This window comes from Ranitomeya imitator, chromosome 3 (genome assembly GCF_032444005.1).
Source record: "Ranitomeya imitator isolate aRanImi1 chromosome 3, aRanImi1.pri, whole genome shotgun sequence".
NCBI classification, from domain to species: Eukaryota; Metazoa; Chordata; class Amphibia; order Anura; family Dendrobatidae; genus Ranitomeya; species Ranitomeya imitator.
The window spans coordinates 380,125,437-380,197,525 of record NC_091284.1 but is presented as its reverse complement, the minus strand read 5'-3'; the positions used below and the strand labels follow the sequence as shown (position 1 = coordinate 380,197,525).

General features: G+C 45.4%; 1 protein-coding gene across 1 annotated transcript; it reads right to left on the bottom strand.

Moving 5' to 3' along the window:
* Positions 1-28,212: 28,212 nt before the first annotated feature.
* CNR2 (cannabinoid receptor 2) lies at positions 28,213-58,091 on the bottom strand. Its single transcript, XM_069756949.1, has 2 exons — positions 57,860-58,091; positions 28,213-31,006 (listed from the first exon to the last, which is right to left on the bottom strand). Exon 2 carries the CDS (start codon positions 30,952-30,954, stop codon positions 29,875-29,877), a length of 1,080 nt encoding a protein of 359 aa, XP_069613050.1. The 5' UTR covers positions 30,955-31,006; positions 57,860-58,091; the 3' UTR covers positions 28,213-29,874.
* Positions 58,092-72,089: the final 13,998 nt, after the last annotated feature.

Below are 72,089 nucleotides of genomic sequence, written 5' to 3'. Positions count from 1 at the left end.
CACCCCCCTTTCACCCCATTCAAAATAAAACAATAAAAATAAAATCAAACCTACACATATTTGGCATCGCCGGGTTCAGAATCGCTCGTTCTATCAATAAAAAAAAGGATTAACCTGATCGCTAAACGGCGTAGCAAGAAAAAAAGTCAGAACGCCAGAATTACGTTTTTTTGGTCACCGCAACATTGCATTAAAATGCAGTAACGGGCGATCAAAAGATCGTATCTGCACCAAAATGCTATTAATTAAAACGTCACCTCAGCACGCAAAAAATAAGCCATCACTCAACCCGAGATCATGAAAAATGGAGACCCTACAAGTGTTGGAAAATGGCACCATTTTTTTTTTAGCAAAGTTTGGAGCTTTTTTCACTACTTAATAAAAAATAAGGCTAGGTTCACACTACGTTAGTGCAGTCCGTTCAACATATCCGTTAAACGGACTGCACTAACGCAAGTGCCGGCACTTGCACAGCGCTAGCGCAGATGGAGCTTCTGCTAGCTCCATCTGCGTTAGCGGCGAGCTAGCAGTGACGGACCCGGAAACGCTGAAGCCGGCGTCTCGGGTCCGGCACTCAATGACGGCACATCGCTAGCGCATGCCCATTGTGGGCGTGCGCTAGCGATGCGCTCGCCATTGCTTGTAATGGCGGCGTTAACGGACTACGTTACACCGCGTTATGCCGCGGTGTAACGTAGTCCGTTAAACGGGTTCACACAACGCAGTGTGAACCCAGCCTAACCTACACATGTTTGGTGTCTATGAACTCGTAATGACCTGAAGAATCATAATTGCAAGTCAGCTTTAGCATTTAGTGAACATAGTAAAAATGCCAGACAAAAAAAAATAAGTGTGGGATTGCACTTTGTTTACAATTTTACCGCACTTGGAATTTGTTTCCCGTTTTCTAGTACACAACATGGTAAAACCAATGATGTTGTTCAAAAGTACAACTCGTCCCCCAAATAACAAGCCCTCACATGGCCATATTGACGGAAATAATAAAAAAGTCATGGCTCTGAGAAGAAGGGGAACAAAAAGCGAAAACGAAAAACCGAAAAAAGATCCGGGGTTAAGGGGTTAATTAAGATCTATTAAAGGAGTCTGTGTCATTATTTCAATTAAAATACTTTATTCTGGCCCTGTCTTTATTTACCATTTAACTATAGGATTAGTAAGGGATAGGGGTCTTATAGGCACTTCTCCATTACTAAGCCTTGGGCTTGATGTCACCTGACAATATAAAGGTGACATCAACCCCACAAAAGTTGCCACAATTGGCGCATCTTTGGATGTGACAATTGTGGGGCGGCTGTAGGCCGCTATTTTTATGCTGGTGAGGGCCAAAATCCATGGGCCTCATCAGCCTGAGAATACCAGGCCACAGCTGTCTGCTTTTTCCTTGGCTGGTTAACAAAAATAGGGGGACCCCCGCACTATTTTTTTTGGAGGGGATTCCACTATTTTTGCTAACTATCCATGGTAAGCAGACTGCTGCGGCCTGGAATTATCAGGCTGGTAAGGTTCTTGGATATTGGATCCTTACCAGCCTGAAATACCAGTGCTAGTAGTCTGCTTTACTCTGGCTGGTTGACAAATATAGGGGAACCCTACGCTACTTTTTTTGAAAATGATTTATTAAAAAAGGAGGGGACCTCTCTCTCTGCCTTCCTCCACTTCCTATGTTGTGTAGTTCTGGCTGTGTCACAAGATTCACCATTATATAAATTAGTACGCCTGCGTAGTAAGCTGTGTTTCTGCACTTAATACACATGTGACTAGAAAGATAATGTAGTTTTACTGCATCTAATGATAGTGAATGGGTAATTTACACAGCGGAGACTGAGCGTCTCCGCTACATGAATTGACATGCTGCTGTCTGGAAAGACGCGCCACCTGTCCATTTCTGCTGGTGAGCTGCGGGCATCGGTGCACACATAGTAGGCATGGGATTTCAGAAATCCCATCCACTATGCTGTAACATCTGGACACGGTGGATGTACGCAGCATCCAACCCGCAGTGTTTCCTGACACTGGGAACATACCCCAATATATCTGCAAACAGGAAATCTTTTTTTCTTCCCAGAAGCCAACGTTCATTAGCTTCATTTCAAGTGACAAAAAAACGCATGCAATGAAAAAAACGCATGCGGAAAAAACACATAAAAATTGCATGTAAAAACATAAAAAACGCAGGTGACCTGTCAGTGACCTCAGATGCAGATTTGGTGCAGATTTCAACTGCGTCAAATCCTGAGAAAATAGTGAGCCATTCCTGATCGTGTGCACATACCCTTACTGGAGTAATAGATTTTAGTGGGACACCACCGATCACCATGAATTAGAGGCATTGTGGTGTCACAGCCCTGCTGTGCTCCCCCGCCCCTGCCCACCCATATCGGCAGTGTAGGAGAAACTGGCGTAAAAGTTGCTAAATAAGCACCAAACTTTTGCAAGTTTTCAAACCTTTGATGAATCAGGGCCATTGTGTTTTACTCACCCCTAGTTCAGCACTGAGTCTCCACTGTCCCAGTGTCTGATATTGTCTGCAGCGCTAACCCCATGTCAACAGCGCTGCATCCAATCAGTGAGTTCAGCAGCTTGTGGCTACAACTCGGGTGGAGTCACTGAATTCACTGATTGGCTGCAGTGTTGTTAATGTGATACTGGAGCACCATGCCAGGGCCGTGGGGTAGTCGGCACTGGGTCCTGTCTCTCTTAAAGGGGATGTCACGGCGGCCGCGACCTGGTCTGTGGCCGTGGGCATCCAAAAAAAGGGGAAAGGTCTTTAAAGGGAAACTGTAAATGAGTCTGTCATGACGCCACCTGTGGTGTACGGTCAATAGTGGAACCGACGCTGCGTTAAAGGGGTCCTCGGGGGGATGTTGACGCAGCAACGATGGTAACGCTTCCCACAGGTGAAGCGTAGACCCCCGAGGTCCTGAAGTGTATGGCGATGATGGAGTAGGCCAGTAAAATGAGCAAAGGACACAAGTTGTAAGTCTTTACCTGGTTTACTGTAGTTAGCTGGCCACAGTCCAGGGTACCAGGCACGGGTGATGGTATGGCTCAGAGGCAATGGAGGATTCCCTTGATCCAGTCGGGGTCCGTGAGCCTTTCCAACTAACGCCTGCTGTATATGCAGTTCCTGCTGCCTGACGCTTTCTGCAGAGTCCTCTATTCTCCCTGTCCTGAGACAGGTACCTGCATGACGGGCAGCTTGAGCCTTTTTATAGGGACTCTATCATGCCCTGGGCTCCTCAGGTGCTGCTGCGTCTCAGGTGTGGTATGGGCCAATCCCATAAAGTTTTCAGCCCTCCGGTTCTGCCAAGTGTCCTACAGCTCCACTAAGGCCTCGGGCTCCCGGTACCCAGTACTGCACTGCGGCTCTCAGGGTGCCCGGTCACAGTTCCCCTCTGAGCCCTCTTCCTCTCCTTTGCTCCTTTCCTTTGAAGCTCCACCACATACAACCCCTCGGGTTATCTGTCCTTTCGGAGGCTGCAGCTCCCTCGTGGCTACCAGGCCTCTCTGTCTGCTCTCTCAGGCTTTCTTCTCCTTCAGTGTCTCTATCAGACTGGCTAACTCCTCCTCCAGACCAGGACATATATCCATATTTGAGGGAAGTTCCCCTGAATCCGGGTCTTGAGCTCCCCCTCATGGCCTGGATTCGGAATGTGTTGCATGCGGGTGCCTTACCTGGTGAAGAGAACTTCATTGCCTCTGAGCATGATATTACCCTCCCCCAGGTACGGACTGGGGCTGAAATTCAGCCCTGGCATTTGAAATCACACAGGCCCATGCTGTCCCTGTCCCTAAGCGCCAGATGGAGATATATTACTAATATTACCCTGGATGGAGGAAAGCAAGATTTACTACAAGACCAATCTTTCTAATGATATCTGTGGCCTGCTGGAGTAAGTGACGGCATCAGTGACTTTGTGCTCCGTCACAACCCTTAGGCTATATTCACACTTAGCGGTTTTTACCGCGGAACCGCCGCGATTTTGATGCTGCGGGTCCGCAGCAGTTTCCATAGCGTTTACAGTAACATGTAAACCCTATGGAAACCGCAAACCGCTGTGCACACGCTGCGGGAAAAACCGCGCGGGAACGCAGCGGTTTACAACCCGCAGCATGTCACTTCTTTGTGCAGAATCGCTGCGATTCTGCACCCATAGGAATACATTGAACCGCTTACTTCCCGCATGGGGCTGTGCCCACATTGCGGGAAGTAAGCGGATAATGTGCGGGTGGTACCCGGGGTGGAGGAGAGGAGACTCTCCTCCAGGCCCTGGGAACCATATTTGGGGTTAAAAAATAAAAAATCTGGTTATACTCACCCTCTGATGTCCGGAGCTCCTGGGCGCTGCACGCGGCTGTCCGGTCAGAGTTGCTGTGCGACCAGGACCTGCGGTGACGTCGCGGTCACATGACCGTGACGTCACGAAGGGTCCTTCTCCCACAGCATCTTAGGAACCGGACCGCCGGGTGCAGCGCCCAGGAGATCCGGACATCAGAGGGTGAGTATAACCAATTTTTATTATTTTTAACATTACTATTGATGCTGCATATTGCTGCATATGCAGCATCAATAGTATAGGCGGAAACCCGCAGCGGAAAACGCGGAACAAACCGCGATAAATCTGCAGGGAGAACCGCAGTTGTTTTGCCCTGCAGATTTATCAAATCCGCTGCGGGAGAACCCGCAGGGACCCGACGCAAGGTGTGAACATAGCCTTAAAGTAAACCTGTCACCTCCAAAATCGATGGTGAGGTAAGCTCACCGTCATCAGGGGCTTATCTACAGCATTCTGTAATGCTGTAGAAAAGCCCCCGATGTATCCTGAAAGAGGAGAAAAAGAGGTTAGATTATACTCACCCAGGGGCGGTCCCGCTGCGGTCCGGTCAAATGGGTGTCTCAGGTCCGCTCCGGCGCCTCCTATCTTCATTCCATGACGTCCTCTTCTGGTCTTCGCTGCAGCTCCAGCGCAGGTGTACTTTTTCTGCCCTGTTGAGGGCAGAGAAAAGTACTGCAGTGCGCAGGCGCCGGGCCTCTGACCTTTCCGGCGCCTGCGCACTGCAGTACTTTCCTCTGCCCTCACCAGGGCAGACAAAGTACGCCGGAGCCGCGGCGTGAAGACCAGAAGAGGACGTCATGGAATGAAGATGGGAGGCGCCAGAGCGGACCTGAGACACCCATTTGACCAGACCGCAGCGGGACCGCCCCTGGGTGACTATAATCTAATGTCTTTTTCTCCTCTTTCAGGTAACATTGGAGGCTTATCTGCAGCATTACAGAATACTGTAGATAAGCTCCTGATGACGGTAAGCTTACCTCACCATCGATTTTGGGGGTGACAGGTTCCCTTTAACAGTATGGGTGTCTTGAAAACACCATTTCTGCTAACAACGTAGCAGACGAGGCAGCCCATGACAAGACAGGCCCTCCTGGCATTTGCTAGATTTGCCAGATGGCCAGTCCGTCCCTGGTAATGCTGAATCCCGGTGTTCGGGGCAGCCAAATGCAGCCGCTGGGGGAGACAACTAGGACCGCCACATAAAGTGGCCCAACTGCACTCCTCTGCTGGCTGCCCCCCTCAGATATGCCTCTGCATGGGGAGAACATGGAAAACTTTGCAGATGTTGACCTTGTTGGGATTTGAACGCAGGATCTCAACGCTTCAAAGCAGAAGTATATAACTACTGAAAGGTCAAAAAACATTCATGGTACATCCACACAAGACTCGATTTTCCCCTGTAGATTTGTGAGTGGAAAATCTACTGCGTATTATAATACCACCATTGTGGATGAGATTATATGAAATCTCATACACATACTGGATATATCTTCAGAATTTAAAATCTGCAGCATGTCAATTTATCACCTTGACCCTCATTCTTGCCATTGCAGATTTTCAGCTGGAGGAAAGTCTGCGGGATTCCAGTCTCAGTTCTACCAAAATAAGGAAGATGTTCAAGACAAAAGAACAGACATCGACATTACAAAACAGCAGATTGAAATGTGATGCAAATTTGTAATATGTCTGCAGCAATACTAAGAGGTCTGCAGACTTCCTCCCACTTTGTGTTCTTGCACATTGTCCTATCAGTTCAGCAGTCTGAACCAGAAGGCAAGGGAGGGGTTGCATACACTGAATTGCTGTGCTAAGGAAACTCATTGGTACCATATCTCAACCTCTCTAAACGTGCAGCCCCCTGTAAACCATAGATGTCCATAAATTAAGTGATGCGTAATAATGAGAAATGACACAGGAAAAAGTATTGAACACGCTTACTGAAATTTATTTAATACTTCCTTCAAAAGCCTTTATTGGTGATTATGACAACTTCAAAACTAGTTGAAGACTAGTTGCATGCATTGCTTAGGTGTGATCTTGGACCATTCTTCCACAAAATCACTTTTAAAATCCTGAAGGTTCTGTGGGGTCCTTCTATCAAGCCAGTTTAGTATATTCCATAAATTTTCTCTTGGATTCAGGTGAGGTGATTGGCTGGGCCATTCTAATGCCCTTATTTTGTTTCTCTAAAATCAATTGAGAATGTCCTTGGCTGTTTGGTATCACTGTTTGCTGAAAAGTCCACCTCATTTCATCTTCATCATCCTGGTGGATGGCAGCAGAAATTTATCAAAAATGTCTCAGTACATTTGTCCATTTATACTTTCTTTAAATATATGAAGTTTGCCAGAGCCGTATGCTGAAAAACAGCCCCACTCCAAGATGTTCCCATCTCCAAACTTCACTGAGGTTGTGGGGAAAGTAAAGCAAGGTTAGGTTATAAAAATAGCCAAATCTCTGAACGTCTGATAGAACACTGTCGAATCCATCCTCCAAAAATGGAAGGAGTATGGTACAACTGCAGACCTAAGGACCCTAATATGAGAAGCATGACTAATAACATTTATAATTGCAAAAGTAAACAACTTTAAAAAAAAAAAAAAACAATAGACAAAAACACATGAAAAGAACAGTATAAGGAATCCATACAAGGTTAACGACCATTGTTATGACCTGGTGGTTAGGAGCACCCGGAATGACCTGATAGTTAAACCTCATACAGGACGAGCTCTGGGATGTGGGAGCTCTGCTGACCGCAAGCCCTAATCCTATCACACACACTAAAAATAGCCGTGGAACGCTCCTGACCAGACCTAGGCGCCTCATCACAGCCTAAGAACTATCTAGCCCTAGAGATAGAAAATAAAGCCTACCTTGCCTCAGAGAAATTCCCCAAAGGTAAAGGAAGCCCCCCACATATATTGACTGTGAGTAAAGATGAAAGTTACAAACGCAGAAATGAAACAGGTTTCAGCAAAGGGAGGCCAGACTTACTAAATAGACAGAGGATAGGAAAGGTAACTTTGCGATCAGCACAAAAACCTACAAAAGACCACGCAGAGTGTGCAAAAAGGACCTCCGCACCGACTCACGGTGCGGAGGCGCCACTCTGCATCCCAGAGATTCCAGCTAGCAAGACAAAATCATGATAACCAGCTGGACAAGAAAACAGTGAACAAATAATGACTATCAGGAACTTAGCTTCTGCAGGAGAAGGCAGGTCACCAGAGAGATCCAGGAGCGAACTGAAGCAATGCAAAAAGATTGACAGCTGGCATGGAGTAACGATCTGAGGGAAGTTAAATAGAGCAGCAAACCAAAGGCTAAACCACGTCACCTGTGTAAGGAACCTCAGAAGCAGCAGCTTCACTCATAGCCACCAGAGGGAGCCCATAGACAGAACTCGCCGAAGTACCATTCACGACCACAGGAGGGAGCTCGACAACAGAATTCACAACAGTACCCCCGCCTTGAGGAGGGGTCACCGAACCCTCACCAGAGCCCCCAGGCCGATCAGGATGAGCCAAATGAAAGGCACGAACAAGATCGGCAGCATGAACATCAGAGGCAAAAACCCAGGAATTATCTTCCTGACCATAACCCTTCCACTTGACCAGGTACTGGAGTTTCCGTCTCAAAACACGAGAATCCAAAATCTTCTCCACCACATACTCCAACTCCCCCTCGACCAACACCGGGGCAGGAGGATCAACGGAGGGAACCATAGGCGCCACGTATCTCCGCAACAACGACCTATGGAACACATTATGGATGGCAAAAGAAGCTGGAAGGTCCAAACGAAATGACACAGGATTAAGAACTTCAGAAATCTTATATGGCCCAATGAAACGAGGCTTAAACTTAGGAGAGGAAACCTTCATAGGAACGTGACGAGATGACAACCAAACCAAATCCCCAACACGAAGTCGGGGACCAACACAACGCCGGCGGTTAGCGAAACGTTGAGCCTTCTCCTGGGACAATGTCAAATTATCCACCACATGAGTCCAAATCTGCTGCAACCTGTCCACCACCGCATCCACACCAGGACAGTCCGAAAGCTCAACCTGCCCTGAAGAAAAACGAGGATGGAAACCAGAATTACAGAAAAGCGGAGAAACTAAAGTAGCCGAGCTGGCCCGATTATTAAGGGCGAACTCAGCCAAAGGCAAGAAGGACACCCAATCATCCTGATCAGCAGAAACAAAGCATCTCAGAAATGTCTCCAAAGTCTGATTAGTTCGTTCGGTTTGGCCATTAGTCTGAAGGATGGAAAGCCGAAGAAAAAGACAAATCAATGCCCATCTTAGCGCAAAAGGACCGCCAAAACCTTGAAACAAACTGGGAACCTCTGTCCGAGACGATGTTGTCTGGAATGCCATGCAAACGAACCACATGCTGGAAAAACAAAGGCACCAAATCAGAGGAGGAAGGCAATTTAGATAAGGGTACCAAATGGACCATCTTAGAGAAGCGATCACAAACCACCCAAATGACCGACATCTTTTGAGAAACAGGGAGATCAGAAATAAAATCCATGGAAATATGCGTCCAGGGCCTCTTCGGGATCGGCAAGGGCAAAAGCAACCCACTGGCACGAGAACAGCAGGGCTTAGCCCGAGCACAAGTCCCACAGGGCTGCACAAAAGAACGCACATCTCGTGACAAAGAAGGCCACCAAAAGGATCTAGCCACCAAATCTCTGGTACCAAAGATTCCAGGATGACCAGCCAACACTGAACAATGAATCTCAGAGATAACTCTACTAGTCCATCTATCAGGGACAAACAGTTTCTCCGCTGGACAACGGTCAGGTCTATCAGCCTGAAACTTCTGCAGCACGCGCCGCAAATCAGGGGAGATGGCAGACAAAATTACCCCCTCTTTGAGAATACCCGCCGGCTCCGGAACACCCGGAGAGTCAGGCACAAAACTCCTCGACAGGGCGTCAGCCTTCACATTCTTAGATCCTGGAAGGTATGAAACCACAAAATCAAAACGGGAGAAAAAGAGCGACCATCGAACCTGTCTAGGATTCAACCATTTGGCAGACTCGAGATAAGTCAAATTCTTGTGATCCGTCAAGACCACCACGCGATGTTTAGCTCCTTCAAGCCAATGTCGCCACTCCTCAAATGTCCACTTCATGGCCAACAACTCCCGATTGCCCACATCATAATTGCGCTCAGCAGGCGAGAATTTTCTAGAAAAGAAGGCACAGGGTCTCATCACCGAGCCATCAGAACTTCTTTGCGACAAAACAGCCCCTGCTCCAATCTCAGAAGCATCAACCTCAACCTGAAAAGGGAGCGAAACATCCGGCTGGCACAACACAGGGGCAGAAGCAAAATGACGCTTCAACTCCTGAAAAGCCTCTACAGCCGCAGAGGACCAATTGACCACATCAGCACCTTTCTTGGTCAAATCAGTCAATGGTTTAGCAATACTGGAAAAATTAGCGATGAAGCGATGATAAAAATTAGCAAAGCCCAGGAATTTCTGCAAGCTCTTCACAGATGTCGGCTGAGTCCAATCGTAAATGGCCTGAACTTTAACAGGGTCCATCTCGATAGTAGAAGGGGAAAAAATGAAACCCAAAAATGAAACCTTCTGAACTCCAAAGAGACACTTTGACCCCTTCACAAACAAGGAATTCGCACGAAGGACCTGGAACACCATTCTGACCTGCTTCACATGAGACTCCCAATCACCCGAAAAGACCAAAATGTCATCCAAATATACAATCAGGAATCTATCCAGGTACTCTCGGAAGATGTCATGCATAAAGGACTGAAACACATATGGAGCATTAGAAAGCCCGAATGGCATAACCAGGTACTCAAAATGGCCCTCGGGCGTATTAAATGCCGTTTTCCATTCATCACCCTGTTTAATTCGCACAAGATTATACGCACCACGAAGATCTATCTTGGTGAACCAACTAGCCCCCTTAATCCGAGCAAATACATCAGACAGCAGCGGCAAAGGATACTGAAATTTGACTGTGATTTTATTAAGAAGGCGCTAATCAATACAAGGTCTCAAAGAACCATCCTTCTTGGCCACAAAAAAGAACCCTGCTCCCAATGGTGACGACGACGGACGAATATGATCCTTCTCCAAGGATTCCTTAATATAACTCCGCATAGCGGCGTGCTCTGGCACAGATAAATTAAACAGACGGCCCTTAGGAAACTTACTACCAGGAATCAAATTAATAGCACAGTCGCAATCCCTATGAGGAGGTAGGGCACCAGATTTGGGCTCTTCAAATACATCCCGGTAATCTGATAAGAACTCAGGGACTTCAGAAGGAGTGGAAGGCGAATTTGACAGCAATGGAACATCACCATGTACCCCCTGACAACCCCAGCTGGACACAGACATAGATTTCCAATCCAACACAGGATTATGGACCTGTAGCCATGGCAACCCCAAAACGACCACATCATGCAGATTATGCAACACCAAAAAGCGAATATCCTCCTGATGTGCAGGAGCCATGCACATGGTCAATTGAGTCCAGTACTGAGGTTTATTCTTGGCCAAAGGCGTAGCATCAATTCCTCTCAATGGAATAGGATACTGCAAGGGCTCCAAGAAAAAACCACAGTGCCTGGCAAACTCCAAGTCCATCAAATTCAGGGCAGCGCCTGAATCCACAAATGCCATTACAGAATAGGACGACAGAGAGCAAATCAGAGTAACGGACAAAAGAAATTTAGACTGTACCGTACCAATGATGGCAGACCTAGCGAACCGCTTAGTGCGCTTAGGACAATCGGAGATAGCATGAGTGGATTCACCACAGTAAAAACACAGCCCGTTCCGACGTCTGTGTTCTTGCCGTTCAGCTCTGGTCAAAGTCCTATCACACTGCATAGGCTCAGGCCTATGCTCAGAGAATGCCGCCAGATGGTGCACAGCTTTGCGCTCACACATGCGCCGATCGATCTGAATGGCCAAAGACATAGACTCATTCAGACCAGCAGGCGTGGGAAATCCCACCATGCTATCCTTAAGGGCTTCAGAAAGACCCTTTCTGAAAATTGCCGCCAGGGCACATTCATTCCACTGAGTAAGCACAGACCACTTTCTAAACTTCTGACAGTACACGTCCGCTTCATCCTGACCCTGACACAAAGCCAGCAAGATTTTCTCTGCCTGATCCACTGAATTTGGTTCATCATAAAGCAATCCAAGCGCCAGAAAAAACGCATCAACATCACGCAATGCAGGATCTCCTGGCGCAAGGGAAAATGCCCAGTCTTGAGGTTCACTGTTGTGAATTCTGTGGTCAGGCTCCCTCCTGTGGTCATGAGTGGTACTTCGGCTGGTTCTGTCCATGAGCTTCCTTTGGTGGATGTGAGTGGGGCTGCGGCTTCTGAGTTTCCTTCCTCAGGTGACGAGGTTAAGTCGTTAGGTGCTGCTCTATTTAACTCCACCTAGTTCTTTGTTCCTGGCCTCCAGTCAATGTTCCAGTATTGGTCTTGCTCTCTCCTGGATCGTTCTTGTGGCCTGTCTGCCCTGCATAAGCTAAGTTCTGCTTGTGTTACTTTTGTTTGCTATTTTTTCTGTCCAGCTTGCTATATTGGTTTGTCTTGCTTGCTGGAAGCTCTGGGACGCAGAGGGAGCACCTCCGTACCGTTAGTCGGTGCGGAGGGTCTTTTTGCGCCCTCTGCGTGGTTGTTTGTAGGTTTTTGTGCTGACCGCAAAGCTATCTTTCCTATCCTCGGTCTATTTAGTAAGTCGGGCCTCACTTTGCTAAAATCTGTTTAATCTCTGTGTTTGTATTTTCATCTTTACTCACAGTCATTATATGTGGGGGGCTGCCTTTTCCTTTGGGGAATTTCTCTGAGGCAAGGTAGGCTTATTTTTCTATCTTCAGGGCTAGCTAGTTTCTCAGGCTGTGCCCGAGGCACCTAGGTCTGGTCAGGAGCGCTCCACGGCTACCTCTAGTGTGGTGTGATAGGATTAGGGATTGCGGTCAGCAGAGTTCCCACGTCTCAGAGCTCGTCCTATGTTATTAGTAACTATCAGGTCATTTTCAGTGCTCTTAACCACCAGGTCCATTGTGGTTCTAAATCACCAGTTCATAACAGTACTGGAGGCCCAAAGTACTAATGCTTCTCAATAGAGGGAAAAGAGAAGTTCTGAGACCATTTTTTTTTCTCTGCACTGTGTTTTGTCTTTCTTTTCCCCTAGACATTTGGGTGGTTCAGGACACAGGTGTAGTGATGGACATTAAAGGCCTGTCTTCTTGTGTGGATCATCTCACTGCAAGAGTACAAAATATTCAAGACTTTGTGGTTCAGAATTCTATGTTAGAACCTAGAATTCCTATTCCTGATTTGTTTTTTGGAGATAGAGATAAGTTTCTGAGTTTTAAAAATAATTGTAAACTATTTCTGGCTTTGAAACCCCGCTCCTCTGGTGACCCAGTTCAACAAGTTAAGATCATTATTTCTTTATTACTTGGCGACCCTCAAGACTGGGCATTTTCCCTTGGGCCAGGAGATCCTGCACTATGTGATATTGATGCGTTTTTTCTGGCGCTCGGATTGCTGTATGATGAACCTAATTCAGTGGATCAGGCAGAGAAAAATTTGCTGGCTCTGTGTCAGGGTCAGGATGAGGTAGAGATATATTGTCAGAAGTTTATGAAGTGGTCTGTGCTCACTCAATGGAATGAATGTGCGCTGGCAGCAATTTTCAGAAAGGGTCTCTCTGAAGCCCTTAAGGATGTCATGGTGGGATTTCCTATGCCTGCTGGTCTGAATGAGTCTATGTCTTTGGCCATTCAGATCGATCGACGCTTACGTGAGCGTAAAACTGTGCACCATTTGGAGGTATTATCTGAGCATAAACCTGAGCCTATGCAATGTGATAGGACTTTGACCAGAGCTGAACGGCAAGAACACAGACGTCGGAATGGGCTGTGTTTTTACTGTGGTGATTCCACTCATGCTATCTCCGATTGTCCTAAGCGCACTAAGCGGTTCGCTAGGTCTGCCACCATTGGTACGGTACAGTCGAAATTTCTTTTGTCCGTTACTTTGATCTGCTCTTTGTCATCCTATTCTGTCATGGCATTTGTGGATTCAGGCGCTTCCCTGAATTTGATGGACTTGGAGTATGCTAGGCGCTGTGGGTTTTTCTTGGAGCCTTTGCAGTATCCTATTCCATTGAGAGGAATTGATGCTACGCCTTTGGCCAAGAATAAGCCTCAGTACTGGACCCAACTGACCATGTGCATGGCTCCTGTGCATCAGGAGGATATTCGCTTTTTGGTGTTGCATAATCTGCATGATGTGGTCGTGTTGGGGTTGCCATGGCTACAAGTCCATAACCCAGTATTGGATTGGAAATCTATGTCTGTGTCCAGCTGGGGTTGTCAGGGGGTACATGGTGATGTTCCATTTCTGTCTATTTCATCATCCACCCCTTCTGAGGTCCCAGAGTTCTTGTCAGATTACCGGGATGTATTTGATGAGCCCAAGTCCAGTGCCCTACCTCCGCATAGGGATTGCGATTGTGCTATCGATTTGATTCCTGGTAGTAAGTTTCCTAAAGGTCGACTGTTTAATTTGTCTGTGCCTGAGCACGCCGCTATGCGGAGTTACGTAAAGGAATCCTTGGAGAAGGGTCATATTCGCCCGTCGACGTCGCCATTGGGAGCAGGGTTCTTTTTTGTGGCCAAGAAGGATGGTTCGTTGAGACCTTGTATTGATTACCGCCTTCTAAATAAAATCACAGTCAAATTTCAGTACCCCTTGCCGCTGCTGTCTGATTTGTTTGCTCGGATTAAGGGGGCTAGTTGGTTCACCAAGATAGATCTTCGTGGTGCGTATAATCTTGTGCGTATTAAACAGGGCGATGAATGGAAAACAGCATTTAATACGCCCGAGGGCCATTTTGAGTACCTGGTTATGCCATTCGGGCTTTCCAATGCTCCATCAGTATTTCAGTCCTTTATGCATGACATCTTCCGAGAGTACCTGGATAAATTCCTGATTGTATACTTGGATGATATTTTGGTCTTCTCGGATGATTGGGAATCTCACGTGAAGCAGGTTAGAATGGTGTTCCAGGTCCTGCGTGCGAATTCTTTGTTTGTCAAGGGGTCAAAGTGTCTCTTTGGTGTTCAGAAGGTTTCATTTTTGGGTTTCATTTTTTCCCCTTCTACTATCGAGATGGACCCTGTTAAAGTTCAGGCCATTTATGGTTGGACTCAGCCGACATCTCCGAAGAGTCTGCAAAAGTTCCTGGGCTTTGCTAATTTTTATCGTCGCTTCATCAATAATTTTTCTAGTATTGCTAAACCGTTGACTGATTTAACCAAGAAGGGTGCTGATGTGGTCAATTGGTCTTCTGCTGCTGTGGAAGTTTTTCAGGAGTTGAAGCGTCGTTTTTCTTCTGCCCCTGTGTTGTGCCAGCCAGATGTTTCGCTCCGGTTCCAGGTCGAGGTTGATGCTTCTGAGATTGGAGCAGGGGCTGTTTTGTCGCAAAGAAGTTCTGATGGCTCGGTGATGAAACCGCGTGCCTTCTTTTCCAGGAAGTTTTCGCCTGCTGAGCGTAATTATGATGTTGGCAATCGAGAGTTGCTGGCCATGAAGTGGGCATTCGAGGAGTGGCGTCATTGGCTTGAAGGAGCTAAGCATCGCGTGGTGGTCTTGACTGATCACAAGAACTTGACTTATCTCGAGTCTGCCAAACGGTTGAATCCTAGACAGGCTCGTTGGTCGCTGTTTTTCTCCCATTTTGACTTTGTGGTTTCGTACCTTCCGGGCTCTAAGAATGTGAAGGCGGATGCCCTGTCTAGGAGTTTTGTGGCCGACTCTCCGGGTTTGCCTGAGCCGGCAGGTATTCTCAAAGAGGGGGTAATTTTGTCTGCCATCTCCCCTGATTTGCGGCGGGTGCTGCAAAAATTTCAGGCTGATAGACCTGACCATTGCCCAGCGGAGAAACTGTTTGTCCCTGATAAATGGACGAGTAGAGTTATCTCTGAGGTTCATTGTTCGGTGTTGGCTGGTCATCCTGGAATCTTTGGTACCAGAGATTTGGTGGCTAGATCCTTTTGGTGGCCGTCTCTGTCGCGGGATGTGCGTTCGTTTGTGCAGTCTTGTCGGATTTGTGCTCGGGCTAAGCCCTGCTGTTCTCGTGCCAGTGGGTTGCTTTTGCCCTTGCCGGTCCCGAAGAGGCCCTGGACACATATCTCTATGGATTTTTTTTCGGATCTCCCCGTCTCTCAAAAGATGTCGGTCATTTGGGTGGTTTGTGATCGCTTCTCTAAGATGGTCCATTTGGTACCCTTGTCTAAATTGCCTTCCTCCTCTGATTTGGTGCCATTGTTTTTCCAGCATGTGGTTCGTTTACATGGCATTCCGGAGAACATCGTTTCTGACAGAGGTTCCCAGTTTGTTTAGAGGTTTTGGCGAGCCTTTTGTGCTAGGATGGGCATTGATTTGTCTTTTTCCTCGGCTTTCCATCCTCAGACAAATGGCCAAACTGAACGAACCAATCAGACCTTGGAAACATATCTGAGATGTTTTGTTTCTGCTGATCAGGATGATTGGGTGTCCTTTTTGCCTTTGGCTGAGTTCGCCCTTAATAATCGGGCCAGCTCGGCTACTTTGGTTTCGCCGTTTTTCTGCAATTCTGGTTTCCATCCTCGTTTCTCTTCAGGGCAGGTTGAGTCTTCGGACTGTCCTGGTGTGGATACTGTGGTGGATAGGTTGCAGCAGATTTGGACTCATGTAGTGGACAAATTGACATTGTCCCAGGGAGAAGGCTCAACGTTTCGCTAACCGCAGGCGCTGTGTGGGTCCCCGACTTCGTGTTGGGGATTTGGTTTGGTTGTCGTCTCGTTATATTCCTATGAAAGTTTCCTCTCCTAAGTTTAAGCCTCGTTTCATTTTTCCGTATAGGATTTCTGAGGTTCTTAATCCTGGGTCTTTTCGTTTGACCCTCCCAGCTTCTTTTTCCATCCATAATGTATTCCATAGGTCATTGTTGCGGAGATACGTGGCACCTGTGGTTCCATCCGTTGATCCTCCTGCCCCGGTTTTGGTTGAGGGGGAGTTGGAGTATATAGTGGAGAAGATTTTGGATTCTCGTATTTCACGACGGAAACTCCAGTACCTGGTCAAGTGGAAGGGTTATGGTCAGGAAGATAATTCCTGGGTCTTTGCCTCTGATGTTCATGCTGCCGATCTGGTTTGTGCCTTTCATTTGGCTCATCCTGGTCGGCCTGGGGGCTCTGGTGAGGGTTCGGTGACCCCTCCTCAAGGGGGGGTACTGTTGTGAATTCTGTGGTCAGGCTCCCTCCTGTGGTCATGAGTGGTACTTCGGCTGGTTCTGTCCATGAGCTTCCTTTGGTGGATGTGAGTGGGGCTGCGGCTTCTGAGTTTCCTTCCTCAGGTGACGAGGTTAAGTCGTTAGGTGCTGCTCTATTTAACTCCACCTAGTTCTTTGTTCCTGGCCTCCAGTCAATGTTCCAGTATTGGTCTTGCTCTCTCCTGGATCGTTCTTGTGGCCTGTCTGCCCTGCATAAGCTAAGTTCTGCTTGTGTTACTTTTGTTTGCTATTTTTTCTGTCCAGCTTGCTATATTGGTTTGTCTTGCTTGCTGGAAGCTCTGGGACGCAGAGGGAGCACCTCCGTACCGTTAGTCGGTGCGGAGGGTCTTTTTGCGCCCTCTGCGTGGTTGTTTGTAGGTTTTTGTGCTGACCACAAAGCTATCTTTCCTATCCTCGGTCTATTCAGTAAGTCGGGCCTCACTTTGCTAAAATCTATTTCATCTCTGTGTTTGTATTTTCATCTTTACTCACAGTCATTATATGTGGGGGGCTGCCTTTTCCTTTGGGGAATTTCTCTGAGGCAAGGTAGGCTTATTTTTCTATCTTCAGGGCTAGCTAGTTTCTCAGGCTGTGCCCGAGGCGCCTAGGTCTGGTCAGGAGCGCTCCACGGCTACCTCTAGTGTGGTGTGATAGGATTAGGGATTGCGGTCAGCAGAGTTCCCACGTCTCAGAGCTCGTCCTATGTTATTAGTAACTATCAGGTCATTTTCAGTGCTCTTAACCACCAGGTCCATTGTGGTTCTAAATCACCAGTTCATAACAGTTCACCACGCAACAAAGAAATAATGATTTTTACCTGTTGAACGGGGTCACCAGAGGAGCGGGGTTTCAAAGCTAGAAACAGTTTACAATTATTTTTGAAATTCAAGAACCTAGATCTAACCCCAGAAAATAAGTCAGGAATAGGAATTCTAGGCTCTAACATAGGATTCTGAACCACAAAATCTTGAATGTTTTGTACCCTTGCAGTGAGATGATCCACACAAGAGGACAGACCTTGAATGTCCATAGCTACACCTGTGTCCTGAACCACCCAAAGGTCTAGGGGAAAAGAAAGACAAAACACAGTGCAAAGAAAAAAAAAATGGTCTCAGAAGTTCTCTTATCCCTCTATTGAGATGCATTAATACTTTGGGCCAGCTGTACTGTTATGACCTGGTGGTTAGGAGCACCCGGAATGACCTGATAGTTAAACCTCATACAGGACGAGCTCTGGGATGTGGGAGCTCTGCTGACCGCAAGCCCTAATCCTATCACACACACTAAAAATAGCCGTGGAGCGCTCCTGACCAGACCTAGGCGCCTCGTCACAGCCTAAGAACTATCTAGCCCTAGAGATAGAAAATAAGCCTACCTTGCCTCAGAGAAATTCCCCAAAGGTAAAGGAAGCCCCCCACATATATTGACTGTGAGTAAAGATGAAAGTCACAAACGCAGAAATGAAACAGGTTTCAGCAAAGGGAGGCCAGACTTACTAAATAGACAGAGGATAGGAAAGGTAACTTTGCGATCAGCACAAAAACCTACAAAAGACCACGCAGAGTGTGCAAAAAGGACCTCCGCACCGACTCACGGTGCGGAGGGGCCACTCTGCATCCCAGAGCTTCCAGCTAGCAAGACAAAATCATGATAACCAGCTGGACAAGAAAACAGTGAACAAATAATGACTATCAGGAACTTAGCTTCTGCAGGAGAAGGCAGGTCACCAGAGAGATCCAGGAGCGAACTGAAGCAATGCAAAAACATTGACAGCTGGCATGGAGTAACGATCTGAGGGAAGTTAAATAGAGCAGCAAACCAAAGGCTAAACCACGTCACCTGTGTAAGGAACCTCAGAAGCAGCAGCTTCACTCATAGCCACCAGAGGGAGCCCATAGACAGAACTCGCCGAAGTACCATTCACGACCACAGGAGGGAGCTCGACAACAGAATTCACAACAGACCATACAAAAGGTAAAATATAGAGGATATTTAGAGGCCCCAAGGGACAACAAAATACAGACTGGCATGCATTAAGTAATGATGAGTAAGTAATGAAGTATCTATATATATAAAAACGTGTGTGTATGTATCGACGATGATGTCATAATGGTTGCCATGGTGATGATGATGTAATAAAGGTTGCCATGGTGAATATGATGTCATAATGGCTGCCCTGGCGACAATGATGTCATAATAGGTTGCAATGGTGATGGTTATGTCATGATGGTTGCCATGGCGATGATGATGTCATAATAGGTTGCCCTGGCGACAATGATGTCATAATAGGTTGCAATGGTGATGGTTATGTCATGATGGTTGCCATGGCGATGATGATGTCATAATAGGTTGCCATGGCGACAATGATATCAGAATGGTTGCCATGGTAAAGATGATGTCATAATGGGTATATGGTCATGGAACTATGGGGTGGAGGAATTGTGATGAGTATATGGCCATAGGACTATGGGATGGAGGATATGTATGATGGGAATATGGGCACGGGACTATGGGATGGAGGATATGCATGATGGGTATATCGGCACGGGACTATAGGATGTGTATGATGGGTACATGCTAATGTATATAAGAGACTGGCACACTACTATTACACAGATCCAGAGTGGGGGGTGCAAAAGAGTGGCAACATGACATGATAAAGAGAAAAAGAGCCACTCTATAGTAATGCACACCACTAAATAAATATATAGAAAAGGCAAACTTTTATTGATGCAATAATTATAAAAACATTTAAAAACGATATGAATATTCATATCGTTTTCAAATGTTTTTATAATTATTGCATCAATAAAAGTTTGCCTTTTCTATATATTTATTTAGTGGTGTGCATTACTATAGAGTGGCTCTTTTTCTCTTTATTATGATGGGTACTGTTGTGAATTCTGTGGTCAAGCTCCCTCCTGTGGTCATGAGTGGTACTTCGGCTGGTTCTGTCTATGAGCTTCCTCTGGTGGATGTGAGTGGGGCTGCGGCCTCTGAGTTTCCTTCCTCAGGTGACGAGGTTAAGTCGTTAGGTGCTGCTCTATTTAACTCCACCTAGTTCTTTGTTCCTTGCCTCCAGTCAATGTTCCAGTATTTGTCTTGCTCTCTCCTGGATCGTTCTTGTGGCCTGTCTGCCCTGCATAAGCTAAGTTTTGCTTGTGTTACTTTTGTTTGCTATATTTTCTGTCCAGCTTGCTATATTGGTTTTTCTTGCTTGCTGGAAGCTCTGAGACGCAGAGGGAGCACCTCCGTACCGTTAGTCGGTGCGGAGGGTCTTTTTGCGCCCTCTGCGTGGTTGTTTGTAGGTTTTTGTGCTGACCGCAAAGCTATCTTTCCTATCCTCGGTCTATTCAGTAAGTCGGGCCTCACTTTGCTAAATCTATTTCATCTCTGTGTTTGTATTTTCATCTTTACTCACAGTCATTATATGTGGGGGGCTGCCTTTTCCTTTGGGGAATTTCTCTGAGGCAAGGTAGGCTTATTTTTCCATCTTCAGGGCTAGCTAGTTTCTCAGGCTGTGCCCGAGGCGCCTAGGTCTGGTCAGGAGCGCTCCACGGCTACCTCTAGTGTGGTATGATAGGATTAGGGATTGCGGTCAGCAGAGTTCCCACGTCTCAGAGCTCGTCCTATGTTATTAGTAACTATCAGGTCAGTTTGTGTGCTCTTAACCACTAGGTCCATTGTGGTTCTGAATCACCAGTTCATAACAGGGTACATGGGCACGGGACTATGGGATGGAGGGTATGTATGATGGGTATATGGGCACGGGACTATGGGATGGAGGGTATGTATGATGGGTATATGGGCACGGGACTATGGGATGGAGGATAATCATTATAATTTGTTATAACTAACCACAGTTACCTACTATGCCCGGGCAATGCTGGGCTCTTCAGCTAGTATATTATAAAGTAAGTAATAGTCAAAAGTGAATGATACCAGTAATAATAACAGGGTACAAGTATATACGGTTGAAATCAGAAGTTTCCATATACTATATAAAAAGACACATATGCATGTTTTTCTCAATAGTTGACATGAAATCAGAATAAACCTTTCCAGTTTTAGGTCAGTTAGGATTACCATAATTATTAATATTTGATAAATGCCAGAATAATGAAAGAGAGAGTGAATGTTTTAATGCATTTTTATTACTTACTGCAAAGTCAAAAGTTCACATACACTAAGATTACTATGCCTTTAAACAATTCTGGACTCCCCATATGATGATGTCATGTGTTTGGAAGCTTCTGATAGTTTTTTGGCAACATCTGGGTTAATTAGAGACACTTCTGTGGATGTATTTTAATGCACACCTGAAACACACTGCTTCTTTGTGTAGCATCATGGGAAAGTCTAAAGAAATCAGCCAAGATATCAGGAAGAGAATTGTGGACTTGCACAAGTCTGGCTCATCCTTGGGTACAATTTCAAGATACCTGAAGGTGCCTCGTTTATCTGTACAAACAATTATACACAAGTACAAACAAGCCATCATACCGCTCAGGAAGGAGACGGGTTCTGTGTCCCAGAGATGAACGTGCTTTGGTTCAACATGTGCATATCAACTTAAGGAGAAAAGCAAAAGACCTTGGATAATGATGCAGAAGCTGGTAAGATTGTATCAATATCCACAGTGAAATTAGTTTTGTATCAACTTGGGCTGAAAGGCCACTCTACCAGGAAGAAATTATTACTCCAAAAGAAACATAAAAAAGCCAGATCAATGTTTGCAAATGCACACAGAAATAAAGACCTTCATTTTTGAAGACATGTCCTGTGATCTGATGAATCTACAATTGAACTTTTTGGGCATAATGAACATCGTTACTTTTGGAGGAACAAGGGAGAAGCTTGGAAGTCAAAGAACACCATCCCAACTGTGAAACACAGGGGTGGCAGCATAATGTTGTGGGGTTGTTTTGCTGAAGGAGCGACTGTTACACTTCACAAAATAGATGGCATCATGAGAAAATAAGATTATATTGAAATATTGAAGCAACATCTCAAGACATCAGCCAGTAAGTTAAAGCTTGGGCGGAAATGAATCTTCCAAATGGACAATGACCCGAAGAATACTGCCAAGATGGTAAAAAGTAGCTTAAGGATACTTTCACACATCTGTTTTTTTGCGTAAGGCACAATCCGGCGAATTTTCAAAAAAACAGATCCTTTTTTTTCCCGCCGGATCAGTTTTTTTCCCATAGAGCTGCATTAGCGCCGAATTGTGCCTAATGTCCCAACGTTTCATCCATTTTTTGCCAGATCCATTCACAATTTATTTTCCGGCGGACGGAGAAAACGTCCAGAGGAGCGTTTTTTCAGTCCGGCGAACAACCGCAGAGCGACTGAACCGGCCAAAAACGTATGAAATGCAAGAAGAAATTGCCGAATCCGGCCACCAGATCCAGTTTTTGTACAGAAATCATTCTCTCTCTCTCTCTCTCTCTCTGATAATCAAAAGCAGATCCAGCCAAAAAACGGATCCTGCGCATCAGTTTTTCACAATTTGCACCGGATCCATTTTTTACAAAAATAGACGGATTATGCCTGAACACAAAAAACTGATGTGTGAAACTAGCCTTACAAAGTCAATGTTTTGGAGTGACCATCACAAATCCCTGATCTCAAACCTATTGAAAATGTATGGGCAAAGCTGAAAAGGCAGGTGTAATCAGGGCGACCTACAAATCTGGATCAGTTACACCAGTTTTGTCAGGAGGAATGGGCCCAAATTCTGATCAACTATTGTGAGAAGCTTGTGGAAAGATATCCCAAATGTTTGACCCAAGTCATTCAGTTTAAAGGCAATGGTACCAAATACTAATGAAATGTATGTACATTTTTGACCGTGCAGTAAGTACCGTATTTTCCCGACTATAAGACGCACTTTTTCACCCCAAAAAAGGGAGGAAACTGGGGGGTGCGTCTTATAGTCGTAATGCAGGCAGTGGTGTGGCGGAGACAGAGGTGTGGCGGCGGCAGAGGTGCGGGGATGAGGAGGCAGTATGGCGTGAGCAGGGTCCCTTCCACAGGTGAGGTGATGCAGCAGCCTGGTAAGCAGCAGAGCCGGGTTAATTACCGATTTATCGGTGGCGGCGGCCATCTTCCTGAGGCCGCGCGTGTGCAGATGGAGTGCTCTGCTTCCTGGGGCTTCAGAAAAATGGCCATGGGAGGCCACGCGTGCGCAGATGGAGATCGCGGCGGCCATTTTCCTGAAGCCGAGTTCGCAGATTTAGATCTCGGCTCTCTAATAATATGTACTTAATCCTTTATTTTGTATTTATTGGATTGTTTTACTCATTCTGGGATCTCTTGCTATTTCAGCACGCTTTCCCTTCTGAAGTTAATTTGCCCTCTGCTTTGCCATCCGGTTCTTTAAGAGGAACGCGTTATGCTCAGCAGCCTTTCAGGCAGCATAGGTCTGAGTTGGCATCATGTAGTTTGTGTTTAGGGCTATTTCAGCTCATGCAGTTTTTAGTGTGTTATCTATTTCCCCGAGTGTGCTGCTATACTATCATAACACCTATGTATGATGGAAAACTAACACTGCACATCACCCAAAAAACACCATCTCCACCGATGAACATGGTGGTGGCAGCATCATGGTGTGGGGATGTTTTTCTTTAGCAGGAACAGGGAAGCAGGTCAGAATTCATGGGAAGATGGATGGAACTAAATATAGGTCAATCTTGGGTAAAAAGCTGTTACAGGCTGCAAAAGACTTGAGACTGGGACATAGGTTCAGTTTCCAGCAGGGCAACGGCTCCAAACTTACTGTCAGAGTAGCAATGGAATGGTTTAGATTAGATCAAAACATATTCATGTGTTTAAATTGCCTAGTCAGAGTCTAGACCTAAATCCTTTTGAGAATCTGTGGCAAGACTTGACAATTGCTGTTCACAGACGCTTAGCATCCAAGCTCACTGAGATAGAGATAGTTTTCAAAGAACAATTAGCAAAACTTTAAGCTTCTAGATGTGCAAAGTTGGTAGTTGCATGCTCTAAAACAGGGGTCTCCAACTCCAGTCCTCAAGGCCCACCAACATGTCATGTTTTCAGGATTTCCTTAGCCTTGCCCAGGTAATAATTGCATCACCTGTGCAATGCAAAGGAAATCCTGAAAACATGACTTGTTGTTGGGCCTTGAGGACTGGAGTTGCGGACCCCTGCTCTAAAAGACTTGCTGTAATAATTGCAGAAAAAAGTGGTCCTACAAAGTATTGATTCAGGGGCCTGAGTACAAATGCAAGTCACAATTTTCAGATTTATATTTTTTTTACAAACTGTCCTGATGGGTATACTTTGTTGTTGCATGGCTTTTATGCTTTTTAAAAAAAATCAAAATAGTGTTAACCAAGTACCGTATGTTATTTACATGTACTCTTACAATTCACTTATTTACTTGCTGTAGGGTATACAGAGGGTACGGAAATTATTCAGACCCCTATAAATTTTTCACTCTTTGTTTCATTGCAGCCATTTGGTAAATTAAAAAAAGCAATTGTTTTCACATTAGTGTACACTCTGCACCCCATCTTGACTGAAAAAAATTTAATAAAAAAGAAAAGTTGAAATATCACATGGTCATAAGTATTCAGATCCTTTGCTCAGACAGTCATATTTAAAGGGAACCTGTCACCCCGAAAATCGCAGGTGAGGTAAGCCCACCGGCATCAGGGGCTTATCTGCAGCATTCTGTAATGCTGTAGATAAGCCCCCGATGTTACCTGAAAAAGGAGAAAAAGACGTTATATTATACTCACCCAGGGGCGGTCCCGCTGCTGGTCAGGTCGGATGGGTCTCTCCAATCCGCTGCGGCGCCTCCCATCTTCATAACAAGACGTCCTCTTCTGATCTTCAGCCACGGCTCCGGCGCAGGCATACTTTGCTCTGCCCTGTTGAGGGCAGACAAAGTACTGCAGTGCGCATGCGCCGAGCCTCTGACCTTTCCGGCGCATGCTCACTGCAGTACTATCCTCTGCCCTCAAGAGGGCAGAGCAAAGTACGCCTGCGCCGGAGCCGTGGCTGAAGATCAGAAGAGGACGTCTTGGAATGAAGATGGGAGGCGCCGTAGCGGACCAGAGACGCCCATCCGACCTGACCAGCAGCGGGACCGCCCCTGGGTGAGTATAATATAACGTCTTTTTCTCCTTTTTCAGGTAACATCGGGGGCTTATCTACAGCATTACAGAATGCTGTAGATAAGCCCCTGATGCCGGTGGGCTTACCTCACCAGCGATTTTCGGGGTGACAGGTTCCCTTTAAGTCACATGCTGTCCATTTCCTTGTGATCCTCCTTGAGATGGTTCTCCTTCATTGGAGGCTAGCTGTGTTTAATTAAACTGATAGGACTTGATTTGGAAAGGCAGACACCTGTCTATATAAGACCTCACAGCTCACAGTGCATATCAGACCAAATGAGAATCATGAGGTCAAAGGAACTGGCCAAGGAGCTCAGAGACAGAATTGTGGCAAGGCACAGATCTGGCCAATGTTACAACAGATTTTCTGCAGTACTCAAGGTTCATAAGAGCACAGTGGCCTCCATAATCCTTAAATGGAAGAAGTTTGGGACCCCAAGAAGTCTTCCTAGACCTGGCTGTCCAGCCAAACTGAGCAATCGTGGGAGAAGAGCCTTGGTGAGAGAGGTAAAGAAGAGCCCCAATCTCACTGTGGCTGAGCTCCAGAGATGCAGTAGGGAGATGGGAGAAGGAGTGAAAAATTTAAATGTGTATGAATACTTTCCGTACCCACTGTATATTCATTTTGTTTTTTTCTTATGTTTTGGGGTTTTGTCTTTGAAGTGGCCACAGTGTGAACATGCTCTTACATTTTGCTTGTATACCAGCTTATAGTTCGGCTCATTTCCTTGGTTTTGAGGTGACTTCTTGTACTCTGCACAAACTAGGGCATGGCTATTATAGACTAATGACAATTCTATTTTTGAAAGTATCCCAACTTTAAAAAAAACACAAAAACACAAGAAAAGAAATACACAAAATAAGCATATATCCTACAGCAAGTAAATAAGTAAATAGTAATAGCACATGTAAGTAACATAGGGTAATTAGTTAATGCTATTTTGATCAAATAACTTCCTGTACTTTGTACAAACAGGAGCATGGCCCCCTTTCTGAGCTAAGTATTTCATCTATATAGCTTCTCGTGGATGGGTGTCTCAGTTGGGAGACAGACCTGCCCTGCCCTTGAGATTGTTTGACACAAAGTAAGGTTTTAATACTAGATACAGTATAGGACCGTCCCGATGGGTACACCTTGTTGCGGTGGGATGAATTTTATACTTTTTTGATCAAAATAGCATTAAATAAAGTACCATAGATTATTTCCGTGTACGATTACTATTTACTTATTTATTTTCTGTAAGGTATATGCTTATTTTTTTCTTGTGTTTTGTTTCTGAAATGGCCACAGTGTAATTGTCCTTCTACAACTTATAATTGAGCTAAATTTCTTTGGTTTTGCAGCATCCCAACTTTGCTGAATTTTTTTCACATGATCCTAGTACTGTATAGTATACTTTTGCATAGTACTGTATAATTATTAATAAACAGAGGATGAAATAAGCATTGAACACATCACCAATTTTCTAAGTGAATATATTTCTAAAGGTGCTATTGACATGAAATTCTCACTAGATGTCAGTAACATCCCACCCAATCACACTGCAAAGAAATTAAATTATAGATGTTCATAAATTAATGTGTAATAATGAAAAATGACAGGAAACAAGTATTGAACAGATTGAGAAAGAGAGGTTCAAACAGCCATGGTAAATCATGACACCAGCTAAAATCTATCAGTAATTAGAAAGCAATCCTGCAACTTAGTGAAAATTAATATCAGCTGGTTCAATTGATGGCCTATAAAAACGGTTTCATTATCAAGGTGCCACAAAAGAAAGATCTCATGATGGGTAAAACCAGTAAGCTGTCTCAACACCTTCTCAACCTTACTGTTGCAAAACATACTGATGGCACTGGCTACAGAATAATTTCTAAACTGCTAAAGGTTCCATTGAGCACTGCTGAAGCCATAATCTGGAAGTGGAAAAAACATCATTTCACCATAAACCAGCCAAGATCAGGTGCTCCCCACAAGATTTCAGACAGAGGAGTGAAAACAATTATCAGAAGAGCTGTCCAAGAGCCAAGGATCACCTATGGAGAGCTACAGAAAGATCAGGAATCAGCAGGTACAATTGTTTTTGTAACACCTATGTCCCTACATGGTTCCCCCATCCTCCCGGCAGGGAAGCCGAGATGCTCACCGCTTCAATCACCCAGTTATGTCCCCTACTCTGGCTCCTTTGTACCAGGACCTGCCCAAGCTGCGCAGGTCTCCTGTCAGAGTGCTTAGACTGCACTCTCACCACTTATAGGGGTGTATGGGTGGATGACAAACTCATATTCAAGGGCCAGTGTCAGGCAGCTGCTACAAAGGCAAATAAAATAATGGGATGCATTAAAAGAGGCATAGATGCTCATGAGGAGAATATAATTTTACCTTTATACAAGTCACTAGTTTGACCACACTTAGAATACTGTGCACAGTTCTGGTCTCCGGTGTTTAAGAAAGACATAGCTGAACTGGAGCGGGTGCAGAGAAGAGCGACCAAGGTTATTAGAGGACTGGGGGGTCTGCAATACCAAGATAGGTTATTACACTTGGGGCTATTTAGTTTGGAAAAACGAAGACTAAGGGGTGATCTTATTTTAATGTATAAATATATGAGGGGACAGTACAAAGACCTTTCTGATGATCTTTTTAATCATAGACCTGAAACATGGACAAGGGGGCATCCTCTGCGTTTGGAGGAAAAAAGGTTTAAGCATAATAACAGACGCGGATTCTTTACTGTAAGAGCAGTGAAACTATGGAACTCTCTGCCGTATGATGTTGTAATGAGTGATTCATTAATTAAATTTAAGAGGCGACTGGATACCTTTCTGGAAAAGTATAATGTTACAGGGTATATACACTAGATTCCTTGATAGGGCGTTGATCCAGGGAACTAGTCTGATTGCCGTATGTGGAGTCGGGAAGGAATTTTTTTCCCCAATGTGGAGCTTACTCTTTGCCACATGGGTTTTTTTTGCCTTCCTCTGGATCAACATGTTAGGGCATGTTAGGTTAGGCTATGGGTTGAACTAGATGGACATATAGTCTTCCTTCAACCTTAATAACTATGTAACTATGTAACTATGTGTCCCCAACCAATGGCTGAGAGGCACTAAAGTATGGAAGACTATGGGCTGTGCATTATACTATATGGAGGACTATGGGATGCATTATACTATATGATATTTTAGCCTCTTTAGCTCAGGGCCCACAAAAACCTGGAGACAGCCTTGCTTAGAACAGTTGTGGAATAATGCTCGGCACAAGGCAAGCATTGGAAAACATTTCAAACTTTTTTTTTTAGAATGAATTTGTGTTTATGTTTAGGCTTATAGCATTGCAAAGATGGAAGGAAATCATGATCAGGAAGAAATCCCATTTGTGTTACTTTATTTTTATTGTATTATATAAAATAGTGATGAGTGAACATGCTTGGATAAGATGTTATCTGAGCGTGGTTGGGTGCTATCCGAGTGTCTTGGACGTGCTTGAATAATATGTTCGAGACCCCGCTGCTGCATGTCTCATGGCTGTTAGGCAATCCCTACATGTGTTACAGCTGTTTAACAGCCAGGAGACATGCAGCCACTCGGTTAGCATCCAAGCACGTTCACTCATCACTAATACGAATCTAACCATAAGGCTCATAAAAAATATAATTGAAATTAATAGAATGATTTACATTAATATATGTAATGACAGCTACAAAGTTATTTACACAATTAATCTTAAATATGTAATATTATTACAATCTTTTTATTTTTAAAATGGTATTATGCCATCATAACCATAACTGCATACTAGGAAATAAAATAGTGCACTAGTGCAGGGGTGAGGAATCTTTTTTCTGAGAAGGGCCATTTGGATATTTATATCATTCTTCGGGGGCCGTACAAACTCCGCCCACAAAGTACATCATGACTGTGGCACTGGTATCAGGACCTAATCTTTCATTGCATGCTCTTCAGTGTTCAGTAGCGAACACTGCATGTGTGTGCTAACAGAGCAAGAAGAAATTAATGAGCTGGTTGTAATCAAAATACACCTCCCTGCCCAAGAATGCAGACCCTGAGAATCTGCCCCAGGGCCTGATAAAAGGTCATTGAGGGCCGTAAATGGCCCTGGAGCCTGAGGTTCCCCACCTCTGCACTAGTGGAATAACTTGCTGGTTTCCTCAACATCATTCTCAGAACATACTGGTTTATAGATAACTGGTTTTCTATAAAAACATACTGTGACAAATGTGAAAGTAAGCGTCTTCTTGACTATATAACATCCAGCAATGGGACTGTTATGAGTTAAACAATCTTCTTTTATGTGCCAGATTTTACAGTGTCAAATAATTTGGTTTATACATGTATATCCAAATAGCCTGGGCTAAATGGAGACATTTTGTAGCACATAGATTTATTGAGCTACAGCTGCATTACAAAAGAATACATTGAGTTGTATACAATCTCGTGGACTACAGCTCTCACTCAATAGTTAGTCAATTAATAGTGTTTCAAAACAATGGCCTATAATGAAAAAAAATATTAGATTTTGATTTATAGACCATGTCTGTGACACTTCAACATTGTTTACCCTATTAATTGGACATTGACTCCATAAGTGTGCATAGAAGTGAAAATATATAAAAATGTTTCCATTCTATTGTTACATTCTCTAGGGTATGTATAAAGGCTTTTATTGCCAGTTTTTTGGTGTCCAAAAATAGCAGATTTTGTCCGCTGCTGTTTTTTTGTGCAGAAATGTTAGATTTTTTGCTGTTTTGTGCCCCTCTTGCTAGTTTCAAAAAGCAGGTCAGAAAGTAAGTGTCGGTCACTATACAACTGAGCTTCAAGCCAGATTTATGAATTGCCTTTTTTTTTTAACAGCTGCAGTTCTCGCTTCAGTAGAAGGGTGATGTATGATGTAGAAAAAACAGCTCTAGTCAAAAGTGTTATATTTAAAGATGTTCAGAACATCGTGGAACACAAGTTGGTGCATATAACAAAGTAACCTCAAGCAAAGCAGACTTCAAAAATTACCCTTATTATAAATTTCCCCCACTGACTTCTGTATCACAAACTGTGTCATCACAGGTCGCCTCAAAGGCCATGTTCTGCTCTGTTCCATCCACTTCTTGCTGACTGTCAGATAGCTTCTTCAAACATCTCAGCTTTCGTAGAAGTCTGATTAACCTGTGTCGTAACTCTCTGCTTCGCAAAGCGTAGAGTATTGGGTTGACCATGGAGTTGACCAAACAAAGAGTGCTACAAAATGCAAACACAGCCTTAGTTCTTGCATCTAGTGAGTATATGAGGCTGTGGATCATAAGAATGAGAACAGGGCTCCAGCAAACAATTAGCACCATTAATACAAGTGCTAGAGTTTTGGCCAACATGATGTCCAGTCTTACCCGGGCTTGTCCTTTTTCTGCTTGTATATTTTGTTTCTTCATGTAGCTTGTATGCCTGTGTGCCTTCCACAAGATATGGCAGTAGGAGAATATTATAGCACTGATAAGTATCACTACTAATACAATCCAACTGGACAAATATCTGTTGCCAATCAGCGGAAACAGTTCTGAGCAGGTAACTTCAAAGCTACAGCAATTAACACCCATGAGAGGTAGATATGAGATGATGGTGGTACTGACCCACATGATTGTCAAGGCTAGGAGAGCTCTCTGTCTGGTCACCATTACCTTATATGCAGACGGCTTATGAATACAAATGTACCGGTCAAAAGCAGTCAGAAGTAAGCTTCCAAGTGATGCTGTAAAAGACAAGGTGACACCACCAAGTTTGAATAAAAAAACAGCAAGAGTACCAGCACTATGGTATACATGGAAATCAATGAAGCTGTAGGAGAATATAAGACTTGCTAGTAAGTCTGCTGTAGCCAGACTGCTGATAAACAAGTAGGAAGGTTTTTTTCTGAGACGAGAAGAGGTTAAAATCATGGAGAGGACCAGTGCATTTTCCAAAATACATAGAGCCCCCATTATAATGCAGATAGTTGCAATGAAGATTTTCTGAGTGTTGCTGTTCAGGATCAAGTAGCACTGGATGTCTATGCCTTGGGTGGAACATCTTTTAGAACTATTGGAGTCGGTGTCACATTGATTCATTATAACCTTTTTGACTTTTCCAAATTATTATTGGAGACACTTGTTATAGACACTGTGGGAGAAAACAAAAAATTGTTAAATATTTAATTATACATGGATTTTTATTCAAGCTGCATTTACGTGGATTATTATAGAACCATCTCATTTTTAGATTTTGTTCTGACATGATGTAAACAATTTTGGCAAGAGAATGCCATGTCTGGCAGCTTATGGCATATCTGATAGATGGGGGTCCTGTGTATCCCACTGTGCCCTTCAGTCTGGCAAAGCCCAGCTATACAAGGTCAAAGTTGGTAAAGGCTGCTGGTCAACTCCAAAATGGAAGTGTCACAATGTATGGCTAAGAATCTTATTTAATGTTTATAGGGGAAGCCCGCTGCACAAGTGATGCCTGGTTTGGAGCGAACATGGATCAATACAGGCAAGCTGGATTCTGATGCTTTCTTCCTGCAGAGATTAATGGAGTTGTAACTTGCTTGTACCCTTGTACATTAAGCCGTAAGAATATCCAGTTGTGTCTGGCAAGGGCTCAAGAAACTGGAAGGTGGAATCACCACGGTATATGAGATCCCTGAGCAGTTACTCCTTTTGCCCTTACTGTAATGCAACCCTGGCTGACACTATGCCCAGCTTCTCTTATTTGGCATGAAGTATTCCAGAAACATACAACCAAAGAATTATTGTTTTAATATTAGACAGTGTAGGACTATCCTGATCAGAGTTACCTTGTCGTGGTGGGATGGCTTTAATGCTATTTTTTGATTAAAAAAAAAGTATTAATAAAAACTCTGTGTTATTTAAATGCCCTTTTTTGCTTTTTATTTACTTAGTTACAGCAGGGTTTTTGCTCACTTTTTCTCTTGTAGGTTTTGTATATTTTGTGGCCAGTGTGAACATGCGTTTAATCATGACCCAGCCTATTTTGACCTTAATGACCTGGCCATTTTTTGCAATTCTGACCAGTGTCCCTTTATGAGGTAATAACTCAGGAACGCTTCAACGGATCCTAGCGGTTCTGAGATTGTTTTTTCGTGACATATTGGGCTTCATGTTAGTGGTAAATTTAGGTCAATAAATTCTGCGTTTATTTGTGATAAAAATGGAAATTTGGCGAAAATTTTGAAAATTTTGCAATTTTCACATTTTGAATTTTTTTTCTGTTAAACCAGAGAGTTATGTGACACAAAATAGTTAATAAATAACATTTCCCACATGTATACTTTACATCAGCACAATTTTGGAAACAAAATTTTTTTTGCTAGGAAGTTATGAGGGTTAAAATTTGACCAGCGATTTCTCATTTTTACAACGAAATTTACAAAACCATTTTTTTTAGGGACCACCTCACATTTGAAGTCAGTTTGAGGGGTCTATATGGCTGAAAATACCCAAAAGTGACACCATTCTAAAAACTGCACCCCTCAAGGTACTCAAAACCACATTCAAGAAGTTTATTAACCCTTCAGGTGCTTCACAGCAGCAGAAGCAACATGGAAGGAAAAAATGAACATTTAACTTTTTAGTCACAAAAATTATCTTTTAGCAACAATTTTTTTATTTTCCCAATGGTAAAAGGAGAAACTGAACCACGAAAGTTGTTGTCCAATTTGTCCTGATTACGCTGATACCTCATATGTGGGGGTAAACCACTGTTTGGGCGCACGGCAGGGCTTGGAAGGGAAGGAGCGCCATTTGACTTTTTGAATGAAAAATTGGCTCCACTCTTTAGCGGACAGCATGTCGCGTTTGGAGAGCCCCCGTGTGCCTAAAAATTGGAGCTCCCCCACAAGTGACCCCATTTTGGAAACTAGACGCCCCAAGGAACTTATCTAGATGCATAGTGAGCACTTTAAACCCCCAGGTGCTTCACAAATTGATCTGTAAAAATGAAAAAGTACTTTTTTTCACAAAAAAATTATTTTCGCCTCAATTTTTTCATTTTCACATTGGCAATAGGATAAAATGGATCATAAAATTTGTTGGGCAATTTCTCCCAAGTACGCCGATACCTCATATGTGGGTGTAAACCACTGTTTGGGCACTCGGCAGGGCTCGGAAGGGAAGGCGCGCCATTTGACTTTTTGAATGGAAAATTAGCTCCAATTGTTAGCGGACACCATGTCGCATTTGGAGAGCCCCTGTGTGCCTAAACATTGGAGCTCCCCCACAAGTGACCCCAATTTGGATACTAGACCCCCCCAAGGAACTTATCTAGATGCATATTGAGCACTTTAAACCCCCAGGTGCTTCACAGAAGTTTATAACGCAGAGCCATGAAAATAAAAAATAATTTTTCTTTCCTCAAAAATGATTTTTAGCCTGGAATTTCCTATTTTGCCAAGGGTAATAGGAGAAATTGGACCCCAAATGTTGTTGTCCAGTTTGTCCTGAGTACGCTGATACCCCATATGTGGGGGTAAACCACTGTTTGGGTGCACGGCAGGGCTCGGAAGGGAAGGCACGCCATTTGGCTTTTTAAATGGAAAATTAGCTCCAATCATTAGCGGACACCATGTCACGTTTGGAGAGCCCCTGTGTGCCTAAACATTGGAGATCCCCCAGAAATGACCCCATTTTGGAAACTAGACCCCCCAAAAAACTAATCTAGATGTGTGGTGAGGACTTTGAACCCCCAAGTGCTTCACAGAAGTTTATAACGCAGAGCCATGAAAATAAAAAAAATATATATTTTCTCAAAAATGATTTTTAGCCTGCAATTTTTTATTTTCCCAAGGGTAATATGAGAAATTTGACCCCAAAAGTTGTTGTCCAGTTTCTCCTGAGTACGCTGATACCCCATATGTGGGGGTAAACCACTGTTTGGGCACATGCCGGGGCTCGGAAGTGAAGTAGTGACGTTTTGAAATGCAGACTTTGATGGAATGCTCTGTGGGCGTCACGTTGCGTTTGCAGAGCCCCTGATGTGGCTTAGCAGTAGAAACCCCCCACAAGTGACCCCATTTTGGAAACTAGACCCCGAAAGGAACTTATCTAGATGTGTGGTGAGCACTTTGAACCCCCAAGTGCTTCACAGAAGTTTATAATGCAGAGCCGTGAAAATAATAAATACGTTTTCTTTCCTCAAAAATAATTATTTAGCCCAGAATTTTTTAATTTTCCCAAGGGTAACAGGAGAAATTTGACCGCAATATTTGTTGTCCAGTTTCTCCTGAGTACGGTGATACCCCATATGTGGGGGTAAACTACTGTTTGGGCACATGCCGGGGCTCGGAATTGAAGTAGTGACGTTTTGAAATGCAGACTTTAATGGAATGCTCTGCGGGCGTCACGTTGCGTTTGCAGAGCCCCTGATGTGGCTTAACAGTAGAAACCCCCCACAAGTGACCCCATTTTGGAAACTAGACCCCGAAAGGAACTTATCTAGATGTGCGGTGAGCACTTTGAACCCCCAAGTGCTTCATAGAAGTTTATAATGTAGAGCCGTGAAAATAATAAATACGTTTTCTTTCCTCAAAAATAATTATTTAGCCCAGAATTTTTTATTTTTCCAAGGGTTACAGGAGAAATTGGACCCCAAAAGTTGTTGTCCAGTTTCTCCTGAGTACGCTGATACCCCATGTGTGGAGGTAAACCACTGTTTGGGCACACGTCGGGGCTCAGAAGGGAAGTAGTGACTTTTGAAATGCAGACTTTGATGGAATGGTCTGCGGGCGTCACGTTGCGTTTGCAGAGCCCCTGGTGTGCCTAAACAGTAGAAACCCCCCACAAGTGACCCCGTTTTAGAAACTAGACCCCCCAAGGAACTTATCTAGATATGTGGTGAGGACTTTGAACCCCCAAGTGCTTCACAGACGTTTACAACGTAGAGCCGTGAAAATAAAAAATCATTTTTCTTTCCTCAAAAATGATGTTTTAGCAAGCAATTTTTTATTTTCACAAGGGTAACAGGAGAAATTGGACCCCAGTAATTGTTGCGCAGTTTATCCTGAGTATGCTGGTACCCCATATGTGGGGGTAAACCACTGTTTGGGCACACGTCGGGGCTCGGAATTGAGGGAGCACCATTTGACTTTTTGAATACGAGATTGGCTGGCATCAATGGTGGCGCCATGTTGCGTTTGGAGACCCCAGATGTGCCTAAACAGTGGTAACCCCTCAATTCTACCTCCAACACTAACCCCAACACACCCCTAACTCTAATCCCAACTGTAGCCATAACCCTAATCACACCCCTAACCACAACCCTAATTCCAACCCTAACCCTAAGGCTATGTGCCCACGTTGCGGATTCGTGTGAGATTTTTCAGCATCATTTTTGAAAAATCCGCGGGTAAAAGGCACTGCGTTTTACCTGCGGATTTTCCGCGGATTTCCAGTGTTTTTTGTGCGGATTTCACCTGCGGATTCCTGTTGAGGAACAGGTGTAAAACGCTGCGGAATCCGCACAAAGAATTGACATGCTACGGAAAATACAACGCAGCGTTTCCGCGCGGTATTTTCCACACCATGGGCACAGCGGATTTGGTTTTCCATATGTTTACATGGTACTGTAAACCTGATGGAACACTGCTGCGAATCCGCAGCGGCCAATCCGCACCGTGTGCACATAGCCTAATTCTAAAGGTATGTGCACACGCTGCGGAAAACGCTGCGGATCCGCAGCAGTTTCCCATGAGTTTACAGTTCAATGTAAACCTATGGAAAACAAAAATCGCTGTACACATGCTGCGGAAAAACTGCACGGAAACGCAGCTGTTTACATTCCGCAGCATGTCACTTCTCTGTGCGGATTCCGCAGCGGTTTTACAACTGCTCCAATAGAAAATCGCAGTTGTAAAACCGCAGTGAAATGCGCAGAAAAAACGCGGTAAATCCGCCATAAATCCGCAGCGGTTTAGCACTGCAGATTTATCAAATCCGCAGCGGAAAAATCCGCAGAGGAACAGAATACGTGTGCACATACCGAAACCCTAACCCTAGCCCTAACCCTAGCCCTAACCCTAGCCCTACCCCTACCCCTACCCCTAACCCTACCCCTAACCCTAGCCCTAACCCTAACCCTATCCCCTAACCCTACCCCTAACCCTACCCCTAACCCTATCCCTACCCCTAACCCTAACCCTACCCCTAACCCTACTCCTACTCCTAACCCTACCCCTAACCCTAACCCTATTCTAACATTAGTGGGAAAAAAAAATTATTTATTTTTTTATTGTCCCTACCTATGGGGGTGACAAAGGGGGGGGGGTCATTTATTATTTTTTTTATTTTGATCACTGTGATAGATTATATCTCAGTGATCAAAATGCACTTTGGAACGAATCTGCCGGCCGGCAGATTCGGCGGGCGCACTGCGCATGCGCCCGCCATTTTGGAAGATGGCGGCGCCCAGGGAGAAGACAGACGGACCCCGGCAGGATCGGTAAGTATGATGGGGTAGGGGGGAGCACGGGGGGGGGGGGATCGGAGCATGGGGTGGGGGATCGGAGCGCGGCAGGGGTGGAACGGAGCACGGGGGGCGTGGAACGGAGCACGGGGGGCTGGAACGGAGCACGGGGGGGTGGAACGGAGCACGGGGGGGTGGATCGGAGTGCAGGGGGGGTGATTGGAGCACGGGGGGGTGATTGGAGCACGGGGGGAGCGGACAAGAGCACGGGGGGAGCGGAGCACAGGACGGAGGGGAGCCGGAGCAGTGTACCGGACAGATCGGGGGGCTGAGGGGGCGATCGGTGGGGTGGGGTGGGGGCACATTAGTGTTTCCAGCCATGGCCGATGATATTGTGATATTGCAGCATCGGCCATGGCTGGATTGTAATATTTCACCAGTTATAATAGGTGAAATATTACAAATCGCTCTGATTGGCAGTTTCACTTTCAACAGCCAATCAGAGCGATCATAGCCACGGGGGGGTGAAGCCACCCCCCTGGGCTAAACTACCACTCCCCCTGTCCCTGCAGATCGGGTGAAATGGGAGTTAACCCTTTCACCAGATCTGCAGGGACGAGATCTTTCCATGACGCCACATAGGCGTCATGGGTCGGATTGGCACCGACTTTCATGACGCCTACGTGGCGTCAAAGGTCGGGAAGGGGTTAAGTTCTGCATGTGTACCAAGTCAAGCTCAATTTTTGTGTTTTTTTTTTCAAAGAATTATTGTGCAGCACAAGACTGTTAATGGTTTAATAATAATAATAATAATAATAATAATAATAATAATAATAATAATAATATAGCATGAGTATTCTTTTGAAATAAACAAACTCAAGACTTTTTTGTACTTTCCATGTATTTTATTTTAATTATATATTTTTTTAACTTTTGGGTGATTTTGGGCAACAACATGTCAGAAGATAAGTAAAAGTTTACATTACTACTTACCCTGATAAAAAAGAGGAAAGCTGACTGCTTTTGGCAACACAAACTTTTATTTAGATGTGTTTTACACATGAGGCTTATTATTTACTTCCACTATTTGTAGTTTTCTTTATTACAGTATATCTGATTTTCATTGACCAGCAGAGGGCATACTTAACTTTTTTTTTTTTTTGCTGTAATATTTTTTAGATAATATAACTGATGCTTTCACTAAATTTCTATATACAATTTCTATATGAAAAAAATTCAAAATCCTAAATCATGAAAATGCTTGTTTTATTGAGTTTTGCTAGTATTTTCTCAAAACTATGCATGAATATATGTATCTACTATTTATGTGTGCATCTATGTACGTGTACAGTGTGGGTATATGTGTGTAATCATGTATATATGTGCATGTTACAATCTATTTTTTTTTCTTAAAAACATGCATAATTGTTGGTAAAACAAATAGAAAAACTATTATACAATTTATCACACTGGAATGGATTCTATTCTGATGTCTCCCAAGTGAAATGGGTATAGCTTTGCTATTATGGAAAGCCAGCTGTCCTTCACTATTGATCCCTAGACATTTCTATAATTTTAGGAATCAGTTGCATTTGTATAGAAATGTTGAATGATGTAGGAGTGTCATCTTTTTACAGTATTTTTTTTACATGGACATTCAAAAACATGTTGTAGGAGGTCAAAAGTTGGGTAAAGAGAATGACATCTGACAAACATGTTGCAAGAAGATGTGTCATGGGACAACACTCTCACTTTCAGATAATTGAACTTTGAAACACATTCACATGTACAAATTCTACTGGCAAACTATAATGCATGCTGTGATTTGGCCCACATGGAAAATTGCACATGTGATTAAGCTCTAGCCATTGATGGAGTCATTGATTTTTAATTAATTTTAACTAGTTTGCTGGTGAAACACTTGATTTTTGCAAAGTCATGCATCTATTTAAAAATCAATTGCTAAAAAGTAGCTATAGACACTCCTTTTTTAAGGCCATGATAACATGATGCAATTAAGTTATCTTGCTGCAAATTTCCTCAAATATTTTTACTTTAATTTCAGAAAATTGTGGCAAATAATGATGCTCGGTAGTCAATTTTCCCTTCAGTTAGGAAGAAAAACAAAACAAAAATAAAAAAACTTTAAACCATAGCTTTGAACAGTCCAATTTTAACCACAGTGATCAAATGATATCACATACAATGAACAAATGCCAGACCACATATTACCACCAGTGACCGAATAATATCACATACAAGGAACAAATACCGCTACACCATGTCAAGAGCACATATTACCACCACTTGGTGACCAAATAGCACATACAAGGGACAAATACCGCAACACCATTTCCAGACCACATATTACCACCACATAGTGACTGAATACTACAATACTGACAGTAATAAATAAAATAAAAAACAAAATACTGTCACCATAACTGCCAGTATTCACAGGAGATCTGTAATTGGTATGCAGTGTCTGTGTAGAGGTTATACAGCGATCACTGGCGACATTATACACAGGAGCTCTGTATATGGTTTCCAGCAGGGGTGTCAAACTGCATTCCTCGAGGGCCGCAAACAGGTCATGTTTTCAGGATTTCCTTGTATTGCACAGGTGACAATTTAATCACCTGCACGGAATGATTCCAGCACCTTGTGTAATGCAAAGGAAATCTTGAAAACACGCACGGTCTGAGCTGAGGCCCTTGAGGAATGCAGTTTGACACCCCTGGTTTACAGTGTATAGTGTCAGTGTATAGATAACACTGACTCACCAGTGACGTCTCTAGGTGAAGTCCTTCATCTGTCATGAAGCACAGACCGCCATCATTTATTCCAGCCAGGGCTTGTTTGTTGTTTCTGCAGGAAATAACACAGTTATCTCGAGCTCCGCTTGCAAAACACATTAATTAATTTTTCCCAATTTCAACATTGAAGAAAAAAGGCAATATAGTGTCACTCTGCACAGTAACAGGACCGCCTCCCCCCCATTTAAAACAGTAGACTCAAAAAATAAAATAAATACATCACTGCAGTAATAATATCCCTTAATTAGCCCCTACAGAAATAATATTCCCCATCCTGGTCCCGTGTATCTCATTCCTGGCTCCTGCAATATGTTCGTGCATCCTGCCCTCTTGAGTATCCATTCTACCCCATATGATTTCCCCATCCTGCCCCATCTGTCTCCATCCTGTCCCATGACTGTGTGTTCAACAATCTGCCCCAGTGTGGCCAGCATATTATCCCCAGTGTGTCCAGCATATTACCCCCACTGTGTCCAGCATATTATCTCCACACAGTGTATCCAGCAATCTGCCCCAGTATGTCCAGCATTGCCCAGTTTGTCCAGCAATCTGCCCCAGTGTGTCCAGCAATCATCTGCCCCAGACTGTGTCCTCCTGCATTGCCCCCCCAGTGTCTCCTGCATTGCCCCCCCAGTGTCTTCTGCATTGCCCCAGTGTGTCCAGCAAATGCAATCATCTGCCCCAGTCCCCTGACTGTGTCCTCCAGCATTGCCCCCCCCAGTGTCTCCTGCATGCCCCCCCAGTGTCTCCTGCATTGCCCCCTCGTGTCTCCTGCATTGCCCCAGTGAGTCCAGCAAATGCAATCATCTGCCCCAGTCCCCAGACTGTGTCCTCCAGCATTGCCCCCCCAGTGTCTCCTGCATTGCCCCCCCTAATGTCTCCTGCATTGCCCCCCCGTGTCTCCTGCATTGCCCCCCCAGTGTCTCCTGCATTGCCCCGCAGTGTCTCCTGCATTGCCCCCCCAGTGTCTCCTGCATTGCCCCCCACCCCCAGTGTCTCCTGCATTGCCCCCCCAGTGTCTCCTGCATTGCCCCCCCAGTGTCTCCTGCATTGCCCCCAGTGTCTCCTGCATTGCCCCCCACCCCCAGTGTCTCCTGCATTGCCCCCCCAGTGTCTCCTGCATTGCCCCCCCAGTGTCTCCTGCATTGCCCCCCAGTGTCTCCTGCATTGCCCCCCCCAGTGTCTCCTGCATTGCCCCCCCAGTGTCTCCTGCATTGCCCCCCCCCAGTGTCTCCTGCCATGCCCCCCCAGTGTCTCCTGCATTGCCCCCCACCCCCAGTGTCTCCTGCATTGCCCCCCCAGTGTCTCCTGCATTGTCCCCCCAGTGTCTCCTGCATTGCCCCCCCAGTGTCTCCTGCATTGCCCCCCACCCCCAGTGTCTCCTGCATTGCCCCCCACCCCCAGTGTCTCCTGCATTGCCCCCCCAGTGTCTCCTGCATTGCCCCCCCAGTGTCTCCTGCATTGCCCCCCCAGTGTCTCCTGCATTGCCCCCCAGTGTCTCCTGCATTGCCCCCCCCAGTGTCTCCTGCATTGCCCCCCACCCCCAGTGTCTCCTGCATTGCCCCCCCAGTGTCTCCTGCATTGCCCCCCCAGTGTCTCCTGCATTGCCCCCAGTGTCTCCTGCATTGCCCCCCACCCCCAGTGTCTCCTGCATTGCCCCCCCAGTGTCTCCTGCATTGCCCCCCCAGTGTCTCCTGCATTGCCCCCCAGTGTCTCCTGCATTGCCCCCCCAGTGTCTCCTGCATTGCCCCCCAGTGTCTCCTGCATTGCCCCCCCAGTGTCTCCTGCCATGCCCCCCCAGTGTCTCCTGCATTGCCCCCCACCCCCAGTGTCTCCTGCATTGCCCCCCCAGTGTCTCCTGCATTGTCCCCCCAGTGTCTCCTACATTGCCCCCCCAGTGTCTCCTGCATTGCCCCCCACCCCCAGTGTCTCCTGCATTGCCCCCCCAGTGTCTCCTGCATTGCCCCCCCAGTGTCTCCTGCATTGCCCCCCCCGTGTCTCCTGCATTGCCCCCCAGTGTCTCCTGCATTGTCCCCCAGTGTCTCCTGCATTGCCTCCCCAGTGTCTCCTGCATTGCCCCCCCAGTGTCTCCTGCATTGCCCTCCCAGTGTCTCCTGCATTGCCCCCCAGTGTCTCCTGCATTGCCCCCAGTGTCTCCTGCATTGCCCCCCCAGTGTCTCCTGCATTGCCCCCCCCAGGCCCCCAGTGTGTCCAGCAAATGCAATCATTTGAGGCCCCCAGTCCCCAGACTGTGTCCTCCTCCAGCATCATTGCCCCAGGCCAGTGTGTCCAGATTCAGTCAGACTGCCCCAGACTGTGTCCTGCTCCCAGCATTGCCCCAGTGTGTACAGCAACCTGCCCCCCAGCCCCAGTGTCCGACTCCTCCGCTCCACCGTTATAAAAAAAAAAAATTCTCCTCACCTTACCAGCGATCCAGGCGGTGAGCTCCCTCCAGCAGCGCGCACTCGCCAGCGACTGACAATGACGTCAGACGCCGGCAACATGTGCGCTGCGGCCGACGGCTGTTGTTAACTATTGCCATGTGGGCGTGCCCGCACGGCAATAGGAAACCGCCGCAGGCAGCGCCGCTAGGGGCCCGGTGAGAAGATGAGACAGGGCCCGATGCGGGCCCCCTCTCTCTGCCCACCAGGTCCGGGGGGGCTCCCGGAACGGCATGGCAGTCAGGCAGTGAGTCAGTGACGGCACGGCAGGGGCATGGCCGCAGGCCCGCACGGCACATAAATCAGGACTCAGTCAGGAGGTTATAATGCGGCGGCACCACCAGTCTGACAGGGGCGGGCGGGCGGCTGGTGGGTCAGTGCCACTGTCTGTCACTGTGTCACTCACTGACTCTCTGGACTAGTCTCTGCACAGTGCGAGTAATGCCCTGATGATGGCGGCGGCCAATCTGTGCGGTAGCCCAGGGCCCCCCCACACCACTGGGCCCTGGGCTACCGCCCAGATTGACCCTCTTATAATCCGCCCCTGCTTTGAACATGTGAGTGTTATCTTTTCTCCTTTATTCCCTTTATGTTATAACTAGATGGCAGCCCGATTCTAAAGAATCGGGAGTCTAGAATCCATATATACTTTATTTATTCAAATGTAAGAATAATACAATTAATAAATAATAGTAAGAAAGAACAAAAATAATAGGCAGTATATGGAGAAAACACCAAACAAAAGTTCAAAATTGGTGTGAAAATGTCACTGAACCACTTCACAACTAAATATATATAGTTTTGGTAAATGGTATTATCATTTTTTTTACGAAATTCGGCAGGAGCTTGAAGAGCAACGTCACTGGGCCCGCCTCCACGCAGTAGAAACTTGCTGTGAGGTAAAAATTCAAAAATCACACCAAAATGGCGGGCGGAGTGTGTCACAGTACGGCACGTTTCTGATTGGTCGCTCGCAGCAGGCGGCAACCAATCAGACACTGGACACTGTTGACGTCACTTATCTCCGGACATTAGCTCCGGACATTAGCTCCGGACATTAGCTCCGGACATTAGCTCCGGACAAAGCCACGGAAGTTGGCAGAAATTGCAGGAAGTAGTATTCTAGGCAATTAATCTCCGGACATTAGCTCCGGACATTAGCTCCGGACATTAGCTCCGGACAAAGCCACGGAAGTTGGCACAAATTGTAGGAAGTAGTATTCTAGGCAATTATATATTAGATTACCCGTGTACATATTTGCAATTGTCTCATTTGTAACATCTTTATAAAATATTTTTGATAAAGCACTGCCTAATTTTTATGGAATATAATATTTAATATTAGTTCGTTCTCCTGTTCTAAACCGTACCCTAAGTCTTCTGAAGGGTAATACGCTACTGTTACTGTTGTGTTGGGTTAGCTTCGGACCCGTTTAATCGAAGCTGGTGGCAGTGATACCGATAGTGTGCAGACTTTTGGGTGATGCTGAAGCGGCTGTGGGGTTGATAATTATTGTTCCTGCCTGAGTGGGAGTAGTTTATCGCGTCGCTGCAGCGTGCCCAATAGCCAGTACATAGCAGGCAGCCTTTCTGGCGACTAATTACCCAGGGTGCAGTACCTAATCTGACCTGAGAGTAAGGGGGGCGCCAGAGAGCTGCAAGTGTTAAGTGGAACTGTAAGCGAGATATACATAAATCCCTGCAGTTTGTGGTATATTGAAAGCAGTGGGATACCTAGAATAAGCCCCTGCTGTAAACTAAGAGGTCAATAGCCTTGTGTGTGTTTTCTCATCACATTATTAGCAGTGGAGGGATAACTAAGATAAGCCCCCCTGCACATGTGATAGCCGTCTGTTGGCCCAAAGCCACCCCGACCCGTGACGTAGGGGTGACGGTCACGGTGTGAATTGTGACAAATTGGTGGCAGCGGTCAGGGGAATCCTGACATGCTCAATAACATCTTGTGAAAAAGGCATTACTCTTATTTGGCATGCTGCAAATTAAAAAACAAACCTGTATTACATGTGTATTTGTATTATAGAAATTTTATGCAATATACAGTGCTGTGCAAATTAATTAAAAAAATAAAATGTTATAAAGCAATTTTACATACTAATTATGAAAATTACTTTTTTCCACTGGCTAGTTGACCAAGATTTATTTCTTATATATTAAAACTGGTTTGAATCACTGACTGGTAACCAACTTACGATTTTACTTAAAAAATGCTTTGTCCCAATTAATTTGCACAGCACTGTACATTTTTACTACAGGGTGGGCCATTTATATGGATACACCTAAGTAAAATGGAAATGGAAACTTCCTGTTTGTGGCACATTAGTATATGGGAGGGGGAAAACTTTTCAAGATGGGTGGTGACCATGGCAGCCATCTTGAAGTCGGACATTTTGGATCCAACTTTATTTTTTTCAATGGGAAGAGGGTTATGTGACACATCACACTTATTGAGAATTTCACAAAAAACAATGGTGTGCTTGGCTTTAACATAACTTTATTCTTTCATGAGTTATTTACAAGTTTATGGCCACTTATAAAATGTGTTCAAAGTGCTGCCCATTGTGTTGGATTGTCAATGCAACCCTCTTCTTCCTCTCTTGACACACTGATAGCAACACCACAGAAGAAATGCTAGCACAGGCTTCCAGTATTTCAGATGCTGCACATCTCGTATCTTCACTGCCTTGACAATTGCCTTCAGATGACCCCGAAGATAAAAGTTTAAGGGGGTCAGATCGAGAGACCTTGGTGGCCATTCAACTGGCCCACGACAACCAATCCACTTTCCAGGAAACTATTCATGTAGGAATGTTCGGACCTGACACCCATAATGTGGTGCACCATCTTGGGTGTCAGGTCTGAGCATTCCTACATGAATCCCCGGGCACTGTGCTTAGGATGTGTGCACACACACACTCCCTCCTTCTTAGAAGAACAGTGCACACCGTCCTAAAGTGTCTCCAGCCAATGGCTGTGAGACACTTATTATTTAAGGCATCTTCATCTAATGGGAGGTGCCTGAGCAACGTGTTCACTTTGCCTTATTGCACGTTTGCTAGTTCTCAGGTCCCCTAGCTTATTTTCCAGTACCTGCCAGTGCCCACCTTTATAGCAGCCATACCTGCCAGTGCTCACCTGTATACCAGCCATACCTGCCTGCACCTGCCAGTGCCAACCTGTATACCAGCCATACCTGCCTGCACCTGCCAGTGCCTGTCTGTGTATCAGCTGTACCTGCCTGACATACCTACCTGAACCTGCCAGTGCCTACCTGTGTACCCAATATACCTGCCTACTGTACCTGCCTGAACTTTCCAGTGGCCACCTGTATACCAGCTGTACCTGCCTGCACCTGTCAGTGCTCACTTGTATATCAGTTGTTCCTTTCTGCGCAAGCCATACTTACCGTACCTGCCTTGCCTGCACCTGACAGTGCATCAGCCGTACCTGCCTAAAACTGCCAGTGCACACCTGTATACCAACTCTTCCTCTCTGCACCTGCTAGTACCTGCCTGTATTCCAGCCATCCCCGCCAGCGACTACCACTCCTGTGTTCCTGCTGTGCCCTCACCAGCTGAACTTTCCCTTCTAGGCTGTTCTAGCTTCCTGTCCCTTGGGGGTCAGCTGCTGTGCTGGTCCATCCTGGTGTAGCACCTGGTTTCTATCTGGAGCCAAATCTGTCCCCACTATCTGGGGCTCTAGGAAGAGTCAGGTGTTCACGCCCTTCCAGGCTCTCCTTGGATCACGGCATAGTGGTTACACCACCGCTCCCGTTACACTTATAAATACTGCGTAGGTGATTTATTCACTTTTAGGTATCTGGTAGGATTAACAGAAGCACATGGGTCAAACAGGGAGGTTTATTGCAGTGCATAAACTTCCAGCAGAACGGAAAACAAAAATACTTTCACCAGCATAAAAGAACAAAATAAACAGTTCATATAAAGGCACATGCTGGCTCACCCATTCAGATAAATGTTCAGCTGTCTTTCAAGTTAGGGAGACCAGCATCAAGAGATCTTTTCATCTCTTTTCCAAGACACAGAGTACAGTATCTCACCCATGTGTATATCCTGGCACTTCACCTAGCTCAGTTTAGTCTGCAAAAAACAGTACTCTGCAGCTCCCAGCAGAATCTACACTCTATCCAGTTCTCCAGCACACTGCACACCAAGTGAACCTACTCCCTTCTTCTATTCAAAAGCTAGGCAAGTGCCTCTAATCTGTGCAGAGTTGGGATTTAACCCTGTCTTACCTGGCTTTGCAACGTACCCTTCCCCTTTGCCCTAAACCAAGGGCTGGACACTATCTGCAAAACCCACAGTGAACCCTGTCCCGAAAAAGCTTGACCAAGCTGATATGACCTACCTGGTGGGGCTTCCTTCCACTGGTTGGTAAACTTTATAGTGGTCCTCACCAACCTTTCCATCACTTCACAGGGCCCTTGCCACTTGGCAAGAAATGTGTTCCCTACTGTGAGCACACACCCTAGGTTTAAATTTTTTCACCTGAGTTACTGAATTATACTCCCTGGATCATGCCTTGAGGAGGCACTCTTACCTTGCCCCTCACTTTGGTCCCTTGATACAACAGATCTTTATGCCTGTCCCAATATGAAAACTGAACACCGGTTCCTGGATCCTGGGGAACAACATTTACCACTCTTATATTTCCCAGGGTTCCTTTCAAAGTTAAGTCCTTGAGTTGGGCAGTTCCAAAATTTTTCCTTGACACCTCCAACTCAGGGATATTGACTTTAGGGCATGCTTCCACACCCTTATTGCCAACCCATACAGACAATGGCAACTCGTCGGCCGTGGTATGTGACTTTTTTTATCATTGTAACCTGGTTGTCAGACGAGCTACAAGTGGTATCACTATCCTGCAAAAATCTAAAAACAGAGGAAAATCACAACCGATAAATATAGGATGTGACAAGTTTGTGACAACTCGCACTTTGTGGGCCACAGAACCAGAGTATGTTTCAATGTTAACCCAGGCCACAGAAAAGTGTTTGGCATCTCCATAAATACACCTGACGCCTGCCACCTTCCCAGGGACTGGCACATGTAGAAATGTGGCTCCTAACAGGGTAACTAAAGTCTTGGAGTCCAGAAGTCAAGTCACTTGCAACCCATTTTCAGTCACTTAGCAAACCTGAGGCCCCATGCCAAGATGGGGAACAGTGCTGCACAGAGGTTAGTCGAAATAGGAACAGCACCGGCCCATGCTGCAGTCCATCAGCTCTGAGGTCAAGGGACAGTGGGATGATATATGACCCAGGGCATGGCACCTCTAAAAGACAAATGTGAAGAGGTGTACCACTTGATCCTGGCTCTGACCCCCCTGGGTCTTTGGGCACCCCTCAGACAAAGCCTTGGACACTTTCTTTTGAGTGTCTCTAACAGAGGAACTCAGTATCCCTTGACTGCTCAGGGAGTTCTCTGAAGCAAAGTACCTTTCTACCAGCTCACTAGGTCTTCTGCAGTCTTGGGATCTCCTTGAGAAACACAGCTTTGCATGGATTTTGGTAGTGAATGGATAAATCAATCCACGGCCACCCTTTCCACTATCTGTGATGGAGAGCAGGTCTCAGGCTGTAGCTATTTTTGCACCAGATGTAACAAATTGAACATCTGAAACCAGGGTGATATGTCCTTTTGGTAGTGCCAGATGTGAAGAGATCCTGCACTGCCGAGCACTTCATTGCATACAAGCAGTCCCTCACCATCTTCAAGTACACACTCACTGCCGCAAAACAAACTTCCTTCTCATCTCTCATATCCTCCCTATCTCACAACCCTAAACAGCTTCTCAACACTTTCAATTCTCTACTCCGTCCCCCAGCACCTACTCTCTCTCCTCTCATCTCTGCTGAAGACTTTGCCTCTTTCTTTAAGCAGAAGATTATTATTATTATTATTATTTATTGTTATAGCGCCATTTATTCCATGGCGCTTTACATGTGAGGAGGGGTATACATAATAAAAACAAGTACAATAATCTTAAACAATACAAGTCATAACTGGTACAGGAGGAATGAGGACCCTGCCCGCAAAGGCTCACAATCTACAAGGGATGGGTGAGAATACAGTAGGTGAGGGTAGAGATGGTCATGCAGCGGTTTGGTCGATCGGTGGTTACTGCAGGTTGTAGGCTTGTGTGAAGAGGTGGGTCTTCAGGTTCTTTTTGAAGGTTTCGATGGTAGGCGAGAGTCTGATGTGTTGTGGTAGAGGGTTCCAGAGTAGGGGTGATACGCGAGAGAAATCTTGTATACGATTGTGGGAAGAGGAGATAAGAGGGGAGTAGAGTAGGAGATCTTGTGAGGATCGGAGGTTGCGGGTAGGTAAGTACCGGGAGACGAGGTCACAGATGTATGGAGGAGACAGGTTGTGGATGGCTTTGTACGTCATGGTTAGGGTTTTGTAGCGGAGTCTCTGGGCAATGGGGAGCCAGTGAAGGGATTGACAGAGGGGAGAGGCCGGGTAATAGCGGGGGGACAGGTGGATTAGTCGGGCAGCAGAGTTTAGAATAGATTGGAGGGGTGCGAGAGTGTTAGAGGGGAGGCCACAGAGCAGGAGGTTGCAGTAGTCAAGGCGAGAGATGATGAGGGCATGGACTAGGGTTTTTGCAGATTCATGGTTGAGGAATGAACGGATTCGTGAAATAGTTTTGAGTTGAAAGCGGCAGGAAGTGGAAAGGGCTTGGATATGTGGTTTGAAGGAGAGATCAGTGTCAAGGATTACCCCGAGGCAGCAAGCTTGTGGGACTGGGGAGAGTGGGCAGCCATTTACTATAATGGATAGGTTCGTTGGGGGGGGGGTCGCGTGAGATGGGGGAAAGATGATGAATTCTGTTTTGTCCATGTTAAGTTTCAGAAATCTAGCAGAGAAGAAGGATGAAATAGTGGACAGACATTGAGGGATTCTGGTTAGAAGGGAGGTGATATCTGGTCCAGAGATGTAGATCTGTGTGTCATCAGCATAGAGGTGATACTGAAAGCCATGAGATTCTATGAGCTGTCCCAGGCCAAAGGTGTAAATGGAGAAGAGTAAGGGCCCAAGGACTGAACCTTGTGGGACTCCGACAGATAGAGGGCAAGGTGAGGAGATGGTGTGTGAGTGGGAGACGCTGAATGTCCGGTCTGTTAGGTATGATGAGATCCAGGATAGGGCCAAGTCTGCGATGCCAAGGGATGAGAGGGTTTGTAATAATAGGGAATGGTCCACTGTGTCAAAGGCAGCCGACAGGTCGAGGAGGAGGAGGACAGAGTAGTGTCGCTTGCTCTTGGCGGTTAAGAGGTCATTGGTGACTTTAGTTAGGGTCGTTTCGGTGGAATGGTGTGACCGGTGGTGTGACCGGAAGCCAGATTGTAGGCGGTCAAAGAGGGAGCAAGAAGAGAGATGGGAGGACAGTTCAAGGTAAATCTGTTGTTCCAGTAGTTTGGAGGCATAGGGGAGAAGTGATATAGGGCGATAGCTAGATACAGAGGATGGGTCAAGAGAGGGCTTTTTGAGGATAGGTGTGATGGAGGCATGTTTAAAGCTTGAGGGGAAAACACCAGTTGTTAGTGATAGGTTGAAGAGATGGGTTAGGGTTGGGATGAAGACTGTGGTGAGGTTTGGGATGAGGTGGGATGAGAGTGGGTCAAGTGCACAGGTGGTGAGATGCGATCTTGAGAGTAGAGTGGAGAGTTGATCTTCTGTAATGGTGGAGAAGTTGGTTTTGGAGGTGGAGGGCTGGGAAATCGGGAGGAAGGGCTCTGGGGGTTGTTGACCAAAACTGTCTCTAATGCTATCAATCTTCTGCTTGAAAAATGAGGCAAAGTCTTCAGCGGAGATAAGTGGGGAGGGAGGAGGTGCTGGGGGACGGAGGAGAGAATTGAAGGTGTTGAATAACTGTTTAGGGTTGTGAGAGAGAGAGGATATGAGAGATGAGAAGTACGTTTGTTTAGCTGTGGCGAGTGTGGTCTTGAAAGTAGTGAGGGACTGTTTGAATGCGATGAAGTGCTCGTTAGAGTGGGATCTTTTCCATCTGCGCTCAGCAGCCCTGGAAGCTCGCCTCAGTTCTTTGGTCAGGCTGGTGTGCCAGGGCTGTCTGTTGATTTTGCGAGCTTTGGTATGTGTAAGTGGGGCAGCAGATTCCAAAGCTACAGCTATTGTGGTGTTATATAGAGCAGCAGCGTCATCCGCATTGTGTATGGAACTTATGCCTGTGAGGGGGAGGAGGGATTCAGAGAATGAATGTAGGTCAAGATGTTTAAGATTTCTGCGAGGGTGTGAAAGTTTGTGGGGTGGGGATTGTAGACATGGAGTGGAGAGAGATGAGAATGTGAGAAAGTTGTGGTCAGAGAGTGGAAGAGGTGAGTTAGAGAGGTTAGATAGAGAGCAGAGGCGGGTGAAGATGAGGTCCAGTGTGTGACCGTCTTTGTGAGTGGCTGCAGAGGACCATTGAGTGAGGCCGAAGGAGGAAGTGAGAGTTAGAAGTTTAGTGGCAGCTGAGAGGGAAGTGTCAATGGGGATGTTGAAGTCGCCCATGATGATAGTGGGAATGCCCGCAGAAAGGAAATGAAGTAGCCAGGTGGTGAAGTGGTCAAAGAAGGTGGTGGCTGGGCCTGGGGGGCGGTAAATGACAGCCAGTTGGAGGTTGGTGGGGGAATAAATGCGGACGGAGTGCACCACGAGGGAAGAATAGCGGAGGGTGGTAGCGGAATTGGGGTAAAGGAGCAGGTATCGGACAGGAGTACGCCCACTCCTCCACCATGTTTTTTGCTGGGGCGAGGGGTGTGAGAGATGGAATCCGCCATAAGAAAGTGCAGCTGGAGAGGCTGAGTCAGAGGGGGTGAGCAAGGTTTCAGTGATGCCAAGGAAGGAGAGTAAGGAAGGGAGGGTAACAGAGGGTGGCAGTGGGATTGGGGTGAAGGAGCAGTTATCTGACAGGAGAAAACCAACTCCTCCGCCATGTTTGCTGCTGGGGCGGGGTGTGTGGGAAAGGTGGAAGCCACCGTAAGAGAGTGCAGCAGGGGAGACTGTGTCAGAAGGGGTGAGCCAGGTTTCGGTGATGGCGAGGAAGGAAAGTTTGGTAGTACCAAAGAGATCATGGATGTAGGAGATTGATACGATCAGAGAAAGCTTTGGCCCACAGCCCCCAATGCCCCTCTTAGCTGCTCAGCCCTCTTCCTCCAAAACCAACTTCTCCACCATGACAGAAGATCAGCTCTCCACCCTTCTAACTGTTAAGATCACATCTCACCACTTGCACACTTGACACGCTCCTGTCCCACCTAATCCCTTACCTCACCACAGTCTTCATCCCATCCCTAACACACCTCTTCAACCTCTCACGTACAAATAGTGCCTTCCCCTCATCCTTCAAACATGCTTCGATCACACCCATCTTCAAAAACCCCTCCCTCGGCCCATCCTCTGTGTCTAGCTATCACCTGATATCTCTTCTTCCTTATGCCTCAAAACTACTGGAACAGCATATCTATCTTGAACTGTCCTCCTAAATCTCCTTCTGCTCCCTCTTCGACTGGTTACTATCTGGCTTTCGACCCCATCACTCAACTGAAACTACCCTAAGTTACCAACGACCTACTAACCACCAAGAGCAAGCAACACTACTCTGTCCTCCGTCTCCTGGACCTGTCTTCTGCCTTCAACACTGATGACCATTCCCTCCTGCTACAGATTCTCTCATCTCCTGGCATCACAGACTTGGCCCTATCCTGGATCTCATCGTATCTAACAGACCTAACATTCAGTGTCTCCCTCTCTCACACCAACTCCTCACCTCGCCCCTGTCTGTCGGTGTTCCCCAAGGCTCAGTCCTAGGGCCCCTGCTCTTCTCCATCTACACCATTGGCCTGGGACAGCTCATAGAATCTCACGGTTTACAGTATCATCTCTACTCCGATGACACGCAGATCTACCTATCTGGACCTGATCTCACTTCCTTACTGACCAAAATCCCACAATGTCTGTCTGCTGCTTCAGCTTTCTTTTCTGCTCGCTTTCTAAAACTGAACATGGACAAAACAGAATTCATCATCTATCCCCCATCTCACTCTACCCCTCCACAAGACCTATCCTTCAATGTCAATGGCTGCTCACTTTCCCCAGTCCCACAGGCTCGGTGCCTCGGGGTGATCCTCAACTCTGCCCTCTCATTCAAGCCACATATCCAAGCCCTTGCCTCCTCCTGCCAGCTCAAACTCAAATGATTTCCTGGATCCCTGCATTAATTGACCATGAAACCACAAAAACACTAGTGCACACCCAACCTTATCATCTCCCGCCTCGACTACTGCAACCCCCTACTCTCCGGCCTCCCCTGTAGCACTCTGGCACCACTCCAATCCATCCTGCGCTCTGCTGCCCGACTAATCCACCTGTCTCCCTGTTTTTCCCCAGCCTCTCCTCTCTGCCAAGCCCTTCACTGGCTTCCTATTGTCCAGAGGCTCCAGTTCAAAACCCTAACTATGACATACAAAGCCATCCACAACCTGTCTCCTCCATACATCTTTGACATGGTCTACCGGTACTTACCCACATGCAACCTTCGATCCGCTCAAGATCTCCTTCTCCACTCCCCTCTCATCTCTTCTTCCCACAATCGCATATAAGACTTCTCCCGTGCTTCCCCCATACTCTGGAACTCTCTACCGCAAAATGTTCACATGGTACAACTGGACTGCAAGTATTAACCCCAAACATTCAATAATCTCCACCTTCAGCTTGTTGTATTCTTTGACATCCTGCAGGGCAAGGTCATAATATGCCTTCTGTGGTTCTCCAGAGACGACGCCAGGACATCTGCCCATTGTTCCAGGAGCAGTTTTTCTCTATCTGCTGCCCTCTCACGTACAGTCAGGAAAGTCTCAACATCATCCTACAGAGTCATTTTCTGCTAGGCCTCCTGTATTTTTCTCCTCACACAGATACTCTCCCTTTGGCTGGCAAAAAGTACAGTCTCCCTACAGTTTCCGCCAAGAGAGCCATTTGCTGCTGATGCTGCATCTACTGCTGCTTCTGCTGTAGCACTTGGACTAATTGCTTCATAAGGTTGTTGATACCTTCTGACTGTGTTTGCAATGCTGACACTGCCTTTACCCAGTATATACAGACTTTATCCCACAATCACCTGTGCTTCTTGGGATTCAGTGCCCTCATCCAAAACACCAATTGTAGGGATTGTTCTTGCTTTTAGGCTGCTGGTAGCATTCACAAAGGCATTTAGTTTTTGGACCAAGCAAGAAAGTTTATTGAAGTGTATAAACTTTCAGCAGAACAGAAAGCAAACAGCATTTCTCTGGCATAAAGGAACAAAATAAACAGTCCAGGCTCATGCAGGCTCACCCTTTCAAATAAATGTCCAGCTGCCCCTCAAGCTCTTTTAGGCTACTTTCACACTAGTGTTTTTTGACGTACGTCGCAATGCGTCGTTTTGGAGTAAAAACGCATCCTGCAAAGTTGCCCGCAGGATGCGTTTTTTCTCCATAGACTTTCATTAGAGACGCATTGCAACGTATCGCCACACGTTGCATCCATTGTGCGACGGATGCGTCGTGTTTTGGCGGACCGTCGGCACAAAAAACGTTCCATGTAACACTTTTTGGTGCGCTGAGTCCACCATTTCCGACCTCGCATGCGCGGACGGAACTCCGCCCCCTCCTCCCCAGACCTTACAATGGGGCAGCGGATGCATTGTAAAACTGCATCCGCTGCCCACGTTGTTCTTTTTTTCCGCAGTTTGCGTTGGTACGTCGGGCCGGCGCATGGCGACGGCCTCGTACTGACGCTAGTGTGAAAGTAGCCTTAGGCTACTTTCACACTTCCTTTTTTTGAATCCGTTACAATGCGTTGGTGCGACGTATCAAAGGATGCGTCAAAAATAGTGAAAAACGGATGCAACGCATCCAGTATTTCGACGGATCCGCTAGACGGTTCCATTGAAAAACTGCATCCGTTTTGTCCGTTTTTAACATTCGTTTCATCCATTTTTTTTGACGGATCTGTTTTCCATGCCTAAAAATGGGAGTCTCCCAAATGTGATTGGCTACTGGAAAATAGGGAAACCAATATATTGACTGGCTGGCTGTCTTCAGGCTGGCAGGAGTCTTGCTGGCACATTTGGGGGTGACGCCCCAGGCCACGTTTATTTAGATTTGGAGCCTGTCTGGCCAATTGGCTACAAATTCCTGATTCTGAGCATGCTCAGTGTAAAAAAACGGATTCCAGCGCTGGATTCCGTCATACGACGTGTCACGATGGATCCTGCGTCCATAGGCTTCCATTCTAGTCAACGACGTATGACGCAGGATCCGTCGCTACAAGTTTTCCCGATGCAGACAAAAAAACATTACATTGAATGTTTTTTGCAGACGACAGTCCGCCAAAACATGACGGATCCGTCGCACGACGGATGCGACATGTGGCCATCCATCGCGATCCGTCGCTAATACAAGTCTATGGAAAAAAAACGGATCCTGCGGACACATTTGCAGGATCCGTTTTTTCCCAAAACGACGCATTGCAACGGATCTGAAAAGACGGAAGTGTGAAAGAGGCCTTAGGCTTCTTTCACACTAGCGTTGGGCTCGGCCCGTCGCAGTGTGTCGGGCCGAGGTTACCGACGCTAGCGTTGTCTCCGCCGCACAACGGGTGCAGCGGATGCTGCTTTTCAGCGCATCCGCTGCCCCATTGTGAGGTGCGGGGAGGTGGGGGCGGAGTTCCGGCCGCGCATGCGCGGTCGGAAAAGACGGTCCGTCGGCTGCAAAAAACGTTGCATGGAACGTTTTTTGTGGCCGACGGTCCGCCACAACACGGCGCAACCGTCGCGCGACGGTTGCGACGTGTGGCAATCCGTCGCAATGCGTCGCGTAATGTTAGTCAATGGAGAAAAAACGCATCCTGCAAACACTTCTGCAGGATGCGTTTTTTCTGCAAAACGACGCATTGTAACGGATTGCAGTTAACGCTAGTGTGAAAGTAGCCTAAGAGAGACAAGCACCAAAGGGTCTTTTCACCTCTCCACCCAAACACAGACCACAGTCTGTCAACCATGCGGTGCGGAAATCCCGGCAATTCACTAGGCTCAGTTTAGTCTGCAACAAATGGTACTCTGCAGCTCCCAGCAGAATCTACACTCTGCTCAGTTCCTCATCACACTTGCCACTAAGTGCATCTACTTCCTGCTTCTAGTAAAAAGCTATGCAGGTGCCTCTAATCAAACCCTGCAGAGTTAGGATTTAACCCTGTCCTACCTGGCTTTGCTACAACGGATACAAAATTCTCACCAAACTGACATGTGAGTGAGGCCTAAAGCTTCTTTCAAACTATTTTTTCCAACATACAGTCATGGCCAAAAGTATTGACACCCCTGCAATTATGTCAGATAATACTCAGTTTCTTCTTGAAAATGATTGCAAACACAAATTATTTGGTATTATTATCTTCATTTAATTTGTCTTAAATGAAAAAACACAAAAAGAATTGTCCTAAAGCCAAATTCGATATAATTCCACACCAAACATAAAACAGGGGGAGGACAAAAGTATTGGCGCTGTTCGAAAAATCATGTGATGCTTCTCTAATTTGTGAAATTAACAGCACCTGTAACTTACATGTGGCACCTAACAGGTGTTGGCAATAACTAAATTACACTTGCAGCCAGTTGACATGGATTAAAGTTGACTCAGCCTCTGTCCTGTGTCCTTGTGTGTACCACATTGAGCATGGAGAAAAGAAAGAAGACCAAAGAACTGTCTGAGGACTTGAGAAACCAAATTGTGAGGAAGCATGAGCAATCTCAAGGCTACAAGTCCATCTCCAAAGACCTGAATGTTCCTGTGTCTACCGTGCGCAGTGTCATCGAGAAGTGTAAAGCCCATGGCACTGTGGCTAACCTCCCTAGATGTGGACGGAAAAGAAAAATTGACAAGAGATTTCAATGCAAGATTGTGCGGATGTTGGATAAAGAACCTCGACTAACATCCAAACAAGTTCAAGCTGCCCTGTAGTCCGAGGGTACAGGGTACAACAGTGTCAACCCGTACTATCCTTCGGCATCTGAATGAAAAGGGACTGTATGGTAGGAGACCCAGGAAGACCCCACTTCTTACCCCGAGACATAAAAAGCCAGGCTGGAGTTTGCCAAAACTTACCTGAAAAAGCCTTAAACGTTTTGGAAGAATGTTCTCCGGTCAGATGAAAAAAAAGTATAGCTTTTGTGGCAAAGGCATCAACATAGAGTTTACAGGAGAAAAAAAGAGGCATTCAAAGAAAAGAACACGGTCCCTACAGTCAAACATGGCGGAGGTTCCCTGATGTTTAGGGGTTGCTTTGCTGCCTTTGGCACTGGACTGCTTGACCGTGTGCATGGCATTATGAAGTCTGAAGACTACCAACAAATTTTGCAGCATAATGTAGGGCCCAGTGTGAGAAAGCTGGGTCTCCCTCAGAGGTCATGGGTCTTCCAGCAGGACAATGACCCAAAACACACTTCAAAAAGCACTAGAAAATGGTTTGAGAGAAAGCGCTGGAGACTTCTAAGGTGGCCAGCAATGAGTCCAGACCTGAATCCCATAGAACACCTGTGGAGAGATCTAAAAATGGTAGTTTGGAGAAGGCACCCTTCAAATATCAGGGACCTGGAGCAGTTTGCCAAAGAAGAATGGTCTAAAATTCCAACAGAGCATTGTAAGAAACTCATTGATGGTTACCGGAAGCGGTTGGTCGCAGTTATTTTGGCTAAAGGTTGTGCAACCAATTATTAGGCTGAGGGTGCTAATACTTTTGTCTGGCCCATTTTTGGAGTTTTGTGTGAAATGATCAATGTTTTGCTTTTTGCTTCATTCTCTTTTGTGTTTTTTCATTTAAGACAAATTAAATGCGGATAATATTACCAAAGAATTTGTGTTTGCAATCAATTTCAGGAAGAAAATGAGTATTATCTGACAGAATTGCAGGGGTGTCAATACTTTTGGCCATGACTGTATAAAAAACACCATGCATTTTATTTGTTTTTTTACAAGCTTTTTCTGATGAAAATATAAGCGTGGAAAAGCACCACAAAAAAACTTTACAGCCAACATCCAAATGTTTTTTTGTGTAAAAATGTGTCCAAAGAAGCTGCTAAAAAAATTTGTTGAAACCATTGTAAGGTTGGGTACAGACGAACATATTTCCCATCTCATATACTGTACATCTACAACATATATCCTTATGTACAAAGCATACACAGCTACTAAAACACTTGAAGTAAAAAACAACAACTATGACACATATCAGTAAAAAGCGTATTTAAAATATTGCCAAAAAGTGTGTGAAGGTAGTCTACAGAGTTAAAAAATCATACAAGTATAATAATATAAACTTTTTTTGTTTCGACTTCTTGCGTGAATCTATCGTCATCATAAAGTATTTGTTTGACAAAACAACCTATGACACAGAGGTTATGTTTTTAGGTGGATAGCTGTTGATGTCTGTGGGCAAATAGCACATGAAAAACAGCAATTCTGAAAGGAACACCTCACAATGTCCTATACACATACATGCAACATAACTGCTCTGTGTGTATGGAAGAGCAGATTTTTCTATTGACACGCTGCCAATATTTGGAGTCGACTAACCTAGACTGAGATTCATCTGTACACAATTCTGCAGGCTAAGGTTACTATACTGTGTATGAAATGTATCTCAATCAGGGTTACTTTAGAGAGATGTATCCAATTTATCACATTCATAACATTTTGTACGCGTGCCATGATATTCTGAGGTTAAAGTAAGGTAGAGCTGGAAACCCATAATTTCATGTCATACTCATACTTTGATAATTTGGCAATTTCAATGTACTTTAGCCATTCAAATTATCTATATAAGACAATATAATACTATAGCACAGATAATAAGAAGTCCATGTTGGGCAGCACGGTGGCTAAGTGGTTAGCATTGCAGTGCTGGGGTCCTAGGTTCTAATCCCACCAAGGACAACATCTGCAAGGAGTTTGTATGTTCTCACCGTGTTTGCGTGGGTTTCCTCCGGGTTCTCCGGTTTCCTCCCACATTCCAAAGACATACTGGTAGCGAATTTAGATTGTGAGCCCCATCGGGGACAGCAATAATAATGTGTGCAAACTGTAAAGCACTGCGGAATATGTTAGCATTATATAGAAATAAAGATTATTATTATTACTACTGATAATCTTTACCCCACTAGTTCTACAACTTTTCCATTGAATTTACACTAGATGAGAACTAAATGGCTTAAGAAAGTCTTACCTCATTGTGCAGCATTTGTGCTTGCCCTTCTTTACAATCTTTGCTCTTCCTGAGAAGACTATAAATCTTTATCACAGCCTCATTTTGAGCTCTTCCTCCGTTGTGTGGTTTCTGAGTTTTTGACTATGAAATATAAAATGCTTTAGGTTGGAGTCTTGCGTGCTGCCAAGCAGTAGATGACCCAACAGGAAGCATGGTAATTTCCTTCACACATCACTACATAATGCCACCAAACATAAAGCGAGCTATCATAGTTGTCATGAAATGCCTGAATAACGCCCTTCATGGACTGATCATATGTATCATTTTCATAGCACAAATCACATGAATAGGTCAAAAAAGTATTAGTTGATCCGAGTTAGTTGATTCATTAAAAACGCAAACTGCACTGTGTGTAGCTGACCTTTAGGCTGGAGTCACACTAACGATTTTAAAATCGGTCCAATTTTGATGCAGGAAAGTCGGACGAGTGTAATGCAAGTGTCATGCGAGTGTAATGTGCTTTTTATGCGAGTACAATCTGATTTTTCAAACCTAACATCCGATTTACATCAGAATGCAGTGTGATTGCAATGCGATTTTAACATGAGCATTTACCTACAGCAGTTCTCTATGTCATTTACACATCATTTTCAAACAAAATATTCTTCAAAACACACACACATTACATCTCTATATCTATATATATAATTGCCTAAGGGTTTTTCCGTCTGTCTGTCTTTCTGTCTGTCTGTCTTTCTGTCTGTCTGTCTGTCCTGGAAATCCCACATCTCAATCAGCGACGAGCACAGTATCGACGTAGAAATCCCGCGCCTCTGATTGGTCGAGGCCGCCAGGCCTCGACCAATCAGCAACGGGCACAGCGACGATGATGTCATAATGGTTGCCATGGCGACGATGATGTCATAAAGGTTGCCTCGACCAATCAGCGACGGGCACAGTCTGCCGCGAATTCTGGAATCATCATTGTCCATATACATAGTTACATAGTTATTAAGGTTGAAGGAAGACTATATGTCCATCTAGTTCAACCCATAGCCTAACCTAACATGCCCTAACATGTTGATCCAGAGGAAGGCAAAAAAAACCCATGTGCAAAGAGTAAGCTCCACATTGGGGAAAAAAAATTCCTTCCCGACTCCACATACGGCAATCAGACTAGTTCCCTGGATCAACGCCCTATCAAGGAATCTAGTGTATATACCCTGTAACATTATACTTTTCCAGAAAGGTATCCAGTCCCCTCTTAAATTTAAGTAATGAATCACTCATTACAACATCACACGGCAGAGAGTTCCATAGTCTCACTGCTCTTACAGTAAAGAATCCGTGTCTGTTATTATGCTTAAACCTTTTTTCTTCCAACCGCAGAGGATGCCCCCTTGTCCCTGTTTCAGGTCTATGATTAAAAAGATCATCAGAAAGGTCTTTGTACTGTCCCCTCATATATTTATACATTAAAATGAGATCACCCCTTAGTCTTCGTTTTTCCAAACTAAATAGCCCCAAGTGTAATAACCTATCTTGGTATTGCAGACCCCCCAGTCCTCTAATAACCTTGGTCGCTCTTCTCTGCACCCGCTCCAGTTCAGCTATGTCTTTCTTATACACCGGAGACCAGAACTGTGCACAGTATTCTAAGTGTGGTCGAACTAGTGACTTGTATAGAGGCAAAATTATATTCTCCTCATGAGCATCTATGCCTCTTTTAATGCATCCCATTATTTTATTTGCCTTTGTAGCAGCTGCCTGACACTGGCCACTGAATTTAAGTTTGTCATCCACCCATACACCCAGGTCTTTTTCATTGACGGTTTTGCCCAGAGTTTTAGAATTAAGCACATAATTATACATCTTATTACTTCTACCCAAGTGCATGACCTTACATTTATCCCCATTAAAGCTCATTTGCCATTTATCAGCCCAAGCTTCTAGTTTACATAAATCATCCTGTAATATAAAATTGTCCTCCTCTGTATTGATTACCCTGCAGAGTTTAGTGTCATCTGCAAATATTGAAATTCTACTCTGAATGCCCCCTACAAGGTCATTAATAAATATGTTAAAAAGAAGAGGGCCCAATACTGACCCCTGTGGTACCCCACTGCTAACCGCTACCCAGTCCGAGTGTGCTCCATTAATAACCACCCTTTGTTTCCTATCCCTGAGCCAGCTCTCAACCCACTTGCACATATTTTCCCCTATCCCCATTATTCTCATTTTATGTATCAACCTTTTGTGTGGCACCGTATCAAAAGCTTTTGAAAAGTCCATATACACTACATCCACTGGGTTCCCTTGGTCCAATCCGGAACTTACCTCTTCATAGAAACTGATCAAATTAGTCTGACATGAACGGTCCCTAGTAAACCCGTGCTGATACTGGGTCATGAGGTTATTCCTCTTCAGATACTCCAGTATAGCGTCCCTTAGAATGCCCTCCAGGATTTTACCCACAGTAGAGGTTAAGCTTACTGGCCTATAGTTTCCGAGTTCAGTTTTTGTTCCCTTTTTGAATATTGGCACCACATTTGCTATACGCCAGTCCTGTGGCACAGACCCTGTTATTATGGAGTCTTTAAAGATTAAAAATAATGGTCTATCAATGACTGTACTTAATTCCTGCAGTACTCGAGGGTATACTACGGGGACATGCATATTCTAGAATACCCGATGCCACCCTGAAGAGCATGCTGAAAAAAGCTATATAGAAAGACGGTAGAGACTGGGATTGTCTCTTACCATATCTGATGTTTTCCATTCGTGAAGTTCCACAGGCCTCCACAGGGTTCTCACCGTTTGAGCTTCTATATGGCCGACATCCGCGAGGACTCCTGGATATAGCCAAGGAAACCTGGGAGGCCGAAGTCACGCCCCATAGAAGTGTCACTGAGCATGTGGCCCTGATGCAGCAGAGGATTGCAAAGGTGATGCCTATCGTGAAAGAACACCTCCTCCAGGCACAAGAAGCTCAGGCCAGGGTCTACAACCGGTCTGCAAGAGTTAGGCAGTTCAATCCGGGAGACCGAGTTCTTGTGTTAGTTCCGATGGTGGAAAGCAAGTTCTTGGCCAAATGGCAAGGGCCATATGAGGTCGTCGAGAAACTTGGTGAGGTAAATTATAAAATTCACCAACCAGGAAGACGGAAACCATTCCAAGTTTACCATGTCAACCTCATCAAGCCATGGCAAGATAGAGAGCCGGCAGTAACTCCATCTTTGTTAAACAACCCAGAAGGTGAGGTCGGAGCGGTCACTATAGCAGAGACGCTATCGAAGACCCAGAAACAGCAGTGCCGGGAGTTACTCCAGAAAAACAGAGACCTGTTTTCAGAGTTGCCAGGATACACGAAGGTCATAGAGCACGAGGTCCTAACAGAGCCACATGACAAAATCAGTGATGGTTAAATTGTCTGAAAAGACAGAGTCAGCCTTCCAAGAATTGAAAGGGGCTCTATGTAAGCAACCTGTTCTGATGGCCCCAGATTTCAAGAAAGAATTTATTCTTCAGACAGATGCATGGGGAGGAGCATCCTATTCTCTCTGAGTAGAAAGCTGTCTTCATCTGAAAAGAACTACTCAGTCGTAGAAAAAAAGTGTTTGGCCATAAAGTGGGCGGTGGACACGTTACGGTACTATCTGCCGGGACGTAAATTCAGACTAATATCCGACCATGCCCCACTTAAGTGGATGAGGGAAACAAAATGTAGAAATGCTAGGGTCACCCGTTGGTTCTTAGCCCGGCAGGACTTCAGTTTCCATGTGGAACATTGGGCCAGAAAGCTGCACGGTAATGCTGATGCCCTATCAAGAATCCCTTGTTTAGTGGGGGAAAGTGCCAAGCCCCATGGCTTTAGGCAGAGGGGGAGGTATGTAGCATGGCTAAAGGGTGTGTAGTCAACGGGAGGTATGTGTCACATAGGTGGCGTGTCGCTGTGATGTAGCCCAGAGTGTTTTCTTTATGTCACATAACCATGTATATATGTGTTTCAGGACCTGTGGTGATGTCATACCACATGTCTAATCATGTGATGGGTTCCTGGGTGTGGTTAGCTCTATATAAGACAGGCTAATGCTTTACACAGCAGATATGTGTGGAGGTTAAACCCTCCTGAGTGTGTTAAGGCTCCAGGACTGAGCCTGAAGGACTGGACACTTGCTTTTCTTCCCTGAGCCAAAGGCTATTTGTTTTCTGTTATTTTTGCCATGTGGTTTATGAAGCAATAAACCCTGTGAACTTTTAAAGGAACGTGCCTCCTGAGTGTCAGTCGTCGCACCTGAGTGAGTGACATCCCTACAATATATATATATATATATATATATATATATACAGTGGTGTTCAAAAGTCCTGCATAGGCGTGAAGAAAAACTATATGTTTCATACTTCTGCATCTCTACAGTGAAACTGGTGGAACAGATATGTTTTTCTATATATATACAGTGGGGCAAAAAAGTATTTAGTCAGTCAGCAATAGTGCAAGTTCCACCACTTAAAAAGATGAGAGGCGTCTGTAATTTACATCATAGGTAGACCTCAACTATCGGAGACAAACTGAGAAAAAAAAATCCAGAAAATCACATCGTCTGTTTTTTTAACATTTTATTTGCATATTATGGTGGAAAATAAGTATTTGGTCAGAAACAAAATTTCATCTCAATACTTTGTAATATATCCTTTGTTGGCAATGACAGAGGTCAAACGTTTTCTGTAAGTCTTCACAAGGTTGCCACACACTGTTGTTGGTATGTTGGCCCATTCCTCCATGCAGATCTCCTCTAGAGCAGTGATGTTTTTGGCTTTTCGCTTGGCAACACGGACTTTCAACTCCCTCCAAAGGTTTTCTATAGGGTTGAGATCTGGAGACTGGCTAGGCCACTCCAGGACCTTGAAATGCTTCTTACGAAGCCACTCCTTCGTTGCCCTGGCGGTGTGCTTTGGATCATTGTCATGTTGAAAGACCCAGCCACGTTTCATCTTCAATGCCCTTGCTGATGGAAGGAGGTTTGCACTCAAAATCTCACGATACATGGCCCCATTCATTCTTTCATGTACCCGGATCAGTCGTCCTGGCCCCTTTGCAGAGAAACAGCCCCAAAGCATGATGTTTCCACCACCATGCTTTACAGTAGGTATAGTGTTTGATGGATGCAACTCAGTATTCTTTTTCCTCCAAACACGACAAGTTGTGTTTCTACCAAACAGTTCCAGTTTGGTTTCATCAGACGATAGGACATTCTCCCAAAACTCCTCTGGATCATCCAAATGCTCTCTAGCAAACTTCAGACGGGCCCGGACAATACTGGCTTAAGCAGTGGGACACGTCTGGCACTGCAGGATCTGAGTCCATGGTGGCGTAGTGTGTTACTTATGGTAGGCCTTGTTACATTGGTCCCAGCTCTCTGCAGTTCATTCACTAGGTCCCCCCGCGTGGTTCTGGGATTTTTGCTCACCGTTCTTGTGATCATTCTGACCCCACGGGGTGGGATTTTGCGTGGAGCCCCAGATCGAGGGAGATTATCAGTGGTCTTGTATGTCTTCCATTTTCTAATTATTGCTCCCACTGTTGATTTCTTCACTCCAAGCTGGTTGGCTATTGCAGATTCAGTCTTCCCAGCCTGGTGCAGGGCTACAATTTTGTTTCTGGTGTCCTTTGACAGCTCTTTGGTCTTCACCATAGTGGAGTTTGGAGTCAGACTGTTTGAGGGTGTGCACAGGTGTCTTTTTATACTGATAACAAGTTTAAACAGGTGCCATTACTACAGGTAATGAGTGGAGGAAAGAGGAGACTCTTAAAGAAGAAGTTACAGGTCTGTGAGAGCCAGAAATCTTGATTGTTTGTTTCTGACCAAATACTTATTTTCCACCATAAAATGCAAAAAAAATGATAAAAAAACAGACAATGTGATTTTCTGGATTTTTTTTTCTCAGTTTGTCTCCCATAGTTGAGGTCTACCTATGATGTAAATTACAGACGCCTCTGATCTTTTTAAGTGGTGGAACTTGCACTATTGCTGACTGACTAAATACTTTTTTGCCCCACTGTAATTTCCTAAGGGTTTTTCCGTTTGTCTGTCTTTCTGTCTGTCTGTGTCTGTCCTGGAAATCCCGCGTCTCTGATTGGTCGAGGCCGCCAGGCCTCGACCAATCAGCGACGGGCACAGTATCGACGTAGAAATCCCGCGTCTCTGATTGGTCGAGGCTGCCAGGCCTCGACCAATCAGCGACAGGCACAGCGACGATGATGTCATAAAGGACGTAGACATCCCGCGTCTGATTGGTTGAAGCCGCCAGGCCTCGACCAATCAGCAACGGGCACAGTATCGACGTAGATGTCATAATGGTTGCCATGGCGACGATGATGTCATAAAGGTTGCATCGACCAATCAGCGACGGGCACAGTTGCTGCGAATTCTGGAATCATCATTGTCCATATACTACGGGGACATGCATATTCTAGAATACCCGATGCGTTAGAATCGGGCCACAATCTAGGGGGCCTGGGGGGCCCTGGGGGCCCTGGGGTAGGGCTAGATAGACCAACAGATAAAACAAACAAACAAAGCAGCAGATGTGATGCAATGTAATGCAATGTGATTGGCTGCCATATCCCGGTTATGATGGTCACAAGAACCTCATCTGTGATTGGCTAATTTTGGATCTGAAGCTGTACAATGTTTAGTTCTGCTTTCAATTCCCATATTGTTGCAATAATTTCAGGAAAAACTGCTTCAAAAGCTAAAAATATTACAGGGAAAGAATGCAAAATTGTATTCTGAACAAAACGATATATAATATGTCATATTAGCATCAAAAATATTCGACAGAAAACGTTTAAAGTGCCCACTTTACATTTAATAATGTCCTGAGTCTGCCCCCTGTACAGCTCCCCTATACAGTATACTGCCCCCTCACTGTATAGTACCATCCACACAGTATACTGAGCCCTTAGTAGCCCCCAAACTGTTTGATGGCTCCAACACTGTATGATGGCCTCTTCACTGTAATCTCCACACTGTATGATGGCCCACTAGATGGCTTCCACATAGTATAATGCACCAGATCATCCTAAATATAGTATAATGCACTCCCCATAGGTCTCCATATAGTATAATGCACTCCCTGTAAGCCTCCATATAGTATAATGCACTCCCCATAGGCCTATTCTATAGCACAAGGCAGCACCCATAGGCAGACCCTGTAGTGTAAGACAGCACCCCATAGGTAGACCCTGTAGTATAAGACCTCACCCCATAAGCAGACCCTGTAGTATAAGGCAGTACCCATATAGGCAGACCATGCAGTATAAGGCAGCCCCCCATAGGCAGACTCTAGGCAGGTGGTGCACTGGGTCCCCTGGGGACCCTGGGGGGGCATCAGGGCCAGACGGCCAAGGGGCCCTAGATTGTGGCCCGATTCTAACGCATCGGGTATTCTAGAATATGCATGTCCCCGTAGTATATGGACAATGATGATTCCAGAATTCGCGGCAGACTGTGCCCGTCGCTGATTGGTCGAGGCAACCTTTATGACATCATCGTCGCCATGGCAACCATTATGACATCTACGTCGATACTGTGCCCGTTGCTGATTGGTCGAGGCCTGGCGGCTTCGACCAATCAGACGCGGGATGTCTACGTCCTTTATGACATCATCGTCGCTGTGCCTGTCGCTGATTGGTCGAGGCCTGGCAGCCTCGACCAGTCAGAGACGCGGGATTTCTACGTCGATACTGTGCCCGTCGCTGATTGGTATATATCTCTATATACTGTATATAATTGTCTAAGGGGTACTTCCGTCTGTCTTTCTGTCTGTCGGCAACTTCCGTCACGGAAATCCCACGTCGCTGATTGGTCTTGCTAGCTGCCTGTCATGGCTGCCGCAACCAATCAGCGATGGGCACAGTCCGATTAGTCCCTCTCTACTCCCCTGCAGTCAGTGCCCGGCGCCCGCTCCATACTCCCCTCACCGCTCACACAGGGTTAATGCCAGCGGTAAGGGGCCACGGGTACCGCACTCCGTAACCGCTGCTTTTAACCCTGTGTGATGCGTATGCAGCATCAATAGTAAAAAGATCTAATGTTACAAAAAAAAAAAACGTTATTCTCACCCTCCGACATGGCGCTGTCCTCGGCAGTGCAAGCGGCAGGTTCCGGTGCTAAGGATGCTATGCGAGAAGGACCTGCCATGACGTCACGGTCATGTGACTGCGACGTCATCACAGGTCCTGCGCTCATACCAACCCTGGGACCGGAAGCTGCCGCGTGCACCGCACACAGGTGCCAGGACTACAAGAGCCCATCAGAAGGTGAGTATATGTTTATTTTTTATTTTAAGCCTTTTTTAACCTGTTACATACGTGACTGGGCAGTATACTACATGTCTGTGCTGTATTCTACGTTGCTCTGTGCTGTATACTACGTCGCTGTGCAATATACTATGTGGCTGGGCAATATACTACGTCGCTGGGCAATATACTACGTCGCTGGGCAATATACTACGTGACTGGGCAATATACTATGTCACTGGGCAATATACTACGTGGCTGGGCAATATACTACGTCACTGGGCAATATACTACGTGGCTGGGCAATATACTACGTCGCTGGGCAATATACTACGTAGTTGGGCAATATACTACGTTGCTGTGCAATATACTACGTAGCTGGGCAATATAATATGTGACTGGGCAATATAATACGTGGCTGGGCAATATACTACGTCACTGGGCAATATACTACGTGGTTGGGCAATATACTACGTGGTTGGGCAATATACTACGTCGCTGTGCAATATACTACATAGCTGGGCAATATAAAATGTGACTGGGCAATATACTACGTGGCTGGGCAATATACTACGTGGCTGGGCAATACAATACGTCGCTGTGCAATATACTACGTAGCTGGGCAATATAGTACGTGACTGGGCAATATACTACGTGGCTGGGCAATATACTACGTGGCTAGCCAATATACTACGTGGGCATGCATATTCTAGAATACCCGATGCGTTAGAAGAATCGGGCCACCATCTAGTATATATATATATTGTAGCATGGCTAAAGGGTGTATAGTCGGCGGGAGGTATGTGTCACATAGGTGGCGTGTCGCTGTGATGTAGCCCAGAGTGTTTTCCTTATGTCACATAACCATGTATATATATATGTGTTTCAGGACTTGTGGTGATGTCAGACCACATGTCTAATCATGTGATGGGTTCCTGGGTGTGGTTAGCTCTATATAAGACAGGCTAATGCTTTACACAGCAGATATGTGTGGAGATGAAACCCTCCTGAGTGTGTTAAGGCTCCAGGACTGAGCCTGAAGGACTGGACACTTTTCTTTCCTGAGCCAAAGGCTATTTGTTTTCTGTTATTTTTGCCATGTGGTTTATGAAGCAATAAACTCTGTGAACTTTTAAAGGAACATGCCTCCTGAGTGTCAGCCGTCGCATCTGAGTGAGTGAAATCCCTACAATTGGTGGAGAATGCGGGGAGACACAAGATTTCCCCATTTTCTGATGAGTGGGGAGTTGTTGTATAAAAACCGGGTCACGAAAATAAGGGAGGAGTTGATAGAGCAGTTGGTAGTGCCGGGTCCATATAGACGGAAGGTGTTGGACATGCCCCATTCACACATCTTGGGTGGACACCTAGGGGTGGAAAAAACGCAGGAACTGGTCATGTAGAGATTCTATTGGCCTGGGTGTCACCGGGAAATAGTGAACTATTGCAGGTCCTGCCCTAAATGTCAGCTAACTGCTCCCACTCCTCATTTCCGGAACCCCCTTGTGCCATTGCCCATTATTGAAGTGCCGTTCGAGAGAATTGCCATGGACTTGGTCGGTCCCTTAGTTAAATCAGTCCGGGGCCATCAGTATAAATTAGTCATCCTAGACTATGCCACACGCTATCCTGAGGCAATTCCCTTGAGAAATTTGTCCTCGAAGAGTATAGCCCGCGAGTTGGTCCATGTGTTTTCCCGGACAGGTCTGCTGAAGGAGATCCTGACTGACCAGGGGACACCTTTCATGAGCAACGTGATGAGGAAGTTATGCAAAGTCCTGAAAATCTCCCAGTTCAGGACCTCGGTGTACCATCCCCAGTCAGATGGCCTTGTTGAGAGATTTAACAAGACACTGAAGAGCATGCTGAAAAAAGCTATAGAGAAAGACGGTAGAGACTGGGATTGTCTCTTACCATATCTGATGTTTTCCATTCGTGAAGTTCCACAGACCTCCACAGGGTTCTCACCGTTTGAGCTTCTATATGGCCGACATCTGCGAGGACTCCTGGATATAGCCAAGGAAACCTGGGAGGCCGAAGTCACGCCCCATAGAAGTGTCACTGAGCATGTGGCCCTGATGCAGCAGAGGATTGCAAAGGGGATGCCTATCGTGAAAGAACACCTCCTCCAGGCACAAGAAGCTCAGGCCAGGGTCTACAACCGGTCTGCAAGAGTTAGGCAGTTCAATCCGGGAGACCGAGTTCTTGTGTTAGTTCCGATGGTGGAAAGCAAGTTCTTGGCCAAATGGCAAGGGCCATATGAGGTCGTCGAGAAACTTGGTGAGGTAAATTATAAAATTCACCAACCAGGAAGACGGAAACCATTCCAAGTTTACCATGTCAACCTCATCAAGCCATGGCAAGATAGAGAGCCGGCAGTAACTCCATCTTTGTTAAACAACCCAGAAGGTGAGGTCGGAGCGGTTACTATAGCAGAGACACTATCGAAGACCCAGAAACAGCAGTGCCGGAGTTACTCCAGAAAAACAGAGACCTGTTTTCAGAGTTGCCAGGATACACGAAGGTCATAGAGCACGAGGTCCTAACAGAGCCACATGTGCGGGTGAACGTGAAGCCCTATCATATTCCTGTGGCTCGTCGAGAAGTAATCTCCAAGGAGGTGGAGCGTATGTTGAAGCTTGGAGTCATTGAGGAATCCAAGAGCGGTTGGTCGAGTCCAATTGTCCTGGTCCTAAAACCTGATGGAGAGTGGAGGTTTTGCAACGACTATCGGAAGTTGAATGAGGTCTCCAAGTTCGACGCTTATCTCATGCCCCGCGTTGATGAGCTCATCGAAATGCTTGGGCACGCCAGATATATAACCACCTTGGATTTGACGAAGGGGTATTGGCAGATCCCCATGGCACAGGAAGCCAAGGAGAAGACGGTATTTTCTACACTAGATGGATGCTTCCAGTATGTCCGGATGCCGTTTGGCCTACAGGGAGCTCTGGCGACCTTCCAGAGGGCTATGGATAGAGTCCTTGCACCCCATAAGCCATACGCTGCTGCGTACCTGGATGATATCGTCATCTTTAGCCTGGACTGGGAGAGTCATCTGGAAAAAGTCCAAGCTGTGTTTGATGCTCTAAGAGAGGCGGGGTTTACAATAAACCCGAAGAAATGTGCCTTGGGTAAGGAAGAAGCTAAATACCTAGGCTATATAGTGGGTCGTGGAGAAATAAAGCCTCAAATCAGGAAAGTGGATGCAATCCAAACATGGCCAAAACCACTCTCCAAAAAGCAAGTTAAAGCCTTTCTTGGCATCGTGGGATATTACAGGAGGTTCATCCCGAACTTCGCCACAGTGGCTGCGCCTCTGACCGATCTGCTAAAGGGGACAAAATCAGTGATGGTTAAATGGTCCGAAGAGACAGAGTCAGCCTTCCAAGAATTGAAAGGGGCTCTATGTAAGCAACCTGTTCTGATGGCCCCAGATTTCAAGAAAGAATTTATTCTTCAGACAGATGCATGGGGAGGAACATCCTATTCTCTATCTGAGTAGAAAGCTGTCTTCATCTGAAAAGAACTACTCAGTCGTAGAAAAAAAGTGTTTGGCCATAAAGTGGGCGGTGGACACGTTACGGTACTATCTGCTGGGACGTAAATTCAGACTAATATTCTTAGTCCGGCAGGACTTCAGTTTCCATGTGGAACATGGGGCCAGAAAGCTGCACGGTAATGCTGATGCCCTATCAAGAATCCCTTGTTTAGTGGGGGAAAGTGCCAAGCCCCATGGCTTTAGGCAGAGGGGGAGGTATGCTCTATATAAGACAGGCTAATGCTTTACACAGCAGATATGTTTGGAGGTTAAACCCTCCTGAGTGTGTTAAGGCTCCAGGACTGAGCCTGAAGGACTGGACACTTGCTTTTCTTCCCTGAGCCAAAGGCTATTTGTTTTCTGTTATTTTTGCCATGTGGTTTATGAAGCAATAAACCCTGTGAACTTTTAAAGGAACGTGCCTCCTGTGTGTCAGCCGTCGCACCTGAGTGAGTGACATCCCTACAATATATATATATATATATATATATAAGACCATGGCTAATTTTGGATCTGAAGCTGTACAATGTTTAGTTCTGCTTTCAATTCCCATATTGTTGCAATAATTTCAGGCAAAACTGCTTCAAAAGCTAAAAATATTACAGGGAAAGAATGCAAAATTGTATTCTGAACAAAACGATATATAATATGTCATATTAGCATCGAAAATATTGGACAGAAAACGTTTAAAACTTGAAAAATCAATCAATTTATCCTATGCAGGACTTTTGAACACCACTGTATATATATATATATATACTGTATATATATATATATATATATATATATATATATATATATATACAGTGGGGCAAAAAAGTATTTAGTCAGTCAGCAATAGTGCAAGTTCCACCACTTAAAAAGATGAGAGGCGTCTGTAATTTACATCATAGGTAGACCTCAACTATGGGAGACAAACTGAGAAAAAAAAATCCAGAAAATCACATTGTCTGTTTTTTTTTATCATTTTTTTTGCATTTTATGGTGGAAAATAAGTATTTGGTCAGAAACAAACAATCAAGATTTCTGGCTCTCACAGACCTGTAACTTCTTCTTTAAGAGTCTCCTCTTTCCTCCACTCATTACCTGTAGTAATGGCACCTGTTTAAACTTGTTATCAGTATAAAAAGACACCTGTGCACACCCTCAAACAGTCTGACTCCAAACTCCACTATGGTGAAGACCAAAGAGCTGTCAAAGGACACCAGAAACAAAATTGTAGCCCTGCACCAGGCTGGGAAGACTGAATCTGCAATAGCCAACCAGCTTGGAGTGAAGAAATCAACAGTGGGAGCAATAATTAGAAAATGGAAGACATACAAGACCACTGATAATCTCCCTCGATCTGGGGCTCCACGCAAAATCCCACCCCGTGGGGTCAGAATGATCACAAGAACGGTGAGCAAAAATCCCAGAACCACGCGGGGGGACCTAGTGAATGAACTGCAGAGAGCTGGGACCAATGTAACAAGGCCTACCATAAGTAACACACTACGCCACCATGGACTCAGATCCTGCAGTGCCAGACGTGTCCCACTGCTTAAGCCAGTATTGTCCGGGCCCGTCTGAAGTTTGCTAGAGAGCATTTGGATGATCCAGAGGAGTTTTGGGAGAATGTCCTATCGTCTGATGAAACCAAACTGGAACTGTTTGGTAGAAACACAACTTGTCGTGTTTGGAGGAAAAAGAATACTGAGTTGCATCCATCAAACACTATACCTACTGTAAAGCATGGTGGTGGAAACATCATGCTTTGGGGCTGTTTCTCTGCAAAGGGGCCAGGACGACTGATCCGGGTACATGAAAGAATGAATGGGGCCATGTATCGTGAGATTTTGAGTGCAAACCTCCTTCCATCAGCAAGGGCATTGAAGATGAAACGTGGCTGGGTCTTTCAACATGACAATGATCCAAAGCACACCGCCAGGGCAACGAAGGAGTGGCTTCGTAAAAAGCATTTCAAGGTCCTGGAGTGGCCTAGCCAGTCTCCAGATCTCAACCCTATAGAAAACCTTTGGAGGGAGTTGAAAGTCCGTGTTGCCAAGCGAAAAGCCAAAAACATCACTGCTCTAGAGGAGATCTGCATGGAGGAATGGGCCAACATACCAACAACAGTGTGTGGCAACCTTGTGAAGACTTACAGAAAACGTTTGACCTCTGTCATTGCCAACAAAGGATATATTACAAAGTATTGAGATGAAATTTTGTTTCTGACCAAATACTTATTTTCCACCATAATATGCAAATAAAATGTTAAAAAAACAGACGATGTGATTTTCTGGATTTTTTTTTCTCAGTTTGTCTCCGATAGTTGAGGTCTACCTATGATGTAAATTACAGACGCCTCTCATCTTTTTAAGTGGTGGAACTTGCACTATTGCTGACTGACTAAATACTTTTTTGCC

Coding starts and splice junctions, on each gene's coding strand:
- CNR2 (XM_069756949.1), bottom strand. CDS start 30,954: ATGAATCAATGTGACACCGACTCCAATAGTTCTAAAAGATGTTCCACC.